At 30.7% G+C, this 72089-nt stretch overlaps 20 non-coding genes across 20 annotated transcripts; 10 read left to right on the forward strand and 10 right to left on the reverse strand.

Annotated features, from left to right (window-relative positions):
* Positions 1 to 873: 873 nt before the first annotated feature.
* Positions 874 to 945, reverse strand: TRNAD-GUC (transfer RNA aspartic acid (anticodon GUC)). The gene has a single exon. It is a non-coding gene; the product is annotated as a tRNA-Asp (tRNA).
* A 1050-nt stretch (positions 946 to 1995) lies between these two features.
* TRNAD-GUC (transfer RNA aspartic acid (anticodon GUC)) lies at positions 1996 to 2067 on the reverse strand. Its single transcript has one exon. It is a non-coding gene; the product is annotated as a tRNA-Asp (tRNA).
* Positions 2068 to 3272: 1205 nt separating this feature from the next.
* Positions 3273 to 3344, reverse strand: TRNAD-GUC (transfer RNA aspartic acid (anticodon GUC)). Its single transcript has one exon. It is a non-coding gene; the product is annotated as a tRNA-Asp (tRNA).
* Positions 3345 to 3559: 215 nt separating this feature from the next.
* TRNAD-GUC (transfer RNA aspartic acid (anticodon GUC)) lies at positions 3560 to 3631 on the reverse strand. The gene has a single exon. It is a non-coding gene; the product is annotated as a tRNA-Asp (tRNA).
* A 1454-nt stretch (positions 3632 to 5085) lies between these two features.
* Positions 5086 to 5157, reverse strand: TRNAD-GUC (transfer RNA aspartic acid (anticodon GUC)). Its single transcript has one exon. It is a non-coding gene; the product is annotated as a tRNA-Asp (tRNA).
* A 2448-nt stretch (positions 5158 to 7605) lies between these two features.
* Positions 7606 to 7677, reverse strand: TRNAD-GUC (transfer RNA aspartic acid (anticodon GUC)). The gene has a single exon. It is a non-coding gene; the product is annotated as a tRNA-Asp (tRNA).
* An 11263-nt stretch (positions 7678 to 18940) lies between these two features.
* Positions 18941 to 19012, forward strand: TRNAD-GUC (transfer RNA aspartic acid (anticodon GUC)). Its single transcript has one exon. It is a non-coding gene; the product is annotated as a tRNA-Asp (tRNA).
* Positions 19013 to 22150: 3138 nt separating this feature from the next.
* TRNAD-GUC (transfer RNA aspartic acid (anticodon GUC)) lies at positions 22151 to 22222 on the reverse strand. Its single transcript has one exon. It is a non-coding gene; the product is annotated as a tRNA-Asp (tRNA).
* Positions 22223 to 22444: 222 nt separating this feature from the next.
* On the reverse strand, positions 22445 to 22516 carry TRNAD-GUC (transfer RNA aspartic acid (anticodon GUC)). Its single transcript has one exon. It is a non-coding gene; the product is annotated as a tRNA-Asp (tRNA).
* A 218-nt stretch (positions 22517 to 22734) lies between these two features.
* TRNAD-GUC (transfer RNA aspartic acid (anticodon GUC)) lies at positions 22735 to 22806 on the reverse strand. The gene has a single exon. It is a non-coding gene; the product is annotated as a tRNA-Asp (tRNA).
* Positions 22807 to 24061: 1255 nt separating this feature from the next.
* On the forward strand, positions 24062 to 24133 carry TRNAD-GUC (transfer RNA aspartic acid (anticodon GUC)). The gene has a single exon. It is a non-coding gene; the product is annotated as a tRNA-Asp (tRNA).
* Positions 24134 to 24261: 128 nt separating this feature from the next.
* TRNAD-GUC (transfer RNA aspartic acid (anticodon GUC)) lies at positions 24262 to 24333 on the forward strand. The gene has a single exon. It is a non-coding gene; the product is annotated as a tRNA-Asp (tRNA).
* Positions 24334 to 24499: 166 nt separating this feature from the next.
* Positions 24500 to 24571, forward strand: TRNAD-GUC (transfer RNA aspartic acid (anticodon GUC)). Its single transcript has one exon. It is a non-coding gene; the product is annotated as a tRNA-Asp (tRNA).
* Positions 24572 to 24772: 201 nt separating this feature from the next.
* TRNAD-GUC (transfer RNA aspartic acid (anticodon GUC)) lies at positions 24773 to 24844 on the forward strand. The gene has a single exon. It is a non-coding gene; the product is annotated as a tRNA-Asp (tRNA).
* Positions 24845 to 25211: 367 nt separating this feature from the next.
* TRNAD-GUC (transfer RNA aspartic acid (anticodon GUC)) lies at positions 25212 to 25283 on the forward strand. The gene has a single exon. It is a non-coding gene; the product is annotated as a tRNA-Asp (tRNA).
* Positions 25284 to 25759: 476 nt separating this feature from the next.
* On the forward strand, positions 25760 to 25831 carry TRNAD-GUC (transfer RNA aspartic acid (anticodon GUC)). The gene has a single exon. It is a non-coding gene; the product is annotated as a tRNA-Asp (tRNA).
* A 900-nt stretch (positions 25832 to 26731) lies between these two features.
* On the forward strand, positions 26732 to 26803 carry TRNAD-GUC (transfer RNA aspartic acid (anticodon GUC)). Its single transcript has one exon. It is a non-coding gene; the product is annotated as a tRNA-Asp (tRNA).
* A 733-nt stretch (positions 26804 to 27536) lies between these two features.
* TRNAD-GUC (transfer RNA aspartic acid (anticodon GUC)) lies at positions 27537 to 27608 on the forward strand. The gene has a single exon. It is a non-coding gene; the product is annotated as a tRNA-Asp (tRNA).
* Positions 27609 to 27960: 352 nt separating this feature from the next.
* On the forward strand, positions 27961 to 28032 carry TRNAD-GUC (transfer RNA aspartic acid (anticodon GUC)). The gene has a single exon. It is a non-coding gene; the product is annotated as a tRNA-Asp (tRNA).
* A 4448-nt stretch (positions 28033 to 32480) lies between these two features.
* Positions 32481 to 32552, reverse strand: TRNAE-UUC (transfer RNA glutamic acid (anticodon UUC)). The gene has a single exon. It is a non-coding gene; the product is annotated as a tRNA-Glu (tRNA).
* Between the last annotated feature and the right edge of the window lie 39537 nt (positions 32553 to 72089).

Consider the following 72089-nt stretch of genomic DNA (forward strand, 5'->3'; position numbering starts at 1 on the left):
ACAATTTTCTATAGAAAAATGTCTTGTTGGGACAGTTTTCTATAGAATAATGTCTTGTTGGGACAGTTTTCTATAGAATAATGTCTTGTTGGGACAGTTTTCTATAGAATAATGTCTTGTTGGGACAGTTTTCTATAGAAAAATGTCTTGTTGGGACAGTTTTCTATAGAAAAATGTCTTGTTGGGATAGCTTTCTATAGAAAAGTGTCTTGTTGGGACAGTTTTCTATAGAAAAGTGTCTTGTTGGGACAGTTTTCTATAGAAAAGTGTCTTGTTGGGACAGTTTTCTATAGAAAAGTGTCTTGTTGGGACAGTTTTCTATAGAAAAGTGTCTTGTTGGGACAGTTTTCTATAGAAAAGTGTCTTGTTGGGACAGTTTTATATAGAAAAGTGACTTGTTGGGACAGTTTTCTATAGAAAAGTGTCTTGTTGGGACAGTTTTCTATAGAAAATTGTCTTGTTGGGACAGTTTTCTATAGAAAAGTGTCTTGTTGGGACAGTTTTCTATAGAAAAGTGTCTTGTTGGGACAGTTTTCTATAGAAAAGTGTCTTGTTGGGACAGTTTTCTATAGAAAAGTGTCTTGTTGGGACAGTTTTCTATAGAAAAGTCTTGTTGAGACAACTTACTATAGGAAATTGTCTTATTGAGACAGTTTTCTATAGGTATGTATCTTTATTATACTATCTAAATAAAACATAGTTAGATCGCCTCAAAATCTTATGCGGCCCAGAATTTATATACTAATGAGGATCTGCGACAAATATTTTGATGTGTTACAAACGGAATGACAATAGTTTTTGATGGTGGGTATAAGAATAATTTTAATTATAGCTTTTTTCAATAAAAAATTAAAAAAAAAAGTTTTTCAACATCTCCCCGACGGGGAATTGAACCCCGGTCTCCCGCGTGACAGGCGGGGATACTCACCACTATACTATCGAGGATGTTGCTAGAATATTGACAATAAGTAATGTTGCCAAATTTCAAATGATCTTAAAAATATGTATATATAAAACACAACTATAAAATGTTGCTTCAACAATTCTATGAGTTCCAAAAAGAATTTTCGTGCCACCATTCCATACTGAAACATATGAAAATCCTTCTAAATTGCAACTAAAATAGGTACTTTCGCTTCAGTATTATTTACATCCTATTTAAATTTGTATTTTTTTCGGTAATGGCACAAAAACCACACTTTCAAAAATATCATATTTAAACAAAATTACAAGAAAAGAACAATGAAAAACCTGGTATATAATACTCATAAAGTACTTGAAAAGCATTTTCATTACGTTAATTACAAAATACAAATATGAGCAATTTTCGACTGTGATTTCATTTAAACACTCAAACACCCAAATGAAATCCTGCTCTGTGTATTATTTTTTTTTCTGTTTGTTGTTTGGTTTTCATAAAAACAAACACAATAACAAATACTCTTCAGTTAACACACAGCCATCCATACTCACGTATTAATGTATTTAAAACAGCAACATCAGGAAGGAGCATAAGGATTTATCTACCAAAAAGGAGTAAATGAAACTAGCCTGTGTCTACTACAGCTATACAAATGGATGACTCTCGGTAAATTGTAAATATTCAACCGACCACTTGACAGAGTATTATGTTGTTTGTACTTTTTTTTTGTCTTTGTTGTTGTATGCACAAATGTTTGTAATATGTTTTTCTTGTTGTTAGGAACAACTACAACAATATTTAAAAAAAAGAAAAAAAAAAAAAGAAGTAAAAAGGATGCGAAAATTCGACAATCATGTATTGATGTTCAAATACAGTATGTTCGAAAAATGTCTGATGTGTCTAGTGAAATTGTGTGAAATAACGAGGTGTAATTGTTAATGAAATCTGTGGAGAACTTCATAAATCTTGGAATAACACTTTAAAATGTTTATATTTTTAATTTACTTTAATTTTATTAAATACATAATTCCAATAAATATATCAATAAAATAAATAAAAAAAAATTTAACATTCTCCCCGACGGGGAATTGAACCCCGGTCTCCCGCGTGACAGGCGGGGATACTCACCACTATACTATCGAGGATGTTGCTAGAACTATGAATATTTCATATCAAAACAAATGCTATAGATTAATAACAATTTTGAATGATCTTTTAAATATTTTTACTGACATTTACATATTTACAGTGAAATCTCCCAATAAGTGCCATTAAAAGATCAACATCGATCTACATTTAGTGAATTGCTATAATCATTGCTATATATATTTTTGATTACACTGAATAAAGACTAGACTATATACTTTAGACTAGACGTCACTTTAAGCTTTAGACTAGATTTTAGATTAAACTGTAGTATATTAGGCTAAGCTTTAAACCAGACTTTAAAGTTAATTTAGGTAAGACTTTAGACTAGATTAAAGACTGGAATTTAGACTAATCTTTAGACAAGATTTTGGACTAAACTCAGATAAGACTTTTGTGTAAACTTTTGAATAGGCTGTAGGCTAAACATTATACTCTACTATAAAATAAACTTTAAATCAGACTTTATACCAAACTGTGTTCAGATTTAAACTAAAATTTAGGCCAAACCTTAGACTAGACCTTATATTAGATTTTGGGCTAAAGATATGCAAGACTTTAGACTAGATTTTTCACTAGACATTACGCTCCTAAAGTTGACTATACTTTAGATTAAACTGTATAATAGACTTTAGACTATGCTTTAGACTTGACTTTAGACTAGATTTTGGACTAAACTCAGACAAAACATTAGACTAAACCTTAGCATATACTACATGCTAAACATCATAATCGATTTTAAACCAGACTTTATACTTAACTGGGGTAAGATTTAAACTAGAATTTAAACTGGAATTTAAACTGGAATTATACTTTATACACTAGACCTTAAATTAGACATTTTTACAAGTGTTTTCTTTTATTTCAATTATTTTTGCAGGATTTTGTCTTTATCTTGTGTTTTAAAATTTATTTTTGTATACCTTTCTTTATTTATTCCTTTACAGCAATCAGCTACAAGTATATTTTATTGCTATTTCAAGTTTTATTAACATTTATTTAATAGTAAAATTATTGATTTATTTTAAGATGCTTTTAATTTAAAATTGTTTCGATTAATTGAAAACTCAACTGCATTCGATTTCAAAATAATCATGGAATCGCTACAAAAAAGAGTAGACATTTTAGTTTAACTCAATTCCAGTTCAATTCCAATTTATATTAATCGATTATTAAGCTAAAATCATTAAAAAAGTAAGTAATCCTCCCCGACGGGGAATTGAACCCCGGTCTCCCGCGTGACAGGCGGGGATACTCACCACTATACTATCGAGGATGTTGCATTAATATTTATTGCAACAAAAAAATGCATTTTTTTTCAGAAAAATATTGCATGTGAAAAAAGCGCAGCAAAATATTATTTAAAAAATATGTAGCTTCAGCTTTATCTAAAGGAATTTGTATATCATGGTGATATTAAACTTGGAAAAGCCTTTCAATAATATTACCAATATGAGCAGCCTCCAAATTAACAAAAAGTCATTATTTGTCCTCCCCGACGGGGAATTGAACCCCGGTCTCCCGCGTGACAGGCGGGGATACTGACCACTATACTATCGAGGATGTTGCAAGATCCTTGATGGTAAACAAACTTGCAATTTATTTGCTTCAAAGTTGCATGTTGCAGCTACATGAAAACCTAAGTGTATGCATTTCATTGTAACGATTTCAAGCTAAACTCAGAGTATAGATCAATGATCCGCACTAAGAGAAAAGTGAAAAAGTGTACTTTTTTCAAAAAATGCAGCATAAATTTGCTGTGTTGAAAACTAGCATACGCGAAAACACGTTCGTTGACAATGTCACCAGAAATACACTAGAACTGTTGTCTCTAACGAATATCTACGGACTCTTAAAGGAAAGTTGTCGATATTTTAACTAGTGCAATTGTCGATAGATAAAGGGTGTTGTTATAGAGACATATGGTTGGACACACTAAATAATTTTTTTTTGAAACGTTAATATTGTCACCTCTGCGTGGTCTGTGATACAACTAAATAAAATATATCAAGTTACTGGGCTCCTAAGGACTAAGGGCGCGGATCATTGATCTAGATTATAAAGGAAATTTTAAATTCGTAGTTCTTTCGAATAATGATTAATGAATAAGTGAATAGAGTTTTATGCTTTAGGAACTTTCAGAAAATAGATATAGATCATGTCGATCATATAATGCAAGATCATCACAACTGAGAATATAATATTTAGAGTTAAATAACGCTCCAATGACGTTTGAAAATTCATTGAAATTATTTAAAAATTTCAGTTTTTCAAAAATTCAAATTTTCATTTGTAACAAAATCTGTTCAGTAGTGAAAAAATCACCTCATTATGAAAATAGTAGGTAACATCGTGAATTTTACATAACTTACCTCATGTTTGTATAAAACTTGTAGCTTTCAATTCATTAACATAAAGAAATAAATTTTTAAAAGAAATATTTAAAAGAATTTTATAATTTCCAAACGAAATTCTTTTAACATTTGAAATTTAGACATAAAAAAACATATGAAAAAACAAGTAAGAAAGTATGGTCGGGCTTTACCCGAGTAAAAGAGCAAAACCATTTCTCTTTTAAAATTTCAATAATTTATATTTTTGAGTGATTTTCGGAAGTGGGCCTTATATGGGAGCTATGAGCAATTATGGACCGATCACCATGAAATTATGTCGTGTGATTTGTGTCTATATGAAAGTTTACTATGTTTTTTGTGAGTATACCAACATTTTTAAGCGATTTATGCACGTTAAAGTGATTTTCGGAAGCGGGTCTGTATGGGAGCTATGACTAATTATGGACCGATCGTAACAAAATTTGGTGACATGAATTTTGTATATATAAACCCCCACTATGGTGGTGTAGGTTATAATTAACAAATGTTGAAGATTTATAAAAACCAAATTTTAACGTATATTTTATAAAAACAGGCTGTTAATTTGGTTCCTTGTAAAATTGTTTTACAACAAATTTAGAAAATATTTAATTATAGGAAAAAATTAAAAAAAATTTTAACATTCTCCCCGACGGGGAATTGAACCCCGGTCTCCCGCGTGACAGGCGGGGATACTCACCACTATACTATCGAGGATGTTGCTGGTCTAATGAATATGTATCACTTGAGTAGTAGATGAATGTAAATGTTGTAGGACATGCATCAAATATGTCAATTCTTAAAGGATCAAAAAGGCGATCATATTCGTCACACTGTTTTTGCTTGTTTTTAAAACAATATTAAAGATCAATATTAAATATATTTTTTTTATGAAAATAAGATTGAGTTAAATAAACTTCGGAGGGTTTAAATTAAATTATGAAACATTCGGTCTGACACAAAGGTTTCATATCTGGAATAGATCGAGTATTGCGTTACATTAATGGTTCGACGATGCCAAATGAAAAGTGTGTAAAAAAAATGTATGCAAATCTTTGGAAATATTTTTAAAACATGTCTTTATAATGTCTTTACAAATGGTTGTTCGAAAAATTGAACAGGCAGTTTTTGTAAAGACTTTCAACATCACTTATAGTGCCTCAACAATTTGCCTACTTTTATATCCTGTTGGTCAAAGTATGGCTCAAATTGCACATACGAGAATATTTGTATAATCGTACTTGTATGTCTCCCTGTGTTCGTATATCCTTATGAGCATAAACATTTAAATGGTTTAAAATACAAAAGTTTTATTTGGACAATAGTAAATTTTCCATAACATCAGCCATTGTACTAAATGCGAATTGTTGTTGCTGCTGCAGTGCTAAGCTTATTTTTTGCTCCTGTTATATTTTTCAGAATACAAAAACGAAAAAAATTATAAAACGAACAAATTTCAAAAACCCCAATAACAACAAACGAATGAATACACTTAAATAAAATTCATACCCAAAAATATATGATGATGATGATGATGGGTTGGAAATAAGTAAGTAAACTGAGTATTTGCCAACATGAAAACATTCACACAACATGGAACATATTCGCACACACCTAGATACATAGCAGAATTATTTACATTAGGGTGGCCTCCAACAAAACCTTAAAAAGGACCTTTATATTCTTTGTTACCGCTCTGTTAATACTGCACAGTGGGACAGAATACAATTTTTTTGGAAATAAATCTGGCATTTGTAAACGGCTGGTTCGATCGGGATAAAATTTAACATGGGCGTAAACAAAGAGTATTTGAGTTTAAGTTATTATGATGGACTCTACACATATGCCGCGAGCGGTGCTATGAGGGCGTCAAAGTAGGGTACCTTCGACATGTAAAATTTTTAAAGACATGCCATTTTTTTGTTTCCCATCTGATTTCATATACTGGCGCCAGGATAAACAATTTCAGATATGTTTTCCACAAACAGGCTAGACTTTCATTTAAGTTGGAAACATCGATATCTTATTTTTCCTCCATATAAACGGGGCTGCCTTAATATACAAAATACATATGTATTTACATATGTATGTGAGCTTAAATGCATGTTGTATACATGTAAAGTATGTGTGTTTAAATGTATGTAAGTATTTGTTAAAAGGAGAGTTAAAATTCCTGGATTTTTGTTGTTAATGATGAAACTGTGCTGCTGATGACGATGATGGTTACAATACAATATCCCTTGGCCGTGACCGTGGCAACCAACAACGTCATCATCATCATCATCCTCACAATGATGCTCATCGTCATCACACATTCATATAGTTACAAAAACGTTGCCAACAGTTTTTGCAATTTGGTTTTTTTTGTTCTTCTTTTTTTTTTTTGGAAAACAAAATTTACATAAAAATCGCATTACACTTAACATCCACTTTGCTTAACGAAGCACACAAAGTTGTTTTCCTATGTTTTTGTTAAATGTGAAAAAGTCTGTATATTTGTCTGATTGTATGTCCTTTCATCAGACTGTAATACACACAGCTACACACACTCTTACTTCTGCAAGCAAGGATATCAAAAAACCAGCATGTGTGAGTAAAATGCATTTATTTTTAAGTGAGTATGTGGGTGGCTGATAAACTATGCAAAATTATGTACAATACCTACCAGCAAACATATTATATAAATTATAGTTTGTTTAAATGCGTATGTATGTTAAAATAGTCCAAAATATGAGCTACAGCCAGTCCTAGGTTTGTAGAACTAGTTAATAGAAGATAGGGCAAAAAAAAGTCCAAAATATGTGATACAGCGCGTCTTAGGCTTGCAGAACTAGTTAGTAAAACCTAATGCTAAAACAAAAACTGAATCAAACATAGGTATTCTTTAAAACAAAATGATCATTTATGTAATCAGTCAAATAGAAAATTGTTGAAAAAAGTTGAGTATACCAAGTTGAGCATACCAAGTGCCCACTGTATTCCGCATTTTTGGCCAACACCATAAACACCAGCTTTAGTACTTGTACTCATTCACTATGTTTTTACTTTGATTATACTTTTGCCATAAAGAGGATTATTTGTGTGTAGTTGTAATTAAAGTTTAACTGTTAATATGAGCACAAATCTTAAAAGAAAATTAAAAAAAACAAAAAAATTGTTAACATTCTCCCCGACGGGGAATTGAACCCCGGTCTCCCGCGTGACAGGCGGGGATACTCACCACTATACTATCGAGGATGTTGCAGCAACATTGTTTTTATAGTGTTTTAAACACTTTTAGAAAACTATTATAGTTTAATGACATTAATTTCTTATTAGAATGTTTGAAAGTTCTAAGTGGTATGATTTATATGTAGTTTTATTTAATGTTGCTTCAACATCCTCGATAGTATAGTGGTGAGTATCCCCGCCTGTCACGCGGGAGACCGGGGTTCAATTCCCCGTCGGGGAGAATGTTAAATTTTTTTTTAATTTTTTTTTGGTTTTTTTTTTTAATTTTTTCAATTAATGACAAAAACCCACTAATTAACCTTGAGCTTTAACAAAAAAATTCATACATACACTCAGCCTCAAAAGTGAGTAAACACCCGCGATTTTTTTGATTTTTTTAAGATCATGAAAATCATTAAAGTCCGACTTAAATCTTTTTTTTCACAACCGAATCTATTATTCAACTCAATCTCCAACAAACCGAAACATTAAAATTTTAATCGATGAATAAATTTTAGAATTTTCATTATCTTAAAAAAATCAAATATTTTTTGGTGTATACTCACTTTTGAGGCTCACTGTATATCTATAGAACTTAATATATTTCTGTTTATTTATTTGTTTTTTTATACCCTACACCACCATAATGTGGACGGTATATTGAGTTAGTACTGATGTTTGTAATGTGAAAAAATATTCTCCCAACACCCACCTTGTAATCAAACTACAGGTCGCAATTTCAAAGATAATTCGACAAAATTTGGTACAAGCTTTAATATTGCTTTACGGACAAAGCCAATCAGTACAGTTACGGACAAAGCCAATCAGTACATTTCCCCTAGCCCACATACGATTGCCATATCTTAGTTATATAGATATCCAAACCAAATTCTGCACAAATAAGCTACCAAATAGACCCCACTTTTAGAAAAATTTTAGCGAGTATAGAATTCTTAAAAATATTGGTATACCTATCCCTCGATTTACACGATACTTTTTTTTACACGATTTCACTTTTACACAATTTTTTTTGGTTTTCGTGTACATACGGGGATGTGGAAATACCTCAATTTACACGATTTCGTTTTAAATATTTTTAGAAAAAATTAATTTTTTACAGTAAATTATCAAAAATATTTATCTACCCAGCAAAAACTTTACTTACCTAGTAAGCCAGCAAGTATAATTGGAGCAAAGCGATAACTACTTATTATTTGACTGAAACACTACTTACCGTTGTTCGAGATTTTTAAAAAATTCAGGGGTCAAGCTTACAAATGTACTTACAATCAGTTAAGAAATAAGTAGTAAATTCACAACAAGAATATGTAGCTAATAAAAAAAAAACACAAAAAATATTGCCTTGTGTGGGAATCGAACAGTCACATTATTTGCTTGTGTTTGATAGTCAAGATATTATAGATATATCTATAATATATTTGTCACAAATGCAAAAAAATTAGAATATTAAATTGTGTAAAGTATGTTGCATTGACTTATAATTCAGGCAATCAACGCTCAAAGGCTGTCGGAAAAATTTGATGGCACATACATTGGGAGGAGAAGGTTTTCATGACTTTTGTCCAGGTGGTATTGAAGAATTGGTAATAAATATTTAGATGTTGAAGATTTAAATAATATGATGACCGAATAAAACGACAACGATTCCGATGAAGGAGTTACGGAATCATTTTTTTAAAAATTATCAAAGTATTGAAAGAGACCTCGCATTCCAGAGATACATTTCACAGGTCTATTTATAGGGACTTTAAGGATATTTATAAGGACTTAAACAATAAATCACCACAAGTTTTAATTACAAATTATATTCTAAATCTCTACGAACTGATGTTATCTCCAATTTAGCAACTATCGAACCATCCAAAAGATACGATCAGTAGTGGAAGACAGTGATAAAAAATTGATTGGAAGTTATGACTGATACATACTATAAATAATATTTATAATTGTTTTTTTAATGAACTGACATGTTTTTATGAGTTCTACTACAGTGTATACTTTACTTTAAAATAAATGAATTTTCTAAACCAAATTTTGAATTTATTCCTATTTGGTCGTTTTTTCGATTTACACGATTTCTCATACAACAATTTTTAATTTCGATTTACACGATTTTTTCAGGAACGCATCTATCGTGTAAATCGAGGGATAGGTGTATTCAAATAAAATGCAACACAAATAAGTTTTATATATACAGAAGACATGCCACATACTTTTATGGGGATTGGTCCATAACATATCACTACTGGGCGTGGCACATCCCATACAAAGTAAATAGTTAATTTCAAATATCTGGAGAACTATAATTGTAAAAGTATTTAAACTCTTTACGAATCAATTTCTTATTATTGTATTGGGATCGAAATAGGTTGAGTAACCCGTCCCATATTTGGTTAATTGTTAATAATGGATATCTGGAGATCTATACTAGTTGTAATTAGTATGACTAAAATGAGGCTGGATCGAAACTTGCCTACACGCAGAGAAAAAATATAGTTGGGCATGGTTACTGTAACCATTTCAATATTGTTACAAGTTTTTTAACTATATTATAGTCACAGTAACCATTTACATGATTGTGGTAACCATAATATGGTTAATTTACGATTTACATGATTGATATTTACGATTTACATGATGATATCAACCATATATATGGTTACAGTAAACAAATATATGTTTGTGACAACCATTCATATGATGAAGGACTTATCATATTATGGTACTCTCGGCTTAAGGCTTATCATAATCTGAGAACAACATATTATGATAAAATTATTCATCATAAATATGGTTGCCACAAACATATATTTGTTTACTGTAACCATATATATGGTTGATACAATCATGTGCATTGTAAATTAACCATATTATGGTTACCACAATCATGTAAATGGTTACTGTGACTATAATATTGTTAAAAATCTTGTAACACTATTTAAATGGTTACAGTAGCCATGCCCAATTATATTTTTTCTCTGCGTGTAGGCAAGTTTCGATCCAGCCTCATTTTAGTCATACTAATTACAACTAGTATAGAATGAGGATCCACGAAGAGTGAATGTATGGTACTTATTCCTTTATTTTCATAGATTTACCATTAAACTAAATGTTTTGTTTAATTATTGCCTTTAACAACTTTTTCCTCATAACATAAATTAACATTATTTGACAAACCTAAGTTACAACTTCAAGTTATTCAAGTTCTCCACTGCCGCCTGTAGTTTCAATTCTATAGTATTTAAATGTTTTGCTCGTTTTTTCAATTATAAATCTTTTCTCCACAAAATTACAAACTTTATGAGCCCCATGTTTATAAAACAATATTCTGTTACTGTTGCTGTTGCTGTTCCTGTACATAGCCTTTAATGGGTCCTATGTTTATGACACCATAACAAGAACCCTTAAAATAACTAAGTAAAATTCGGGTTAAAGAATATTTTTCCCGATTTTGACCCATTATAGGTCCAACTTACTATAGCCTTATCTACATCGTTGCAATGGACTTTGAAATATCAATCATTAGGTATCCATATTGTCTATATGAATGACTTAGTAATCCAGATATAGATCAAAAATAGGTCAAAAATCGAGGTTGTCCCGGTTTTTTGCTCATATCTCCGTTATTTATGGACCGATTTTGCTGATTTTAAATAGGAAACTTCTCGAAGGCATGTCTGACAGAATTATTGAAGATTTGGATCCCGAAGATATCTGGGGTCTTCAGAAAATTGATTTCAACAGACAGACAGACATGGCTTAATCGACTCCGCTATCTATAAGGATCCAGAATATATATACTTTATAGGGTCGGAAATGAAAAATGTAGAAATTACAAACGGAATGACAAACTTATATATACCCTTCTCACGAAGGTGAAGGGTATAAAAAAGAATGATATTACGAGTTGCTGGGCTAAGAAAGTCAAATTGGGTTTGTAAGATTATAAAATATTTCTTATGTTCTAGAGTAGTGAATTGGCTAATTTAAGTGAAATGACTATTTAGTCTAGACAACAGCCAAATGTTATTGATCATTGACATAAGCAGTTTTTCAAAACTTTAAGATAACGGCATATTTTGTATGTTTTAGGCATAGGATCGCCTAGTTTTAGATAAAATATCATCTTTTAATGTAAAAGTCTGAAAATAAAAAAAATTTATTGATTTTTCACCTAAAAATATTTAAGAAATGTGAACGAAAAAGTAGACTTTGTTTGCAGGTATTTCCGGATTTGGCATTATATTTAATAAGTACCATCTATTAAGAAACATCTAACCAAAACACTAAAAAGCTTTTAGCATATTTCCTAGCATAGACCCAAACACATATTTGGGGTGGTAAACCATAAATTACTTTTAAAACACTTGTTAGCATTATGATATTGTACTGAACTGTGAAAACTCGGGGAGAGAAAAAAAAGACAGCAACCAAATCCCTTTAGTGGTATTGTGTTAATTCAATAAAATGCGTATAATCGAATTTTACACTACTGTAAATATATTAAAGTATCTAGTACTTCATGGATGGATGGTACTCTCAAACATACTTAGTCATACTCGCAGACACTTATAGCAAGAAGTCATAAATATTTTATACAATTTATTAAATTATGATCAGTTCTTTTTTCACATTCAGAGAGCAATAAATGCAATATTTCAAGTTTCAAATTTTATATGGTTGTATGTATTTATGTGGTTTATTGGTATCCTTAGCCGTTAGTTATCCTTTTGCCATGAACGAGGGTTGTTGTGTATCTTCAATAATATTTTATACCTATAAAATATTATTAGTTTTTTGCGGTATTGTAATTGTAGTGTATACTGCGTGTATTTTAAAGAAGATTTTGCGTGCGTTTTTGAAAAATTTTTAAGGGTGTTTGGTTTGGTTTTCTACAACCAGTCTAGTCTGCACGTAACAAGTGCATTTTGTATTAACATTTCTTTGTTCCTCTTGATTTGCTTTTTTTTTTGCAATATTGCAAATATTTATTTGATTTTGTTCAGAAAACCATAACAGATGTTATAAATGGCCTTTTAGACATGGGTGCATACATTTTTGTATGTTTTTTTAAAAAAAAAAAAAAACTTTTCACTGTAATTTTCACTAATGTCATAGACATTTATTAAACCAAATATTTTCTACATACTTAGATATGTGGCACATATGTAGACAGACATACGTGGACATATTTAAATGAATATGAAAATACAGTTAAAGGAAACAGACATGATTTAAAATTATGGGACAAGATGTTCCATTTTATTATATTGAAATTTTTATGTTAAAAAAACTCTACATGTTAATAAAACAAGTAAGACTGCTATCGGCTGTGCCGAATCATATATATATCCTTCACCAAATTATAATTTTTTTTTAAGATTTGAAAATAAACTTTGAAAATAACATTTAGAAACATCAAATGTAAAATGTTTTAAAAATTATAAAAAAAGGAAAATGATAGATATGAAGAAGCAAAGGATATAAAGGAGAAAGCTACGGGATGCCAGCAACCCACTTGAAGGTTTAGAAATATTATAGAGTAAATAAACCGGCCTTCAATTATACATACATATGTTGGATGTGTTAACGACCAACATTCAGCCAAAACGAAAGTGGCAGTTTCCCCAATCATTAAATTAAGTGCAGCTCTACGCTTCTTTGCCGAAGGTGTGTATCAAACGGATATAGGGAAGGATTGTGATGTATCTGTGGCCCAGGGAAGTCTTAGCAAAGTTCCGGCAGAAGTTATAAATGTTTTTGAAGAACATGTGTACCCAAGATGGATAACTTTCTACATTTTGTGCTACAACTCCTTTTGAATTTTTTGGCGGAATTTTTCCCAAATTTTGTCATTACATTCTCTCTGTTTTTGACATTTGTAATACCTACATTTTTCACCGGGGAAGAGTTTCCCATTTCGAATAAGAGAAAAGGGAAAAGAGAAAAATTCCCGGGGAGATTTTGTTTAGAATATGGGAATAGGAAAAAAAAGAGAAAAAACTCCCAGGGAATTGTCATTTAGAATTAAGGTGATAATGTTGCTGTATTTGCAACTTAAGTTCTGCGAGTTTTAAGAAAAAGTACAATATTTTTTAACAACTTTTTAAATGCGCCAAGTTTCCAAACTATTACAGAGTTTTAATATAATAAAATATATTAGAATATTATGAGCAAAAGCTTTGAAATATGTATATTTGCTGAATGTTTGAACGAAATCCATCAACTTTTACTCTTGTATAAACGGGGGCAAAGGTCAAGTTTCAAATACATTGATTCTAGCATAGGATTTAAGTTATGACGACGAACGCACTGTGGCTCATATCTCAATTTCATCGGCCAAAAGTCCATCTTTTTGTTAACTCCGATTTCAAAAAACTCCGATCATTACTCGCAAACTGTTATCGATAATTGGATGACTTTTTTTTTGTTATGTTAGTAAGATAATAGTTTTTAACAAATGGCATGACTTGTTACTGTACCGTTTACACCTGCTGTGTTATTAAATTTTTTCACAGGTACTATAATTTAGTCAAATATGAATTTCAGTGGAATAAAAGTGCTTAGGGTCAAAAGCGGTTAAACAAATTTTACTACCAGGAGAAAGGCAAAAGTGTCCTCTTTAAGCCCATATATACTTCTTGACCTGCTTTGATCTGTTTGTTGAACACTTTTTTCATTTGAATGAAATTACTCCCAAATTTTTTTTCTATTTTTATTTTACCTGTTCATATGAATGGCGCAAAGTACAAGTCGCAATTTTGACGATATTCCAATAAAATTTGGTACATAAATTTTTTTTGGTCCGAGGACAAAGCCTATTGAAAGTGACTGAAATCGGTGCATTATTTCACCTAGCACCCATACAAATGTTCTCCCGAAATTATACTTTATCGATCGTAAATATTTAATTTATATAGGTATCTACACAAATTTTGCTCTAAATAAGTTTTATATAAACTGTATTAATGTCACCTAATTTTATGATGATCAGTACATAATTAGTCATAGCTCCCATATAATGTTCGCTTCCAAAAATCACTTTAACGAGCATAAATCTCTTAATAATGATGGTATAAACACAAAATTCAACAAAAAACTTTCATATAGACATAAATCACACGACATAATTTCATGGCGATCGGTCCATAATTAGTCATATCTCCCATATAAAGCCTTCTTCCGAAAATCATTCACGAAAATAAATTATAGTGTAGGGTATAATATGGTCGAGCTTGACCGAACATACTTCCTTACTTGTTTTTATCAGCTTACAACTTTTTTATAAGTAAAGCTGATACAAAAAATAAAAAAATCCGCTTTTTCATACTTAATGCTATAAAAAATTAAAAGTTCAACTTTAACCTTAAATTGCTCAACAACTGCTGAACCGATTTAAATGAAATTAAAACTGGAGAAATATTCAAGAAGTTATCTGTCCATCATTCTAAAATATCTCTATCGGTGCAAAAGTTACAGACTTTTGGCCGATGAAAAACGATAATGAGCCACTGTGCGGCGTTGATAGCACCTCAGATATAAAAAATTGTTAAAAGCTTGCTATTTGTTTGTATAATTTAAAAGGTATTAGTATCAAAATATTGGACCATGATACAATAATTATAGAAGGTAGAATCACTAGGGAGAGTTTTCAATATTTACCCCTATAACATCAAACTTTGATTTTGAAAATTCCGAATTAATAAAAACATATATGACTTAAAAATTCGGAATTTTTTCAAATTTTTATATATAAATTTATTCAAAGTATTGGCCATTGTTAACTATGACCTTTTTCCATCATCATAAAAATGAAATGGTCCATGAATGTAATGCCATCACGTGAGAACGATCGACTTAGAATCACTTTCTGAGTCGATTGAACGATGTCCGTCCGTCCGTCTGGTCGGCTGGCTGGCTGTCCATGTAAACCTTGTGAGCAGAGTACAGGTCGCAATTTTGAAGATATTTCGATCAAATTTGGTGCATATTATTTTTTCGGCCCAAGGACCAAACCTATTGAAACTGGCTGAAATCGGTCCATTATTTCACATAGCCTCCATACAAATGTCCTTCCGAAATTGGACTTTATCGATCATAAATATTTAATTTATAAATGTATCTCCACAAATTGAGCTCCAAATAAGTTTTATATATTCAAAATTCATGTCACCAAATTTTGTTACGATCGGTCCATAATTAGTCATAGCTCCCATATAAGGCCCACTTCCGAAAATCACTCAAAGATATAAATTATTGAAATTTTAAAAGAAAAATATTTTTGCTCTTTTCTTAGTGTAGGGTATTATATGGTCGGGCTTGACCGACCATACTTTCTTACTTGTTTTTTTTAAATTTTGCTATTAAGTAATAACTTTTGCAATTTAATCTAAAAGAATCGAAAAATGTACGTAATTATCGTTCTAGTGAAAATATAAAAGACAAAAATTGGTTAAAAAATGTTAAAGTTATTAAAAAATCGCCAGGCCATTAACGTGTCTCAGGCCAATAGAACAAGAAATGCAGGAATAAAATTAACATATTTTGAAAAATATTAAAATAAAAGTATATTCTTACTTAAAATATATCCATATTTACTTGTATATGAGTTTTTATCTTCATATGATACAGTTAACCTATTCGCAGATACAACCAAATAAATTTCAGAATTTTTTGATCATCACATGGGGATTTATTTACAACATAATAGGGAATAAATATGTCAATACCTCCTATAGTACCTGCGATATAAATTTTGCGATTTTCGAGCAAAACTAATTTTTTGGCCATATTTTGGAGAATGAACCCAATTTTCTTGCTGTTAATTTTAAATAAAATCTGTTCAGAATATTATAGTCCAGGTAATTTTAAATGTAGTTTTCCTAAAATCGGAAAACGTTAACGCTTAAATCGTGAAGGTCTAAAGTCAAATTTTTCAATATTTGGAATTTCTAATGGAAAGATAGCGAAATGTTATATATTTTTTGGCCGAATTTGATGAAACTTAAGAAAAATATAATATGAAGTCTAGTATTTACAATAACTGTACAAAAATGGAAATTAACCCTTAAGAGTACTTGCTTTCAAAATGACTGTGTTTTTCGTGATTTTAAAACTTCAGGGTACATATATATTATATACCCTTTGGGTCTACGGAATATATATTTCCCCCATCCTTTTGATGGTAGGTATAACAATGTGTACAATTTTTAATACGGCTCCAAATTTAAGCCATTTTATGTAGAAATTATGGATTATATTTTAGAAATAAGTCAAAAAATCATACTGTTATAAAACAGCTGTGACATATATTTATTAAAATCAATCAATTACATATTGCTGCTAATAAATAAAAAATTCAAACATACATCAAATACTGGTCATATTTCTACAGTTACAGTCTTTAATAACACAAAAATATTAGCTAATTTATTTACATATATGACACTCATTAATCAATTTAAAAGCAACCAGCATATAGTACTACTAGTACTACTAAATATAATTTGAACGAAACCAAAAAAGAAAAATATTAATTACAAACCCTTAAAAATGCATTAAAAAATATCTACAATCAAGAGATAAACAACAATCAAGCATGTCATTATTTATTACCTCCTGGTGGTAGTTTATTTTTTATTAAATGCAACTTATTAATCATTTTGTTACAAACGAAAAATATAAAAAAAATCCTTAAATACATTAAAAAATTTATTTCAAAAAAGATAACAACAGGCCAGCTCAGCTAGAGTAAAAAACGTTAAGTTGATTATATTTTTTTTATCGTGTTTGGGGACTATTTTGTAAAACACATTAACAGCAACATTATGGAGTTGACTTTAACTTTAGCGCTCGCTTTTATTTTGGGTTGAAGAAGTTGACAGTTAAAGTTAAAAATGTCAACGACAGCCGAGTAAATAACTTTTCACTATTTGTTGACAATGCCATAAATTTGTAAAATGCACAAACAAGAGAGTGAAATGTTACAAGTACTGCCACAAAATTCTTAGGAATAAATAAACGTATGTTGTTATATTTTAAGGATAATAACCTTAAATAAAGTTAATTTGAATGTTTTAATCATTTTTATGATTTTTTCCTTTTTGTTTTGTTTTTTACAAAATAAAGATGTTTTCAACACGCCATCATAGGGGAGAAAGCAGTGAATCATGTTTGAGGAATTTTTTCTGGGGGGTATTAAAGGGAAAGTAATGCAGTTGTTGGAATTTTTAGTTATTGTAGAACACTTTTTCAAAATTTAATAAAAGAGCTCTTCTTTAATCATTTTCAAGGATGGCTACCGATTCAAAATGGTAAAAAGGTAACGATAACGACAATTTGCATCAATTTGGTAACGGAATTTCAGCGGTAACGATAATTACAATTATTTCGAATGATTAATAAAGTTTACACAAATTAAAAATAAGCTGACAATAAATAAACACTATTATTATTCATAATTTAAAATGATTTATAAAATAATAACCCTTATGTGACCTCTAACACTGTATTTTGGATTATGTTGGTAACGGTAGCTTAGCGGTAACGGTAGTTGAGCTGAAAAGAAATTTTAGTGGTAAGTATTAATTTTAGATATTAATTCCAACACAAATTTAAATAATTTAATTGAATTAATTTGTTTTGAATGTTTAAATTTTTTTTTATAATTGGGCTATTCACATGGTCTGCTATTAGTCATATTGTCATAATGTCCTAATATATTATAATGGTTTTTGTTGTGTTTTAAAAAAAAGTATTATTTTATGACAAAACAATTGGTCAATTCACAAGATCTCTTATCAGTCATATTGTCATAATGTCTTAATATATCTCGATTCGGCAGCTTGGCTTAACCGACGCTTGGCTTAACCGACACTTCGCCGAATGGTCTCTACTGGTTGGTTACGATAACAGAGTACTATTATTTAAGGACATTTCTTATTTGAAAAACAATAAAAACCATTGTGAAATATTAGGACATTATGACAATATGACATGATAAGAGACCTTGTGAATTGACCAAATAAACATAGTCCAAATAGTGTTATTAGTTGAGAAATTTTTTATTTGAAACACAGCAAAAATTTGTTTAAACTATAATATATTAGGACATTATGATCAAATAGTAGACCGTGTGAATACCCCAAATATGTATTTGATAATAATATTGAGAATTAGTGGAACATGTTGCTGTTAGAACTGTAAACATTTGTTGCATCAACATTGTTCCATTACAATTTCAAAAAATGTTTCCAAGAATAACGCAACATCCTCGATAGTATAGTGGTGAGTATCCCCGCCTGTCACGCGGGAGACCGGGGTTCAATTCCCCGTCGGGGAGATGTTGAAAAACTTTTTTTTCCATTAGTGTTATATGCACTAATACCCCAGTTTGCGTCACTAATTGGGAGTTTCCATACATTCGTATTGATTTTCATTTAATTGGTTCGGAAGTTTATAATTTTAGTTGAAATAATTATATCAGATAATTAGTGATTAGTTCTTAGATAATCGCAGCTTTTCCGAAATATATTCTCTGCCTTTCATCTGATTTCTGATTTAGGAAAAAATGTTCATCAACAATTTTTCTCTAAAAATTAAATATTTGAAATACAAACCCGAAATTTAACAAAAAAAATATGATAATTCACTCAAAATCTCAACTTTACAGTAAAACATTCAATAAACGATTTTTCACTAAAATAACGATTTTCTTAAATAAATTATATGTGTTTCACTATAAACCGATTACATCTCTAAAAATCCGATTTTTCATTAATAAACTATTTTCCACTATATGAATACACTCAGGTCTCGTTTTATGCGGATTCAAATTTATGCGATTTTTAAATAAAATTTTTTTTTATTGTGCAAGTAAAAAACCAATTGAAGCTCCTAAAAATTCTTTGATTTCGTCCCCTATTCGCTAAATTAATTCTAGTGATGAAAATTATATTTTATCATATGATGACAATATGATTATATCATCTAGTGATGAAAGTGGCGTTGAACCAATTCCAAAACGATGCAGACAATTATTCAGTGATTCAGATTAATCATACATATTTACAGAATTTTCTTAAAAAATGTGATAGCTAGTTTTTTGGATCATTTTCAAGTTTCTCCAACCCACTCACACCAGCCTGTTCTTATTTATTTGCAAATAAAATATCTCAATTTGTACTGCATACTTTAGGGAACATTTTTACAGTTGATTGGACTCACAAAAAAATGAATTTCCGAGTTTTACCCGATCTCCTGAAAATTTCGAATCGAATAAAAAACAAGTAAGAGAGCTATATTCGGCTATGCCGAATCTTATATACCCTTCACCAAATTATCATTAAAATGAATTTCTTTAATATTTTTAGGTAAACTAAATTTAATTTTTTTTTTTATTGTTTTTAAAATTTTATTTTTTTTTAAATTGTTTTTTAATTTTTTTTAAAAAAAGTTTTTTCCAATTTTTTTTAGTTTTTAAATTTTTGGAAATAAAATGTATGACAAAAAAATTTTTTGATGAACAAAAAATTAGGGTTAAAAAATATTTTTCCCGATTTTGACCCAGGTAGGTCCAACTTACTTTGAATACTGAATACTGGACTTTGAAATATCTATCATTAGATATCCATATTGTCTATATTAATGACTTAGTAATCAATATATAGATCAAAAATCGAGGTTGTCCCGGTTTTTTGCTCATATCTCCGTTATTTATGGACCGATTTTGCTGATTTTAAATAGAAAACTTCTCGAAAGAATGTCTGACAGAATTATTGAAGATTTGGAACCCGAAGATATCTGGGGTCTTCAAAAAATTGATTTAAACAGACAGACGGACATGGCTTAATCGACTCCGCTATCTGTAAGGATCCAGAATATATATACTTTATATGGTCGGAAATGAAAAATGTAGAAATTACAAACGGAATGACAAACTTATATATACCCTTCTCACGAAGGTGAAGGGTATAAAAATCGGCCAAATCGCTCCAGCCGTTCTCATGTGATGACATTACATACATGGATCATTGAATTTTTATATACACTCAGGTCTCGTTTTATGCGGATTCAAATTTATGCGGTTTTTAAATTCACCAAATCTTTTTGGAATTTAACAGATTCTAAAATTTTAGATGTTTTTTTTAAATTCTAGTGATGAAAATGATATTTTACAATATGATGATATGCTTATATCATCTAGTGATGAAAATGACGTTGAACCAATTCCTAAACTATGCCAACAATTATTTAGTCATTTAGATTGATCATGCATATTTACAGAATTTCCTTAAAAATTGTTTAGCTTATTATACCCTTCAGCTTCGTGAGAAGGGTATATATAAGTTTGTCATTCCGTTTGTAATTTCTACATTTTTCATTTCCGACCCTATAAAGTATATATATTCTGGATCCTTATAGATAGCGGAGTCGATTAAGCCATGTCCGTCTGTCTGTCTGTCTGTCTGTCCGTCTGTCTGTCTGTCTGTCTGTCTGTTGAAATCAATTTTCTGAAGGCCCCAGATATCTCCGGGATCCAAATCTTCAACAATTCTGTCAGACATACTTTCGAGAATTTTGCTATTTAAAATCAGCAAAATCCGTCCATAAATAACGGAGATATGAGCAAAAATCCGAGACAACCTCTGAAAATTTCATCAAAAAACACAATGTATTGCATGCTTTGACAAAAAACAACAAAACGTATGTTTTTGGATGTGCATGCTTTGCGTATTTTGTTTTTTTTTTGTGTTTTGTTTCTTTTGGCGTTGTTGTTGTTTTTTATACAACTAAACGTTTGTTTGGTTGTGTGTTGGTTTTTTTGACAAAAAATCAACAAATAGTATGTTTGAATGTGCATGCTTTGCGTATTTTGTTTCTTTTGGCGTTGTTGTTGTTTTTTATACAATTAAACGTATGTTTGGATGTGTGTTGGTTTCATTGCCTTGCGTATTTTGTTTTTTCTTTTGGTGTTTTGTTTCGTTTGGCGTTGTTGTTGTTTTTTGTGTTCTTGATAAATTTAGGATGCTGTACGCTGAAAGTATACTATATATATGTATACTATGTATACTAATTATAAAAAATAATAATGCATCCACACCAAAGGTGAAGGGTATATAAGATTCGGCATAGCCGAATATAGCACTCTTACTTGTTTTTTTTTTATCATTTTCTGTTTTCTCTGTTATTAATGAATTAATATTATATTTTTGTTTATTTTTTTTAAAGGCTTTTTGTTTTTACTGTTTAAGTAAATGAAATAAATATATTTTTGTTGATTTTTTTATGCGATTTTGCTCTGGATTTTTAATTAAAATTTGAATTTATGCGGTTTTTCAGAATTTTGGAACTAATCATTAGTTTTTATATGACGCTAGAGTATCGCTTTATGCGAATTCAATTTATGCGATTTTTTTTTTGGAACGCATCTATCGCATAAAACGAGACCTGAGTACAACAAAAAAATATTTTTCAACATCTCCCCGACGGGGAATTGAACCCCGGTCTCCCGCGTGACAGGCGGGGATACTCACCACTATACTATCGAGGATTACATAGAAATTCTGTTTAATTCACAAAACAAATTACATCATCATTTAAAGAAAATAATTTTTAATTAATATTTCCTAAAATTTCGAATAATGCCATGTTGTCGAAATTCATTTCATTTAAGGAAACTTAAAGTAAAAAAATATTAAAAGTCGAGCTTATAAATTGAGTATACAAGTGTGTAAATTTGCATGAAAATTTATTACAAAAAAAATTGTATATTCTCCCCGACGGGGAATTGAACCCCGGTCTCCCGCGTGACAGGCGGGGATACTCACCACTATACTATCGAGGATTACAGAGCTGTGTCAGTTCGAAAATATAGTTCAGTTACTAATGAACGATTTCCACTTAAAATATTTGAGGTGTTGACAAATTTCAAGTCCTTACTATTAATGGCAAAAAGGCAAAGGATTGAAAAAGGCTTAACCTCAAAAAAAAAATTAATTGTGTTAAACTACAAAAATCGGTTGGTACATTTAAACTAAGTTTGAAGCTTAAAAAAATATAATTCTCCCCGACGGGGAATTGAACCCCGGTCTCCCGCGTGACAGGCGGGGATACTCACCACTATACTATCGAGGATGACAGAGCTGGTACGTTTTAAAAACAGGCTTAAAAACTTGGTTACATATAAATTTAAAAAACTGCAATGTTGTCAAATTTCAAGAAGAAAGGATTTAAAAATGATCTGCTATTTAACAATATGCTACCGGATAGTTCCTTACATATAATTATTAAGAAATACCAAAACTCAGTTTTGCCTTATTTAAGTTTTAAAAAGTAGGTGTTTTTTATAAAATCTCTTTTCAGCTAATTAATTCCCTTTATTTCCTCATATTCCTTGCTCTTTTCTTATTATTAAGTGTTGCTATAGTGGTAATTTTTACCACTTTTAATTGTTGTCAGTGCCTATAACTCATTTGCCAGGGTTTGTGGTTTGAAAAAACACATTTTCACTTCATTTGTTTCTTACAACTATAGTTTGAAACTCATATTCACAGTTTTGTTTGCTTTATTTTTTTATTTGTTTTCTTGTTTTTAATATTAAAACACCCAAGGGGTTGGTCGCATGTTCTTGTTAACGATACCAGACACATAAATTTTGCGTAACTCCCTAAACTGCAAAATAAAAAGACATAAATGTTACTAATACCACTCAATTCGTTGTTTGAATAAATTCTCAAACTCAAACTACTTAACAAATAAATAAATACTGCCTTTACCCTCAAAAAAAGGAAAAGAAAAAGAGTTTTGAAATTGGAAAAAAAGTAAACTATAACAAATGAAGGGGAAAAAAACTAGGCATAAATTAGCCAGCAGAACCTGGCATAATTTTTAAATGCACTGTGTTTCATATAAGATAATTTCCACAACCAATTTTTTTTCTTCTACTCTGACAAAAACAAATGTGATGGCCAACCCTTCTGAATGATAAACGGGGTTGGTTCAATAATGTCAAAATATTGTCGTTTATTGTGAAATCAATAAATTCAATTTAAACCTAAAATACTCCATGTAACTTGTTCATTTCTTTTTTGGTTTGTAGCTTGTTTTATAACATGTGCATTTGAATGTTTGTCTTTCAACACTTTTTTTCTTAAATTTACACAGCTGTTGGCATCATTTAAAGATAATTTGTTTGGTGGTTTTGTATAAATGTTTAAACAAATTAGCTGAATTTGAAAGTGCTATAAAAAGAATTGCATTCTCAAAATTCTAACAGATGGATTATATTTTTTAAAATTAATGCATATTTGCTGAAAGTTTAATAACTAATAATTTAGAATGCCAACATGTTGCCAAATTTCACACGAGAAATTTTGGTGGTTTCTCAACATCCTCGATAGTATAGTGGTGAGTATCCCCGCCTGTCACGCGGGAGACCGGGGTTCAATTCCCCGTCGGGGAGACGGATTAACTTTTTATTATAATATGGAGTAGTTTTGGCAGATAGGGTCTTATGACTTGATATGTTTTATGACCTTTTTGTAGCTAAAAATTTCATTTTATGTTTATTGTTATTTGGGGTCATTGTCATCCTCGATAGTATAGTGGTGAGTATCCCCGCCTGTCACGCGGGAGACCGGGGTTCAATTCCCCGTCGGGGAGATTTATATGTTTTTTTTTGGTTTAAAACGTAATTTAAATTTACTAACCGATTTTGTCCTTTGCCTTTTAGTAAGGACATGAAATTTGTCAACTCCGCATAAATTTTAAAAGTTAAAATCATTAATCAATAACTGATATATATTTTAGAACTGACACAGCTCTGTAATCCTCGATAGTATAGTGGTGAGTATCCCCGCCTGTCACGCGGGAGACCGGGGTTCAATTCCCCGTCGGGGAGAATACAATTTTTTTAAATAAATTTTCATTCTAGTTTACATACTTCTATACTCAATTTGTAGGACCGACTTTTAATTTTTTTTTTATTGAAACTTCGGCAACATGGTATTATTCGAAATTTTAGGAAATATATTGCAATTTAAAAATTGTTTTCTATAAATAATGTTATTTGTTTTGTTAATTAAACATAATTTCTATGTAATCCTCGATAGTATAGTGGTGAGTATCCCCGCCTGTCACGCGGGAGACCGGGGTTCAATTCCCCGTCGGGGAGATGTTTCTGAAAACATTTTTTAGCATTAAAGAAAACATAAAAAACTTTTCGAGACGTGCATATATATTAATTAATTTATATTAACAATTGTACAATAATTTAATTAATTTTAAAAAAATGTTGGTCTGTCTTGGTCCAAGTTCATAGCGGGTCAAAGTTCATAATCGAGTTTGAGTTTTAAGGATGTGTTTCCTTGATTTTTATAGATTTTATCAGAAAAGTTTTTATTATTTTATTTATTTTTTAGAAACTTTGTTTTGCCTTAAAGGTCAAAGGTCTTATTTTCAGTAGACAGACGCTGAAATTTGCCAATAATGTAAAACTAGATACAATAATAAATTTTAATTTATATTTGTTTAAATTGTAATCCTCGATAGTATAGTGGTGAGTATCCCCGCCTGTCACGCGGGAGACCGGGGTTCAATTCCCCGTCGGGGAGAATTATAATTTTTTTTGAGCTTAAATCAATTTTTTTTATATGATTTTGAAGATAAAGTTAATTAAATTGGCTTACCATTCCACTTAGTCTAATCCCAGCAGAACAAACAATATAAAATTTACGAAGTTTCCCAAAAGCGATTAATTCTTGAACTTTAAAATTGTCGAGAATTTTTAAAACTATCAATGTTCACAATACCGAATAATTCTCGAATGGTAATTGTGGAGAATTTTTAAGTTGATTTATTTTACTAATGATTCGTTATTGATATCGATCTTGAACCTTCGAGAATGAAGGTTTTTGTAAACTCACAGTGTGAAGTGAATATTTTCGGAATCGTTTGCAATAGTCGTTCTAGAATGTATGTAATTTGTTCGTTTGTGATACAATTTTTTAATGCTCTGTTCTGGTGGAAAAATTTATTGTTTGGCAATGTCATTCCCTTAAAATCTATTAAGTGAAAACATCACGTATAGTCCTCGATAGTATAGTGGTGAGTATCCCCGCCTGTCACGCGGGAGACCGGGGTTCAATTCCCCGTCGGGGAGATTTATACGATTTTTTGGAATATTTCATAAATAGTGCAATCAAAAGTTGATAATTGTTTAAGACTAAAAAAAATTTAAAATTTATTCTATTCTCTAGTAAGGAAGTGATATGTACGCTATTTCTAAAAGAATTTTTGTTCCCATAAAATTTCCTAAAATATCTTTAAATATCCAATTTGTTATTTTCAAATTTATTTCCTGGTTTTCTTGCCTTACAAATTGCTTTATTTGCAGCAAATTTCATTTGTATGAATTTTATTTTATGACTTTTTAAATATTTCATAAGCCGACTTTTTCCTACCATTTTTATTTATTTGTGTATTTTTATGCTGCACTGCGTCATATTTAAATAGTAGATGAGTTTGCAGTCTTAAAACCTTAATAAAAATACGGAAATTGATGCGGTTTTAAATTACCCATAAAGGTATGAGCCTTAAATGTAGTAAAACGAAATAGACAGTAACCATAAAGACTGGTGGAATACATGACAAAAATCAAAAAAAATATTGTATATGTAAAATATGATAGGCCTAGGAATATTTGTGTAACTGGCTCGAGGATTCAGTTACGTTGTTTTTTTGCATTTACTCTAGAGAGTTAATAGTCATGTTACAGTTAATGGCAGTTGCCACAAACGAAATAAATATTAACAATTTTGTTTGTTATATTTCTAGCGTATTGTTTGTTTTATAATCTTTTACAAAATAACGTATGAGAGTTTGTTATGTGTCACATTAAAATAAATTATTTATACATGGTTGTCAAATCAAAAATGAATTATAGTGAATAGCTGGCTGTAAAATTTGTAAACAGTATTACAATTATTTCTAATAAAATTCTTGGTATAGAATTTATATTAGCTAAAACTAAAAAGCAAATTTAGTTTCTAGAATTTTAACATCCTCGATAGTATAGTGGTGAGTATCCCCGCCTGTCACGCGGGAGACCGGGGTTCAATTCCCCGTCGGGGAGATGTTTGAAAAACTTTTTTATTTCTTTACTATTTACATATATTTTAAATAAAACCTCTTCAGAATACTTATTATACATAAGATAATATGAAATTCTTATTTAAATCGCACAACATTAACCCTTAAAACGCGAAGATAAAATTTTGCAATACATATTTCGTATTTTTTTTATGGAAATACTATTAATGTATTCATAAGGTATCCTATCATGTCTTATTGTCATAATGTTCTAATATTTCACGGTACAATTGATAAGCTTATCCTGCTCTTAGGCTTTTGGCGCAGGTTGTTTACGACAGCACAATAAACACATTAGTATTATTTTAGGACATTTTTTGCTTGAAAGGTTATAAGAACATTTTTAAACCATTGGGAAATATTAGAACATTACCACAATATGACCTTGTGAATCAACTATATATTTTTCGTTAGGTTTTTCATGAAATTTGAGGAAATATATATTAAATACGTTTTCAATTTTAGAAAATCATATCAGATAATTGAATTTACTTAATAAATTCAATACTTAAAATAAACATAGATAATTGAAATATGTTTTTTAAAAAAAACATGTTCAAGATTATATATGTAAGTAGAATCTATACTATAGTATCAGATATATAGTACCGTTTGTAGATACAATGACAAGTTCTTTATAAAAATATAGAAATTGACATCAATATCTATTAATATTGTTATTTTTTTATTTGATTAAAATCTCAAAAACTTTGTAATCCTCGATAGTATAGTGGTGAGTATCCCCGCCTGTCACGCGGGAGACCGGGGTTCAATTCCCCGTCGGGGAGATGTTTACTTTACGAAAACATTTTTTACTATGGATAAAATTTTTAAGAAATATGATTTCAAACTCTAAATGCTTATAATTTCACACTAAAGAACCATAAGATAAGCATTATTAGTTTGAGAGGTCAAAGTTCATGTGATTTTTCAGAGCAGTTTTATTAAATAGAATTTGATATTTTTTTAGACATATTTTATGAATTGATTAAATTAAGTGATGTATAATTTTCAGGTCAGAAATTAGGTTTAGGATATATTTTTACAATATTTTATGTATTCAAGATTATTTAACTAAATTATTTTGTTAATTTTATTATCACTAATTTATAAATATAATTTGTTATTAATACTTCGTCATCCTCGATAGTATAGTGGTGAGTATCCCCGCCTGTCACGCGGGAGACCGGGGTTCAATTCCCCGTCGGGGAGATTGTTTGCGAAAACATTTTTTACTTTGAAATAGTTCTAACAAATATCAGAATATTTGATTACGTTATCTAACTCCTATCTATGTATTATAGTAATGCTTATAATTTGCTCGTAATAGAATAAAAATATAAGCATTATTCATAAAAAAAGGGTCAAAGTTCATGTTCATAGTTTATGAGTTAATTAAAATAAGGGATATTGTAACAATGTTCGTGTATAATAAGTACCATAATTCAAGTACTTGAACATTTCGTTGGAATTTGACTTGAATGCAAATGTAATTATGTTTAAAACTTGAAACATATTTGAAAAATTTAATAATTTTCATACAATAAACTTATTGCTTAAATTTATGCTATTGAAATAAAGTGTAATATAACTGTAATTCAATTGCTTGACTATAATTCAAGGCTTGAATTACACTAGCATTCAACTTGAATTCAAGTAAAAATGTTTATTGGATATTTTGTAGTACTCGATAGTATACTGGTCAGTCACGTTAAATTTTTTTGATTAAAGTTTAACAAGAATAAAATTAATGTGGAGATAAATATTATTAATTGAATTATCAAAATTAAAATCGATATATTCTTATTCTAAAGGAATGACAATGACTTTATTATGTAACTTTGAATACAATTTAGGTTTCCAATTTCATTGTAATCCTCGATAGTATAGTGGTGAGTATCCCCGCCTGTCACGCGGGAGACCGGGGTTCAATTCCCCGTCGGGGAGAATTATATAATTTTTTTTTGGAGATTAAATCTCATTTGTTATACAATTTATTTTATGATAAAAAAGTAATACTTACCACTTAGTTTATATAAGTTTTTGTTTGTTGAGTTTTGTATAATTTCCCTCAAAATCTATACAGAGAAAACTCATTTTAAGGGACGAACAAGGTTATCTTCATATTAAATGTATCCAAGGAAAATTGGTCATTCAATAATATATTTATTTGGAATGATAACTTGGTTTCATTTAAGATTTTTGCTGGTGAAAAATTGTTCAGGTATTAAAAGGTCAATTTCATGATATTAAAAGGTTATTGATTACCAAAAGTAAGGATACTTTTTCATTATGATCGATTTTAGTTGTAATCAGAGTACAGTCCTCGATAGTATAGTGGTGAGTATCCCCGCCTGTCACGCGGGAGACCGGGGTTCAATTCCCCGTCGGGGAGAGGTTTGAAAAGACTTGTTTTTACAAACAACATTTTATTATTATTTTTTAATATGCATAAGGAAATATTTGTTTAAGCTTACTTTAGACAATGCGTCTAATAATTGCATGGGTACCTGCCATGATGGTCCAACTTTACGGTGCTCTCAATACTGGATATAATCAATGCGTCCTATCACCGCCATTGTGTGACTTTCAAGAATCACACAATTGTCAACTTCTTGTAGATTTACTGTACAGATCAATGCATATACCCCTTGCTCGAGAGATCGTGGTATATAATCACTGGCAGCTAGCTAGTAAATTAGCAAGCCCAGGACAATTATCGAAGCATTATTGAAAGCTTCTGACACCACACACAATTGACCACGACAATGAACCAAGCCCAACGATCAGTACATAACGAATGCCAAGTTAGATTAGATATTATGGACAAATTACTGTTTAAAAGGGATACTTCTTTTGTAGTCAATGCTGAAATGCTGGGTTGTGTCGAGAACTGCCGTAACGCATTATTTTTATGTAAAATGGTTTCAAAACGAATTATGTTCAGACTATCTCATACGTATTCATTTTCTCAAAGTTTTGACAGATCGTATTATGTAGATTATTGTTAAATATATAAAAAATTAGGGCTTCATTTTATAAAACGAAGCGTTCAGAAACGTAAGCAATTTCTATGAAGAATACTGGGAAAATGGTTTGAAACTTGAATATTTTCCATAAAAAATTTGTTTAACGTTTGTCGCTTCGTTTTATAAAATGAGGGCCTTAATTAGTATTATTTTAGGAGCCAACAAAATTGCACTTTTTATATTAACCCAGAATACTGCAATATTCTCGATAGTATAGTGGTCAGTATAAAGAACACAAATTGGCCTCAAATCAAGCATATTTTTGAAGCCTATTCAAGATTTTTAATTTCGATATGTTGGAATAAATTTAAATTATAAACAAAACATTTCGTTTAAATTAAAAATCATTAATTTGAACCTAAAGAAATTGTATTGCAGTTTGTTAAATGCATTATTTTGCAGGCAATCAAAAATGCATTTTTGTATTGCAATCAATATTCTTGCAACATCCTCGATAGTATAGTGGTCAGTATCCCCGCCTGTCACGCGGGAGACCGGGGTTCAATTCCCCGTCGGGGAGATTTAAATTTTTGTAGTTTTTAATGATAGGAACTGGATTTTTTCATTCTACTATAAATAAAATTATGCTCCTAAAACTAGGCAGGGGATTTGTTAAACAATAGTTACTAAAACGAAATAGATCAATGCATCAAAAAATAAGGAGGTATATTGAGTTTGGCATTCCGTTTGTGACACATAGAAATTTTTGTCGCAGACCCACATTGCTATTTATATTCTGGGTTCTCATATGAATCTAAGACGATAGGACCAAATAAAAGCAGCTAGCTGGCTGAAAATTTCCACAAATCGCTGGCTTAACATGCAAAGGCTCTAAGTGCATATTTTAAAATTTTACAGGAGAGACAAAAAACATTCAAACTTTTTTTGCGTAAATATTTTTAAATTCTGTAAGCTCAATTTTTTTTTGTATTTTTCTTTGTTTTCTATATGCGTAAAAGCAAAATGATAAAATAAGTATTTGCCGAGATAAAAGGTTTTTTGGACTTAGAGCTTTTTCTATTGCTTAATTTGTAGTTTTTTATGGACTTAGGTCTTTTTCTTAGAACTTGTCTTTCATTTCTTATTTACTAGTTTTTATATCTGGATTACTAAGTCATTAATATAGACAATATGAGTATCTAATGATAGAAATATCAAATTCCATTGCAACGATGTAGATAAGGCTATAGTAAGTTGGATCTACAATGGGTCAAAATCAATAAAAATATATTTTAACTCGAATTTTTTTTTCATCAACAATTTTGTTTTGGCATAAATTCTTTTTTTAATTTTTTAAAAAATCCAAAAAATTTAAAAAAAAAATTGGAAAAAACTTTTTTAAAAAAGGTATATAAGATTCGGCACAGCCAAATATAGCTCTCTACTTGTTTTTCATTAATAATTTTAAAAATATTAGCTGAAATCGGTACATTATTTCCCCTAGCTCGCATACAAATGTCCTCCCGAAATACTTTATACTATGAAAATCATGTCACCTAATTCCATGCCGATCGGTCTATAATTAGTCATAGCTCCCATATAGGGCCCGTTTCCAAAAAACACTTTAACGAGCATAAATCTCTTAAAAATGTTGGTATACACATAAAATTCAACGCAAATAACTTTGATGGTGATCGGTCCATAATTAGTCATAGCTACCAAATAAGACCCTCTAACGAAAATAACTTTTTTAAATTTTAAAAGAAAAATAATTTTGCTCACTTACTTAGTGAAGGGTATTAATTAAATGGTTGGACTTGACCAATGACATGTATTAAAACAAGTAAGAAAAAATTACTTGTTTTAATACATGTCATTGAACAATTTGACAGAAATGGTTAAACTGTACTTTTTATAGGGACTTAGAGCTTTTTCTTGTGATAAATTGTGATAAATTAGACTAAGCGCTTTTGCTGATCACTACAAAACAACAACAAAAAGCGAGATAACTCCAATTTTTTTCTTTGTCATCAATGTATTTCTACTTAGTGTACATTACTGCATTAAAATCTCAATTTCTAAAAAAGTGGACTTACAGCCTTTGCATGTTAAGCCAGCGAAATACTCTCTGTTTAAAAGGTTTATTTGGTATTGAAAATGGACACTATATGTCCATGATTTCACGTAGATCTCCAAACAAATGTCCCCCCGGAATACTGTTTGATCAGTCATAAATATTTTAATATTTGCGGTAATCCTGTTAAAATTTTGCACAAATTAGTTCTATGTACTCTGAAATTATATTGTGAAGTATGGCGAAAATCGTGCAACATTTGTCTCTAGTCGCCATACCCCCTTAGAAAATTAACTGAACATTCATACTTGTCTTATAATAATTAATATCGTGATGAAATTTCTATCAACTTTTGTGAGGATAGGTCCATAATTGACCCACCATATAAGCCCTATATTAGAAAAATATTTTATTGTCACATATTGATGGTGGTATATTTTATTTATACATGCATGAAAGTGTGCAATACCGAATTGAATTTTTTTAACTATTATTCGGAATATTCTAAATAATTTTAAACATTTTCTAATATTTTACGAATTCAAGAATTGTTTTTTAGAAACGTCATTTGGATATATTTAAAAATTATATTAATAAAAAATATATATAAAAAAAGTTTCCCATACCGGGAATCGAACCCGGGCCTTCTGGGTGAAAGCCAGATATCCTAGCCACTAGACCATATGGGATATATAATATCAGTGATTATAAGTAATATACAAACACAATTAGGGGAGATTTATAATGTTGAATTTTAACTACATACTTCTTCACAAAGTGGTGAAACCAAACAGCTATATTTGAAGATCATTTATTTACCACATTTTACTAGTGGTGAGTTTATATACATTTTCCCTCAAATGTTGAAAAAGTAAAATTCTACACGATAAGGGGAAATAGAGTTGAATTTGGACAAGTATCCCACCTCTTGTTGAAAAGGTGAAGAAACAAATGAAGATCAGATAAATTCAACATTATAAAGCGAATTGGTGAGTTTAAAAATAAGATCACTATTAAAGGTGAATTAATATTTGTTAATGATCTGATAATGTTAGTACTACTCAACAATAGAGGGAGCTATTTAAATTTATTTTTAACTGATTAAAATAATATAAATTTTATATTTCTTCTTATGTACATACTTTTACCAAATGATTTCATAAATTTTTATTACTTTTTAGCAAATTGTAAATTAGTTTATTGCTTTTTTCTTTTACCTTACAGTGTTTTAAACTTTCAACTCTACTCAAACGTTAACTTTTTATTTATACTTTACAACATTTTATGACACTTTACAGCTTAATATATGAGGGATTTTAAAACATATTTCAAAAGACTTTATTTATATTATATATATTTTTTCACTCATACTTCACAATTTTATGGTTTATAACATTTGACTTTGTTCTGTTCTGTTGTGTTAGTACAATATTTATAAAGATTTTCTTTTTCTGTTTGCTGCGACACCTGGAATAACTGTGTAAAATACCTGTAAATTTGAGAGATCATAAAAAATGAATATCCTGCATTTTCCCCCTTGCTTATAAGGGCTAAACAATTTCGAAATAAAAACAAAAGTCTTTGTGGTTTATGACATTTTCTAAACAGCAGAGTGGTAAGGTGTAAGAGAAAGAAACATAAAGTTGAAACAATTTTTCATTAAACTTTATGATGCAACCATATAACATTTACTTAAATACAAGTACTTGAGACAGAGCGACAAATATTAAAAGGCACAAAGGTAAAAATTTAGTTAATTTTCTATACAAGTCATGTAGGGTTTAAAATTATTTCCATGAAGAATTTTTTAAGAATCTCCTTATGTGGTTTTTGTATTACTTAATATCTCTCACTCTGTGTACCTATCAAATAAAGGGACATAGAATATTGTTTTGGTTCCCCAAAAAAAAATACAATTTCTATTACGGTTTTTATTTTATGATGGCTACAAGTTAAACACTATACCCTACATCTATACATCTACCAGGACATATACCCAGTACCTTTTTACTTCAACACACTGTTGTGTTGCAAGTTTATGTGTTAACATGTAAACAAAATTGAGATATGGCAAAAATATACTCCACACAAATCATGTTAGAGTAATAATATCAGCATAGATACTTTAAAAAAGATACATACTTGACACAAAGTAAATAATTTCTCCATTTCTCCTCCCCTGTTTGCAGCACCAAAAGGTGTAACTCAAATAAATAAATACTGCCATGAATTTTCAGCATTTATACTTCCAGTTACAGCCAACAAGGATATTAGAATATTTTGTTCCAAATTACTCTGGTTAAATTTTTCCAAGAGACAGGAACTCGTAATGATTTGATGTAAGTTTAAAATTTAATACTCCTATACTCGTACTGGTAATAGTATAAATTAAGGAAATTCTTAAATAAAGTTTACAGTTACTAGGAGCATATGGTATCCATATTTCGGCATATGGGACAAATAGGGTTGCAAATATTGTTACAAAGTGTATGAGAGTATGAGTTTAACACAATTTGAAATTTTAAATCATTTTAAGATTTAGCTTCCTTTTTAAAGTTGTTTAAGGAATCAGACTTATACATGAGAAAATGAGTTTCTAAAATTCATTAAATTGTTGGAAGAAAAAGGGGTTCAGATAACCAATGACTAACTAAACGAGTCTATAATTAACCGTTAATCGGTTAACCGATTAATTTTGGTCGGTTAACTGTTCGAATAATTTAAAATTGCCGATTTTCAAATAACAAATAAACCGATTAATTTGTGTCGATTAACCGATTAACTTAATTTTTTTACACCCAATTCAAGGTTATATTTTCAATTTAAAATTAAAATACGAATTATTAGGTTAATCGAATAATTTAGAATTAACCAATTAAATCCAAATTCCGATTAATTATTCGCTCGATTAACCGATTAATCCAGAAACTCGATTTATTGAATATATGAAAAAACGTTAACATTATTGAAAAGTGCAAGGTTTGTGGAGCTTCTGAACAGTAAGTATAAGGTATTTATATAAGTATTTGCTATTGGTGGAAACCTTAAGACTAGAAGATTGATATTTTAGTAAAATTTAATAATTTTATAAATTTTTTGGACGTCATTTACCTTAAATACTAAAAAATTATAATTTGATGATTTTCATGAAATTTGAATTAAAGTAAAATTTAAACGGTTTAAGATATCTTCACCAAATTTGGAACTGATATAGATCCAAATGTTCTTAAAGCAATGGCATTATAATTCTTGACATTCTTTATTTTCAAATACCGAAATTCCTAAAAAGCGGAAAATGTGTTCCAAAAATTGAGTTTTTTTTAAAGTGCCCACTGAGACGTTACTTACCGCGTGATATTAAAACAAATTTGTAACTATTTAAGAAACATATAGGGTTATACAAATATGGAGATTTTTTGTGGATCGGTGTTTTGGAATTTTAGAATTTTTTACTCAAACATATTTTTTAAAAAAAAAATTAACATGTTTGTATAGGCCTGGGGGGTGCTGTATCTGCTGGAGTGAGACAAATTTTACTTTACACTCGTTTGCATAATGTTATATAGTCCCGAAGAAAATTGTTTTCTACAAAAGAAGAAACGTAAAAAATACGGGCCTATTTACATGTTCGAATTTCGGATGCGTGTATCTTTTTATAGGGACAAGCTAATTGTTAGCAAGTTATTCTTATTTTATTTCGAATTTTATCGCCAATACAAATAATACTTTAAAAAATAAAAAAATGTCGACCCTCGGTGGGCCTGTCATATCTAAAAAACCATAAAAATATCGAGCAAATTTAAAAAAAAAATTAATCAATAAACGTAAATATCTCTTCAACTTATAGAGATAATCTACACATGTATACGAATTATTTATAGATCTTCCTAAGGACTATTTATACATATATTAAATTTCAGCTCATTCGGATCATAAACGGATTTTCGGCGATTTTTTTAAAAAATTTAAGACCCGAGATGACCTATATTGAGGGGCCACGCACTTGCCCCTATTAGCTCTAGGAAGCTTAGTAAATGTAAATTATAACGACATGTGGTTTCAACAGGACGGTGGGACTAGCCACGCAGTTCATGTCACATTGGACATTCTGTAAGAGCGATTTGAATGCATGGTCATCTCACGTGGAGGTGATGAAAACTCGCCACCGAGATTATGCGATAAACCACAGCAACCCTCAAAGGCAAATTCAGCTGTTTTTAGTTATGGAAAATTCGACATTTGTAATGCGCGTCAACCAGCAATTTTATATTCCATACATAATGGCATCGATAGGCCTTTGAAAAGAATAACAAATTTCAATGATATCTCCCACGCACTTTGTTTTATTTAAATATATATATAAGATTCGGAATGACAAACTTATATATACTAGGGCGGGTCGATTTTTTTTCAAGAAATATCGTATAGATATATATATATAGATGCGTATACAGGAACGCATTCTACGGAGAATTCTAAGAAATTTTCCCCAAGAAATCAAATCCTATCTTGAGCATTTCGTCTCAATGATATTTCAATACATATTTTTATACCCTTCACCATGAGTGGAAAGGATATATATAAGTTTGTCATTCCGTTTGTAATTTCCACATTTTTTATTTGCGACCCCATAAAGTATATATATTCTGGGTCGTTATAGATAGCGGAATCGATATAGCCATCTCCGTCTGTCCGTCTGTGTGATGAAATCAACTTTCCGAAGCCCCCAAATAACTTACATACACGATTCATACATCAATATCTCCGAAATTCTTCCGGCTCGGTCGAATATTTAAAATCGAGAAAATCGGTCAATATAAACTAGGACAACCTCTATTTTTGACCTACATATATCTGGATTACTAAGTCATTAACATAGACAATATGGATATCTAATGAAAGATATTGCAAAGACCTTTGCAACGACGTATATAAGACCATAGTAAGTTGGACATACAATGGGTCAAAATCGGAAAAAAATATTTTTCAACCCGAATTTTTTTTTCATAAAATTTTTTTTTTTGTCATAAATTGTATTTCCAAAAAAAATAATTAAGGAAATGTAAAAAAAAAATTTTGAAAAAACTTTTTTTAAAAAAAATTAAAAAACTATTTTGAAAAAATTTTAAAACATTAAAAAAAATTTTGATTTTGTTTAAATAAAAATATTTAAAAAAAAATATTTTTAAGTATAATTTGGTGAAGGGTATATAAGATTCGGCACAGCCGAATATAGCTCTCTTACTTGTTTTTAATAGTTTTTTTTATTGGATTAAAGACGAAATGCGCAAGATAGGATTTGATTTTAGACCTATGGTTTCTTGAGGAAACTTTCTTAGAATTTTCCATAGATTGCGTTTCTGCTATACGATTTTTTACTTTTTGATCCTCCATACAAATCGACCCGGCCTAATATATACCCTTCTCACGAGCTGGTGCTCACTAATGAAATGGAACATGAAAAACAAACTGGAGTCAAACATAATGAATATCTGTTAACAAAACTGCTATTTTTTCATAAAAAAATATTTTTATTATAAATTATCATTCATCCACGCAACCCTACAGTACATACATATACTTTGTTAAGGTCTTCATTAAACGATTTTTTTTATTATCAAAACCCTCTAATATAAACACAAATATGTATAAACTTATAAAAAAGCAAAGACCAGGTTGTATTAAGTTTACAACTTATTTGCAATATTATTACCACAAATGACTATTACCGCAATTACCGTGTACATTTACATTTAACTAGCCACTATATACTTTCTAATAATGCTCAGATATACAAAATTAAGGTAGCGCCGCTTGTAAGTAATAAAAAACAATATAGTTGTACATGATCATCACAATTACATGATTTAACAATATTATGGTCACTGTAATTATTTATATGGTTACGATTTATATGATCAAACACATATACGGACATACGATTATAGGAATTATGTACATATATGTTTGTGGCAATCATGTCCACCATGAATTAATACATAATAATATGTTTTCGCTACCATATAGATAATTACACTGGTCATAATATTGTTAACCCTCCGACGGTTGAGTTGTTTTTGCTCTTATACGAAGTACAAGGTCCACAGGAACCTTTAGGGAATTTTATATGAAAACGCATTTTTTAAACATTTTTTTGTTTTGATTTTTTATTATTTACTAATTATACATGTATAATGATTGTTAGAAAAAAAATTTTCTTTTATATATAACATTATTCATTATACCCTACACCACCATAGTGGGGAGGGTATTATGCGTTTGTGCAGATGTTTGTAACGCGATGTCCGTCCGTCCGTCCGTCTGGTCGGCTGGCTGGCTGGCTGTCCATGTAAACCTTGTGCGCAGAGTACAGGTCGCAATTTTGAAGATATTTCGATGAAATTTGATACATATTATTTCTTCGGCTCAAGGACCAAGCCTATTGAAACTGGCTGAAATCGGTTCATTATTTCACCTAGCCCCCATACAAATGTCCTCCCGAAATTGGACTTTATCGGTCATAAATGTTTAATTTATAAATGTATCTCCACAAATTCCGCTCCAAACAAGTTTTATATACACAAAATTCATGTCACCAAATTTTGTTACGATCGGTCCATAATTAGCCATAGCTCCCATATAGACCCGCTTCCGAAAATCACTTTAACGTGCATAAATCGCTTAAAAATGTTGGTAAACACACAAAATTCAACATAGTTAACTTCAATATAGACATAAATTATACGACCTAATTTCATGGTAATCGGTCCATAATTCGTCATAGCCCCCATATAAGGCCCACTTCCAAAAATCACTCAAAAATATAAATTATTGAAATTTAAAAAAAAAAAAAACATTTTTTTTGCTCTTTTACTTAGTGTAGGGTATTATCCATACTTTCTTACTTGTTTTTTATGAGTTTTATAGGAAAAAAGCCTAAAAAACTATTGTTGAAATTTCAGTACAAGGTCCCTTTTCACACGTTCCCGTACTAAACACATTTAAATCTCAATAGAAACTAAACTATTGGATCGCTTCGATTTTTTTTAAAGGATTCTATATAAAATTTCCTTGGAACACATGTGGGGGGCGGGTATACTTCCCATGGACCATCAAGGAGTACTTTCAGTTTGAAAATGAAAAAGGTCACCCGCCGGAGAGTTAAATAAGTAAGAGAGCTATATTCGGATGTACCGAATCTTATATACCCTTCGCCAAATTATACTTCAAAATAAAAATTTTGAAATTTCTAGGAAAAAAAATTTCACAAATTTTGATCTCCAAAAAAATTATAAAATAACACTTTTTTCAAAATTTATTTTTTTGGAAAATTTCTTTTATAATTTTTAAATTTGATGGGAATTTTTTTTCAAAATTTATTTTTTAATTTTTTTGAAAATTTAGTTTTTATTTTTTTTTTAATTTATTAGTGAAAGAAGTTTTATAACTAAAGACATTTTTTTAGTAAAAAAAATTCGGGTTAAAGAATAATAAAAATCCTAAAATTTATTAATCGATTAAAATTTTAATGTTTCGGTTTGTTGGATATTGAGTTGAATAATAGATTCGGTTGTGAAAAAAAAGATTTAAGTCGGACTATAATGATTTTCATGATCCTAAAAAAATTAAAAAATTTGCTGGTGTTTACTCACTTTTGAGGCTGAGTGAATTTGTGGGCCGATTTTCTCGATTTTAAATAGCAACCGAACCGGGTCTATACCGGATATATATGAATTATATATATATGTTATTTGGGAATTACGGAAAGTTGATTTCAACATACAGACTGACATGGCTATATCGACTGCTCTATCTATAACGCTCTAGAATAAATATACTTTGTAGGGTCGCAAATGAAAAATGTAGAAATTACAAACAGAATGACAAACTTTTATATCCCCTTGCCACTAATCGTGAGGGGTGTAATAACTTATAATCATGTTGGAATGATTGCAGTGATCATATACAAATATATTTTTTACTCTGAGCGAAAACATACATGTCGCACTGGTTCCTCGATTCCTTGCAAAAAGTAAAAATTGAAAAATTTTAAGTTGACGCTCTTTAAAGGAACCAGTGCGATATAATATTATAAAAGTTTTGCAAATATAAAGTTTGTTGAGGAGCCGGATTAAGGTAATTTTTCTAAGCTTTACAGAAAGTTGTTTCCAAAGAAACTATATGTAATTTTAGCAACAATTATTTTACTGGATTGAAGCAGATCGATATACAATTTCAGATTAGTTAGGAAGATAGATAAAATTGTTGGGCTTGCCCTATTACGAGTACATTCATATCATTATTATAGCGCATAATGTGTGCTTATGAATGCGTTTTATATATAAATTTTTTCGTTGAATCCTTTTAGTATCCGGTTGTTAGTTTTTGTTCTCTATTCAACCATAAATGCGTGTTTGTGATTTCAGCTATCCTTTCGTACCATTTAGATTTCCCGTACAGTTCAAATTTCATAAGCAAATGTGTTTATGCAAAATACTGCTTCCTACATTGTTGCAACAAGCAGCAAAATAATGGCAAAAAAGAAAAAAAGAAACTTTGAGGAGAGAAAAAAATCATTTTTGGGTAACTAACAAGCAATTTGTGTTTAAAAAGGATTCAGTTGCAGTTTGCATGCTGTGTAAAAGCATAAGTAGCTTTATCAACTTGAAAAAAAGGCAGGCACACACATGATTGCATTTAGTTTCGCTTTTTTTTTTCTGGCAATTTCTATAAACGCAGACGCAAATTTTAAATAGCTTTTAAGATGATTATTTGGTAACGTTTGTAGATAGGGAAAAAATACTGCGTTGAGAGTTTATATTTTGGGATTTCATAGACAATTTTATGGAGTTTAGTTTGTTTTATAGAAACATAATATTATTGAGATTGCTTTTTGTCATATATTAAATCATATATTAGAGGATAAAAATAACCAACTAAATTAAATTTGAAGTTAATATAAGTGTAGCTAAACTTATAAGTTTTTGATTTAAAATTATTGGGAAAATGAAAAAATCTCTTAAATTTTAACTTAAATTTCCAGTTTCAGTATTTTAAAATTAGAAGACCATTAGCCAGTAACATCTCTTTTGTAAAATCATTTAATAGTTCCGCTTTTTGTACTCTCACAACTAAGAGCCCAATAAAAAAAGCAAAAAAGGAAAAACATAAATGAAATAAAAATCACCACAATGACCCTGACGTTTTTTGCTGCTAATACTTCCACTTCTGAGGAAATCCAAACAAATACTTTCACATATTAACTATTGTTGGTGTTTTGCTTTCCTGATCTTAACAAAGACAGCCAGCCAGCCAACATACTTCCATACCCATGCAGTTTTATTTAGTTTTTATTAGAGAAAACTTTACAAACACAGTAAAATATTGTATATGTTTTCCTTTCCTTTCAAACAAACACTCACACACTCCCCTATAAATTTCACCTAAAAGCGGAAATGCTTGGCACAGCTTATTTTATTTTATCATGGTCAGTTTGAAATAACAATTACTTGTAGGATAAAGTACTACTTCTACAACTACATTTATGTACAATAGTTATTGTAGTTGTGTAAAAAAAATACTAATAATAATGTGTATCCTTCTAATGCTGGTTGGAGAGTGTGCCATGTGATGTGTTTGAATTTATTCGAATACACCAGCAAACTCATTTATTATCACAAGTTTTTTATTGCCGTGCAGCAAAAAATAACAACAAGCTACAACAAACTAACTAATATGAACGTACAAACTATATGTTTTGCTTTATTTGTTTAATTGATACCCTACAGTTTATAAATTATTGAAATGGATGGTTTGTAACATTTAAAGCAAAACAAATTAAAGTACTGTAACAGGCTCTTCACCTTAGTATCCACTAAAGGCAAAATTAAAAATCATAATGGTTTAACGCCTCCAATAGATATTTCTGTGTTAAGCTTTTGGTGTCGGTAATAACTTTTCTAGATTTATATCGAGCTTACTTAGAGATCGCACTATACAAGTTGTTATAGATGGGATCTCAATCACTATTCCTCATTTTTCCAACCCTATCTATCCTTTTGCAGATGATAGCAGCATTTGCTGTCAATTATATCATTCAGTTATAGACCAAGTCCTTTAGGATATTGGGGAAATAAGGCAAGACATGAATGATTCCCTTAATCAGGACCTTATGACAATCTGTGAATGGGGTAGTGCGAATAGGGTCGCTTTCAATACTCGCAAGACACAGTGTTGCAACGACAGATTATGACGCTTCAACTGTATTTAAATTTGGTGTAAATATTCTGGAATCAGACGATCTTTATGTTCTGAGCATTAGAATGCAAAGTGATGGCCGCTGGTTAAAAGATATTTTTCAAGAGTCGAAACTAGCATTCAAGTCTATCGTTTTTCTGAAACGGTGTTGGAATTACTTCACTACATCTGATCTCCTCACTAATTACACTAACTATATTCAACCGACAATGAAATACAACTCTCATATTTGGCCCGGTATTAAAAGTATATTTTGGAGCTTCTAGATTGCGTACAGGAGAATGCGAAGGTCAGTAATGATGACAGAAGGGTATCCAATTCTATTGATTCTCTGGAGCATCGTCGCAATGTTGGTGGGTTGCGTTTCACTGTTCTATCGGCACTACAATCGAATGTGTTCTTATAAAATTAGAGAACTTGTTCGTGATACTCGCAGATTTTTACGTAATACACGTTTTTCATCAAGAACTCACCCCTTCATGGTCGATTGGCCAGTGAACCTTACAACAGGGAAAATTCTTTCTTTAGCCCTACTATCCGTATAGGGAACAAACTACAAGCTAAAGACTTTCCTGTCACTTTCAAGGTAGGAAAATTCAAATCGAATCTTTAGAAAGACTACTTCCTCTTTCCTCCCTTACATAACATATTTTCCTACATCCAGCTCAATGTTTTGCATGAGTAGGGATCACCTTCTGAGTGCTGATTCAAGATTTTATAATTTTCAGTATAAATTCGTTTTAACTCTTAATTTTCTTTCATTTTAAAATCCAGTTTTTGATTCTCTCAACTAAGACATCATAAATACCTACGATATTTAGACCACGTTTGTAGCTCAACTAAGAATATATAAAGAACTACGGTTGATGCTCAACTGAGAGTTTATAAATAACTACGATTGAAGCTCAACTAAGACTTTATAAAGACCTTCGATTGATGCTCAATTTAGATTACGATTGAAGCTCTATTAAGACTTTATAAAGACCTACGATTAAAGTTCAACTGAGACTATATAAAGACCTATGATTGAAGCTAAACTAAGACTTTATAAATAACTACGCTTAGTGCTCAACTTAGACCATGATTAAGCACAACTAAGACTTTAGAAATAACTAAGATTGAAGCTCAACTAAGACTTTATAAAGAACTACGATTCATGCTGAATTGAGACTTTATAAAGAACTACTATTGAAGCTCAACTAAGACTTTATAAAGACCTTCGATTGATGCTCAACTGAGTCTTTATAAAGACCTACGATTGATACTCAATAGATTACGATTGAGGCCCTATTAAGACTTTTTGAAGACCTACGATTGAAGTTCAACTAAGACTCTATAAAGACCTACGATTGAAGCTCAACTAAGACTTTATAAATAACTTCGTTTGAAGCTCAACTAAGATAAAGATCTACGATAGAGGCTGAACTAAGACTTTGTAAAGAGCAACGGTTGAAGCTCAATTTAGATCACGATTGAAGACTTTATAAAGACCTTCATTAGAAGCTCAACTAACACTTCACAAAGACCTAATATTAAAGCTCAATGAAGACTTTATAAACACCAATGACTGATCCTCAACTTAGCCAACGATGAAGCTTAACTTAGACATTAAAAAGACCTATGATTGCTGCTCAACTTAGACTTCATGAACACCTTCGATTAATATTCAATTTAGATAACGACTGAAGCTGTCTTTATAATGACATACGATTGATGATAAATTTTTGCTCAACTAATATTTCATAAATACCTACAATTGAAGCTCAACTAAGACCTTATAAAGACCTACGGTTGATGCCCAATTTAGAGCTACGATAGAAGTTGAACTAGCACTTCATAAAGACCTACACATAGAAAACAGATTCGTGATAGCAACCGAATTTGTTGTCAATCGAATGATTCGGTTGCACACATAGAATTTTTCGGTTCTATCAACAGAAAGTCAGTTGATAAAGAAGAATTTCGGTTGAAGCAATTAACCTTTGGTTACCCCTTCCAAAATTTTATAGGCACAACTGTAAAATTCGGTCACTAAGGTAAAATCATTCGATTGGCAACAAATTCGGCTGCTATCGCGAATCTGTTTTCTCTGTGTAATATTAAAGCTCAATTAAGACTTTATAAACACCAACGACTGATCCTCAACTTAGCCAACGACGAAGCTTAACTAAGACGTTAAAAAAACCTACGATTGGTGTTCAACATAGACTTCATAAACACCTTCGATTGATTGTAAATTTAGATCACGAGTGAAGCTCAACTAAGTCTTTATAAAGACCTTCTATTGAAGCTCAACTAAGACTTTATAAAGACCTTCGATTGATGATCAATACATATCTACTATTTGAGCACATCTAAGATTGAAGCTTAACTTATAGATACGATAGAAGCTCAACTAACACTTTATAAAGACAACAACGATTGATGCTCAACTTAGGCCACAATGAGCTTAACTAAGGCATTAAAATGACCTACGATTTGTGCTTAACTTAGACTTCAAAGAGATCTAAGATTGATGCTCAACTTAGACCACAATTGAAGCTTCATAAAGTCATACAATTGAAGATAAACTCAGACTTTATAAAATCTAAGTTCATCTTAGACTTTATAGAGACCAACGATTGATTCGTTTCAACTCTTAATTTTCTTTCATTTTAAAACCCAGTTTTGGATTCTCTCAACTAATACTTCATAAATACCTACGATATTTAGACCACGATTGTGGCTCAACTAAGAATTTATAAAGAACTACGATTGATGCTCAACTGAGACTTTATAAACTAACACTTTATAAAGACAACAACGATTGATGCTCAACTTAGGCCACAATACGCACTGCTAAACGTAAATTTATTTTTTCAATTATCTCTACCAGATACAATAAATATTATAAACCGGAAGTTTAATATGCATATTTGGCTAGTTTTTGCGAGTTTTTATAAAATTTTTTTTACTGGAATTAAAGATTTTTAATACAAAATTGAATGAAATATTGGGAAATGTGGGTTGATTCATATCAAGGTTATTTTCATTTGTTTTTTTTTCCCGCAGATTATGGGTGACTGGTGTCATAATATCATCTTATTTTTATTCAGTATTTGTTGACAATTCATCATGGAAAGACTCACTCCGCAACCAATTATTCAGCGGTATTTCGAAAATCTGCATTCTGTGAGAGATGTTGATGCAACAATTTCACGTTCCTTACATCTCTGGATTTTTGCTTTTGGGTTATGTTAAGTGAGAAGTCTTAATTCGCGAGATTCCGGTAGCAATACTTTAAAGAATGTCGAAAATTGGACCATCCGAATTAAACATCTACAGCTCAATTGCGGCCAACATTTGAATGCAATTATCTTTAAGAAGTAAATGTCAAATATCTCAAATATCAGAAATTCAAATATCTAATTCAAGTTTAAGTTTTATTATACCCTACACCACCATAGTGGAGAGGGTATTATGCGTTTGTGCAGATGTTTGTAACGCCCAAAAATATTAGTATAACACCCACCTTAAAGTATACCGATCGACTTAGAATCACTTTCTGAGTCTGTCCATCTGGTCGGCTGGCTGGCTGTCCATGTATACCTTGTGCGCAGAGTACAGGTTGCAATTTTGCAGATATTTCGATGAAATTTGATACATATTATTTTTTCGGCTCAAGGACAAAGCCTATTGAAACTGGCTGAAATCGGTCCATTATTTCACCTAGCCCCCATACAAATGTCTTCCCGAAATTGGACTTTATCGGTCATAAATGTTTAATTTATATATGTATCTCCACAAATTCCGCTCCAAATAAGTTTTATATAAACAAAATTCATGTTACCATATTTTGTTACGATAGGCTTCCGAAAATCACTTTAACGTGCATAAATCGCTTAAAAATGTTGGTAAACACACAAAATTCAACATAGTAAACTTTCATAGAGACATAAATCACACGACCTAATTTTATGGTGATCGGTCCATAATTGGTCATAGCCCCCATATAAGGCCCACTTCCGAAAATCACTCAAAAATATAAATTATTGAAATTTTAAAAGAAAATTTTTTTAGTGTAGGGTATTATATGTATTTGGCGACTATGTAATATTGGTTGAAGCTGATGTCTGACTTGCTCTTTTTATCACGCGTTATCGTGGTTTCCCGATAAAGCTATCTTCTCGATAATATGATCCTAAAACTATGATCTTTAAACTACTATCGCGCTACTTAAAATATGTCAATATGCTAATTACAATTGACTATAAATCAAAATATTTGTTGAAAAGAAATCTGTCATTTGTAAAGGGCTCAATTGGAATAACATTTTTCAAAGGCGTAGCGATAAAGTATTCGAGTTTAAGTTTTACGATAGACCTCATGGAGGCTCAAAGTAGGGCACCATTCACATGTAAACTTTTTCCTGCCATAGTGAAAGGTATAAAACTAAACTGATCACAAAATTCTCCTTTAACCGATATTGCACACCATCATCAGCATCTCTTAGTAAATTTAAAGCTTATAGGAATGGTATGATATAGAAGAGAATACAAAAATAGTTGGTTGGTTGGTTAGTTAGTTTAGTTGCGGGAATATTTAACTTTCGTTACCATTTGTTTTATGCGAATATTCCGTTACTCTCGCTTGTTACATTTGTAGGCTGCATTTTACCACTTTAACCATTTGAAAAATGAGATTGTAACTTTCCTGCAGTACTGTAAACGGGTTCCGATTTGAGGACTTAATTACAAAAAACGAATATTGATAACCCACCAATTTACTTGTAAGGTTTTAAAGTGGTAAATTTAACATGTACCAGTGAATTGTGATATTTTTGGTACTGTGAAAAAGAGGAAACATTTTTCCCCGGTACTTTTTCATTTGTCTGCTGTGGATTTCTAAGGTCAAATTGTAATGCGGAGTAAACCATTTTACACACTAGACATGTGTAGTACAAAGTAATTAATAACAGCGATCTTAGTAAGTTCTGCATGAAAACCTTTATAATTAACATTAAGACAAGTGAAAAGATATCCATTGCCACCCCTAAAACTGCAGGGTTTTACACATCTACATGCAAACCTATTTTTACTTCTATTTTTTTCTTCTGTATGTGTAAAGTTTTCAGTGCTTTTATTTTTATAGTGCAGTTTTATGCCATTCTATTCATTTCTTTTAACTGGCTGTAAATCAGTATAACAAATTATGAGGGGATTGTTAAAGTTTGTTTTGTTGTTCGTTTTTATGAGCTTATAGCCATATTTATGGGGAAATGTTGTTCGTTTTTTTTTTTGCCACCGTGATGTTTAAGTATAAAGGAGAACTTTGATTTAAAGGAAATTAATTAAAACAAATAATGTAAGTATGCAGATTAAGATGGCACCATTTGTAGGGGTTTAAAAAGGATGCAAATTAAATGAAAATTATATTTATAGTAAAGAAAAAGAATTTCTCAAAATTTAAAATGTTTTTATTTCAGATTTCAATCGTCCAATGTCGTTCTCTAAGAAATATGGACCGTTGATGGCGCCAGCTCAAAATCTACATCAAACAGTGTTTTTCTGGAGGGATTGGACGTAATTTGGATTGGTATCGTCCCAAATTCGACAATTTTGTTTGTTCAGAAATTGGCTTCATCGCGGAGGATGATTTTTTGATGAAAATTGGCGTCAGTTTTCAAATGTTTCATCGTTGTCTATGGTCGTTTACCTTCAGCTCCTGGGTCAGTTGAATCTTCTATGGATGCAGACACAATTCATGACACAAAATTCGTTAAGTTGGGGTCTGCGAAAGCCTGAGTTTTTAAGAACAACGTGAAATCTAGTGCCATAGATTCTCCTGCTCACATCAATGTTTTCGGCAGATCTATCATTTCGTAGTCGTTGGTTAATTGTCTACTCGAAAATGCATCCATCACACTGCAAATAGTCCTCTAGAATACGTTCCCCGAACGGAACACCCTTATTGACAAAATAATTGTATCATTTGCAAGCATTGTTGAATGCAATATCCCTCCATGGTCATTTGGTAAAACCAACTGAATAAAAGACAGATATTTCGGCAGATACAGCTTCAAAAATTTGGCCGCTAACAACTGTCAAAGATTGGGAGTATCTATTGGAATACCTTTTACTTTTACCTTTGTCATTGAAATTGCACGTTATTTCTATGAAATAAAACAAAAGAAAAATCTAAATACTCTGAAATAGGAACTTTTTATCCTTTGGTTGAGAAAATTTGCACAATTTTTTTGGCCCGCCTAATGTAAACATGTAGTTTGTATGTTTGTACTTATGATGAAGTGCAGCTATTAGCTGTTGGTAGTCAGATAAATAACAATTAACACAGGCAGTAGACCGGGGCAAATCAATGATGAATCAGTTTTATGTGATACAGTTGTGTGAAGTTAAAAAGGAAGTTTCATAACTATATTAATTGAACAGAAAATTCATACAAAAAAAAAAAACAGAAAAAGTTAACATAGATCGGAAACTCTTCTGTCAAAGACCTAACTCAGTTGCCAAAAACCTAAGTGGTAAGAATATATTAATAAAAAAAACTATGTTAAAATAAAAACAACACAACATGCGTTGCTTATTTTGAGTCACTTTTTTAGTTTGAGTTTTTTTCTAGTTTCCGCTCTATGTGTATTTCTCTATGATTGCAACATTGTTTATTACTTTACCTTTTTTCATTCGGAATAATTGAATATTGTTCATAGAACTTTTTGCTTTCAGATGTCATATATAAAAATGGATATCAAAAATGTACTAAAAATGAGTTTTAAAAGGAAAAGGAAGGCATTTCATGCTTTTTCAAATAAGGTTTATGAAGATCATTATACTTTAACATTAATTAATCAATACAGGATTAGGTAACTCCAATACATATGTAGATTATTAATAAATTAATTTTTATTAAAGGCATCTATTGAAATTAACAAGTGCCATGTGAATATTTTTAAACGTTTTGAAAATTTTACTCTTAAGGTTGTGCAGAAGTAAAGAGAATGAGAATAAACTTGATGGCTTTTTAATATCAGTCTACAGACAGCCCTGATAATTTTTTGAAAAAAAAGAACGACTTTGATGCACTTAAATTATATTACGAATCATTTAAGGAGATACTTCTATTAGTTCAGGAATGTTTTTGATATTTTTTCGAAAAATAAACGATTTTGAATGAATTTTAGAAAATTCATCATAGAAAAACCATCGATATACGAAACAAAGTTGACATATACTTTATCATCTTTGATATATTTCGCATATACATAGAAAAAATATTGGTTGGAAAACGATTGCGATAATAAAAATATAATAACTAACATTTTATTTCAATTATCAAATATTTCTAATTATAACTGATTATCAACATATATTTAATATAAAATAAGTAAGAAAGTTGGTCGGTCAAGCCCGACCATATAACACCCTACACTAAGTAAAAGAGCATACAAATTTTTCTTTTAAAATTTCAATAATTTATATTTTTGAGTGACTTTCGGAAGTGGGCCTTATATGGGGGCTATGACCAATTATGGACCGATCACCGTGTGATTTATGTATCTATGAAAGTTTACTGTGTTGAATTTTGTGAGTATACCAACATTTTTAAGCGATTTATGCACGTTAAAGTGATTTTCGGAAGCGGGTCTATATGGGAGCTATGACTAATTATGGACCGATCGTAACAAAATTTGGTGATATGAATTTTGTATATATAAAACTTATTTGGAGCGCAATTTGTGGAGATACATTTATAAATTAAACATTTATGACCGATAAAGTCCAATTTCGGAAAGACATTTGTATTGGGGCTAGGTGAAATAATGAACCGATTTCAATAGGCTTCGTCCATGGGCCAAAAACATAATATGTACCAAATTTGATCGAAATATCTTCAAAATTGCGACTGTACTCTGCGCGCAAGGTTTACTTGGACAGCCAGCCAACCAACCAGACGGACGGACATCGTTTAATCGACTCAGAAAGTGATTATAAGTCGATCGGTATACTTTAAGGTGGGTATTAGACTAATATTTTTGGGCGTTACAAACATCTGCACAAACGCATATTACCCTCCCAACTATGGTGGTGTAGGGTATAAAAATAATGGTGATGAAATTATGATTTCTACAATATGTCGTTATGAAATTTATTTGAAACATTTTTACCGAATTTTATTTAGTAAATAAAGTTTCATTACTAAATATTGGTGGTTAAAATCATAAATTAAAATCGTTTATAATAAAACAAAATTCGGAGTTCTCAGATGAAAATTTGGTATTTAAATTTTTGAATATTTTGAGAAATTTATATTGCGGATATACAATAAATGGCGTAATTATTGAACGCGGTTTTTGATTTTAATAACTTTTATGGCATTTTGAATGGTACCTATCTATAATTTCTTCTCATTTAGTTATCGAATATTATAGTGTAAAAACATTGTTTTTTTGCTTCGAAAATTGCGAATTTTGTGGCAACAAAGTTTTTTTTTTCTTCTATTGCTCACCAAAGTTTATGCTGAATGTGTTACATCGGTTTCAATGTGAGACAGTTGGTTTGTGCGGTTCAGAATTAGTTATTTTGACACGGTAGACAAGGGTCTCTCAGGCCAGCCAAAAATATTGAATTTTGGACATAACTTCATGAAGATTGTTGTTTAAAAAGTTTTCTAGCAACAGGATTTATCCAAAAACAGGGCAATGGTACCATATGAATTGAAGGCGAGAGTCCTTGAAAAACTATTTTGCATGTCCGAAATGATGGTTAAACGCTATTAAAGAAAATCATTACTGGCGATGAAAGATGGATCTCTTACGATAATCCGAAGCGTAAAAGATCATACTTGAAGCCTGGCCAACCAGCCGAATCGACACCAAAGCCAAATATCCATGGCACTAAAGTAATGCTCTGTATTTGGAGGGACCAAAAGACTCCTGTCTATTATGAGCTGCTGAAATTTATTTAGGCACAAGAACAAGGAACCTGTACCGAATACAACTGATACGAGCATTGGCCGAAAAATGCCCAGAATATTTGGCCAGTAATGAAACTGTAATATTCCATCATGAAAACACTCGGCCACATGTTGCAATAACTGTTAAAAAGTATTTAGAATGACGTGGTTGGAAAGTTTTTCCTCACCTGTTTTATAGTTCAGACCTTGCTCCGTCCGACTAGTATTTGTTTCGATCGAAGCAGAATGCTCTCTCTAGGATACGTTTGACTTTGGAACAGAGTATCCGAAATTGGCATGATTCGTTCTTGTACTCAATAGATGAACAGTTCTTTTGACGCGGAATCCATATGTTTTGCCAGAAAGATGGGAAAAGGTCATACACACACCCAACAAATCATTGAAAATCTGACTTCAGCTGAAAACGATATGTACATATACTTAAAATTATAAAATGTTGATAATTTTTTTTTTAATTTTATATTAAAATCCCAAAAATACAAATGCAGTTTCTATTCTCTACGTGTGAAATTCATAACAAAGATTTCTACAAAACTCTTATTGTTAAATGTTTGTAGAAGCTTATGACAGTACTACGGTACGTATGATTATTATTTAATTATTTTGAATTGTACATAACGTATAAGTAATATTTATTTCTAACATTAGTTTTAATTAACCCTTTCGCTACATTGTATCCATATGGATACATTTTAGATTTTTGCACATAACTTCGACAATTATGAATATTTTTAAAAAATAGTCTTTGAGTCTATTTTTGGAATATATTTAGAGATGTTAACAATTTATTTTATTGAATTATCGCTATTCGTGTTCGATTGATAGCAATTTGAAAATGTGTGAAAATAGATTTTTGAATCCACCATTTTTTTTTAAAAAAAGTGCCTTCGATTTTTTGCATATAAAATTTGTAAAAACTATAATTTTGTAATAAAAATTATTTAGAATGCTTAGAAACATATTAGGGAAATATAAAAATAAAAAATATTTAAAAAAAAATCATTGGGGGCTTCAGGATAAGCTTCCAGGACTAAAAATTTAATTTGGTATAACGGATAAACCAGGACACGTAGGACCTTAATATTAATATCAGCCAATATTGATATCAATACCAACCATATGATAAACTTAAAACATCTATTAACACCTCCAGTTAAAACTTGTAGCGAAAGGGTTAATTGTCAAATTGTATATATCGCTGGCTTAACATGCAAAGGCTCTAAGTCCATATTTTAAAATTTTACAGGAGAGACAAACAACATTCAAACTTTTTTTGCGTAAACATTTTTTAATTCTGTAAACGTAATTTTTTTGTATTTTTCTTTGTTTACTATGTGCGTAAAAGCAAAATGATAAATGATTTTTCTATTGCTTAGTTTGTATTTTTTGATGGACTTAGGTCGTTTTCTTAGAACTTGTCTTTCATTTCTTATTTACTACAATGAAAGTATTGTGCTTTTTATAACCTTTACCATGAGTGGCAAGGGTATATATAAGTTTGTCATTCCGTTTGTAATTTCTACATTTTTCATTTGCGACCCCACATAGTATATATATTCCGGATCGTTATAGATAGCGAAGTCGATATAGCCATGTCCGTCTGTATGTTGGAATCAACTTTCCGTAGCCCCCAAATAACATACATACATGATTCAAACATCAATATAACGGCTCTTCCGGCTCGGTTGCTATTAAAATCAATAACATTGGCCCACAAATGGCTGAGATATAAGTAAAAAACCGAGACAACCTCGATTTTTGGCCTATTTTTGATCTATATCTGGATTACTAAGTCATTAATATAGACAATATGGATATATAATGATAGATATTTCAATGTCCATTGCAACGATTTTTATAAGGCTATATTAAGTTGGACCTACAATGCGTCAAAATCGGGAAAAATATTTTTTAACCCAAATTTTTTTTTCATTCAAAAAAATTTTTTGACATAAATTCTATTTCCAAAAAAAAAATTTTTAAAAAAAAATTTGGAAAAACTTTTTTAAATAATTAAAAGAACATTTTAGAAAAAAAAGTTGGAAATTTTTTTAATTTTAAAAATCAATTTTGAAAAAAAAAGTTTAATTTTGAATACCTAAAAATATTTAAAATTTGTATTTTAAATTACAATTTGTTGAAGGGTATAAAGATTCGACACAGCCGAATATAGCTATAATGCGTTTGTGTAGATATTTGTAACTTCCAAAAATATTTGTCTAAACCAGAGAGCTGCAGTGAGCTCTCAAATGAGCTCTCTTGTTTTTGTTTTCACATGTACGGAACAGCGTTGCCACTCATAAAATATTTTTCCTACCAAATTTCTAATTAAAAACTACCAAAACCTACCAAATTTATAATATTTGAGAAATGCTATATGGATTCGTTTCAAAATTAATAGTTAACTTAAAATTATATTATTGCTGCTATAAAATTACTCACACAGAGAAACCAAATTCGTGATGGCAACCGAATTTGTTGCCAATCGAATGATTCTACCTTAGTAACCGAATTTTACAGTTGTGGGTAAAAAATTTTAGAAGGAGTAATAAAAATTAGGTTATTTCAACCGAATTTCTTCTTTATTAACTGACTTTCTGTTGAAAGAACCGAAAAATTCTATGTGTGCAACCGAATCATTTGATTGGCAACAAATTCGGTTGCTACTACGAATCTGTTTTCTCTGTGCAGAGGAAGGAAGTTATTTAATAACACTACAATCATAAATATGTTAAAATCGTTCAGTTTTCGAGATGTTATTTTTGAGTCGATTTAACGATGTCCTTCCGTACGTCTGCTGGCTGGTTGTCCATGTATTTCACATAGCCCCCATATAAATGTCCTCCGGAAATAAGACATTATCCGTCATAAATGCTTGATTTATATAGATATTAAATAACATTTTTACAAATAAATTACACCTAAAAATTCAATTCATAATTGACCATAGCTCCCATATAAGGCCCTCTTCCGAAAATTACTTAAACGAGCATAAAACTCCAAAAGTGTTGGTATCCCGGAAAAATTCAACACAAATAAGTTTCATATAGAAATAAATTACGCGTCCTAATTTCCATAATTGGACATTTAAAGTGTCAGATGAAACTGAAATATTGAAGCAGAGTTTAACACATATTATTAGAAAATAAAAGTTTTGAGAGCCCTTAGGCATTTTTTGAACTCAACACTACTAAATAAATACACATTTACATGACTAAACTAAATATTTTAGAAAATGCTATCTTCATATTTTGCAAATATGTAGTTTTATTATTTTGGCTTAACATAAGTAGTTTTTTCGTTATTATTTTAATTATTTTGTTCTTAAAAATACTTATGTATTCAGAAATATCGTAGCCTACCAAAATACGACAAATATCGGAACAAACCAACCAAACTACCAAAAGTCAATTTGTTAACTTGAAACTACCAATTTTGGTCCAATTGGACCAAAGCGGCAACGCTGGTACGGAAGCACACATATTGTATAAAAACAGTCAGTCTCGCATGAGAATTGATAGAAGCAGGTTGTGTTACGATTTTATGCTTATTTATTTCATTATTTCAGCTATTTGTTTTTGTTTTTGCCAGAGAATAATACTCAACTAATACAACTACAATATCAATGGTCTAAACCCATCTTAACTTATACCGATAGACTTTTAGACACTTTATGAGTCGATTAATTTTGAAGATATTTCGATAAAATGTGGTACATACACTTGTTTAGGCTCAAAGAAGAAGCCTATTGAAACTGGCTGAAATCTGTCCATTATTTCCCCTACCTCCCATACAAATGTCCTCCCGAAATACTTTATCCTTCATAAATATTTAATTCATATAGGTACCTACACAAATTTAGCTCTAAATAAGTTTTATATATATGGAAATCATGTCACCAAATTTCATGCCGATCGGTCTATAATTAGTCATAGCTCCCATATAAGGCCCGCTTCCAAAAATCACTTTGACGAGCATAAATCTCTTAAAAATGTTGGTATACACATAAAATTCAACCAAATAACTTTCATGGCGATCCATAATTAGTCATAGCTCCCATATAAGACCCTCTTTCGAAAATAAATTATTGAAATTTTAAAAGAAAAATGATTTTACTCATTTACTTACTTGTTTTAATACATGTTATTGAACAATTTGTTGGTTAAAGGTTAATCTGTACTTTTTATAGAGACTTAGAGCTTTTTCTTGTGATAAACTGTGATAAATTGGACTAAGCGCTTTTGCTCATCACTACAAAACTACAACAAAAATAGAGATAACTGCAATTTTTTTCTTTGTAATCGATGTATTTTTACTTATTGTACATTACTGCATTAAAATCTCAATTTCTAAAGAAAGTGGACTTAGAGTCTTTGCATGTTTAGCCAGCGATATAGAGTGTTAAGATCTTCCACAAAAATGATTCCCATAAAATTCCACAATATAACTCTGACAATAAGAATTCTCTCAGACATTAGCTCTGTTCAATAACTAAAAGTTGTTACTAGTTAGTAACAATTGTTACTGGAAAAGCGTTCATTAACTCAAAAAACTTGCAAGTAGAGAAAAAATCAAGAGCGTATAAATTTTAGAGAGTGTTCTCTCGTTGCAAACTATTACAAGTTCTATTTTCAACTCGTAATAGTTAGCAGCTTATATTTCATATATTTTGTGTTATTGTATATTTATTTACAATTTTATTTTTGTAGTGAAAAAATGTAAAAAAAAGAATTTTCAATAAAATTGAAGAAAATGTGAGTTTACATATACATTTTAAAAGGAATAAAATAAGAAAATGTTTTGTATAAAACAATTGTTACTGGAAAAGCGTTCATTTACTTTTTAATAGCTTTGAGAATTTAAGAGAATAATTTAGTAAATTTTGATTTTATTATCTCGTCATTTGTATAATTTATACTGGGAAAGTAAATGAACAGACCTATTAACTTGCAACACTGTTTTCAGTTAGTATAATGTTCCCTTCGAACAAAAAATTAAAATTTTGACCCACTGTAAAAAAAAACTCAGACCAGCTGCACTTTAAGTTTATTCTACAAAAATTAACTATTCAGAAAGCCCTTTTAGAATTATAGGGTCGCTATTCTGTTTCAATAAAAATGTCTCAATTTGTTCGACAGTGTAATTAGATAATTTTTTTGATCCATCGTTTTTGACCATTTCATAGTCTTATTTATTCTCTATTTTATATATTATATTGGGTATATGACAGAAAAATGCGGGATATACAACAGATTAGTAATAAACTGCCAAGTTTCCAGCCTTAGATGCAGTTCATAAATATTGCTTATTTATTGTTGTAAATATGATGCAATTTATTAAAAAATATTATCTTTTTATACTATTTAATTATTTATACAAATATGTATGCCCTTATTAATGATGCCAAAAACATACATCACCCCCTAGCGTTTGATTAATATTAATTTAAATAAAATTCAAAATTTCATCAAAAATTTCAGCAGTTTTCGTAAATCAACTAAGAAACCCCTATAAAAAAATATAGAAAAATGCTTAAACGAATAGGAAAATTTACATATTATAATGTCAATAAATTTCCATCATTTATCTTATTTGTAGCAAAAGAAATGTATGAAGGGGAAAAAAAAGCTCATTTCTTTAGCTGGCATATCAAATTGTTCAAATGTTCATATGTTTAGCTGTCATTTGGGTTTTGTAACCCTATACGTACTCATATATACAACAATAAAGAGCAGCAAAAACAACTTGACATGACAAGACATTACAAGCAAAGTAATCATTCTAAAAAATTTCAAATGCAAGACCAAACACTCTCTCTCTCTCTGTCTCTTACAATAAAACACTTTTAAAGGAAACGGAAAATGTAAAGAAAAACCATACACAACAAAACAACACTCACATAAATTTACACTTTATTTGTACAAGTACAAATAAAAAACTGCAAAAAAAAATGTTTAAAAAAAGAAAATTATGCAAAAATTGCACTATCATCATTTATCATTGGGAAAACAAATGTTCTGGGTTTTTTTTTGTTCACCATCATCATGTTTATTTTTCTTTCAAAGTTAAATCTAGCTTAGATATTTATAACGTGCTATTTTCATACGATTTTCGTTTGGGTTTTTTCCTTTCTTTTTTACTTTAAATGCGTAATATTTGTTTTAAATTCTGTAAAGGATGTTTGCAAAACAGCTACCATTTTTTTTAGCAGGATCTCTGCTTTTGTTTTCTAACATTTATTCTATTGTTTTTGATTGTCTTGTCTTGTAAATATGAATTTTTTTGTTTAACAGCTATGACTTTGAATAGACAGTTAAATTTCAAAAAATCAACAAGCTTTACTAAAAATAATAAGAATTTTGCTCTAAAATTGATGAACTTATGTCTGTCCATCTAGTTGTCTGTCTGTTTTTTCTTTTTGTTGGTTTGTTTTAGAACAGGAAGTCTACGTTAAAAGAAAACTTTCTGTTAAAAATGAAAAATTGTTGAACATTTAGTGTGTAGATAGATGATGGTCTAGGGTAAAGTTATGAATATTATAAGTAAGTAAATTTTTGGTTGTATTTTTATATATTTTTTAGCTGGCATTTTATTTAACAAAAACAATTTGAACATCATAGTCAGAGAGCCAGACAGTTGGATAAATAGACAAACATGTTAAACGTTTTTTTCAGCATGAGCGCTTTGTTTTTATGCTTAAACAAGTTAGACACGTTGATGTCTGTCTGCTTAATAAATTTTTTAATTTATAAAATAAAATTTTCACCCTGATAAGTATTATAAAATAAATTTAAAGAAAATTTCAGAAATTTATATGGAATTTGTTGAGTTGCCTTTGAGAGCAGGAAAATGATTTTTATGTTTCTTTGAGAACTAAAGGAGTAGAAAATTAAATATAAATGCAAAAGTTTATATTTGAGTGTCCTTATTGCCATGACATTTCTCATAAGAATTAGTTGGCTTTAAAATATTTGGATAAGCGCAAGTCTGTCTTATAGCACATTCAAACTGCACCGAAATTACTTAAGTTGGTCCCGAAATTATAACCGAAGTCTAACTCGTTTATACTGTTGTTTTTAATACTTGAATTTATTTCCCTCACAGCTTATACTCTTTAATTAAACTTCTCAAAAAAAGATGTTATAATTATTAATTTATTCATTTATTGGCACAATAATGAATTAAAAATGCGGAATTTGTTTTAAATTTTCAGTTTTTATTTTGAAACTTTTGTATATTACACATTTATTCAAGGTATTGGTCATTGTTAGGTATGACCTTTTCCCATCTTTCTGGCAACATATGAATTCCGGACTAAAAGAACTTCTCATCTTTTGAGGCCAAGAATGAATCAAACCAATATCGTATACTGTGTTCCAAAGTGAAGCGAATCCCAGACGGAGCACTGTCTGGACTATAAACAGGGCGAGACAAAAATTCCACTTCATTCTAAACATTCTTTTTAACAGGTATTTCAACATGTTGATGGAATATTACGGTTTCATGTCAGGCCGCATATTCTGGGCGGTTTTTGGCCAATGCTCGCTTTAAACTAATAAGTTGCGTTCGGTACAGGTACTTTATCGCCATGGATATTTGATTGTGGTATCGATTCGGCTGGTTGGCCGGGCTACACATGAGATCTCTTATGCTTCGGGTTATCAAAATGTATCCATTTTTCATCGCGAGATATGATTCGATGAGTCATTTGGAATATGTAAAATCGTCTTTCAAAGTCTCTCGGTTTCAATTCTTATGATGCTCAATTTACCCAAGATATTGCAAGCTCTTGTTGAGTTTTAAAACAATCTTCATGGAGTAATGCCTCTAATTGTTGGGTATTATCTGAGCAGATAATTGATTTTGGCGTGGTTTCTCGGTGCTGTATCCGGAAAGAGCAGTGCATCCAGGTTCTTCCTACATACTCGAATCTCATTTTAACAACTTCTGCAGTAATCGTACATATATAAGGAATGATACATTTCAATTTCGTAGGTAATCTCCTAAGATCCCATTTATTTTCGCCGATATCTGGAAGTTATGAACAGTTGAGAAAAGCTTCATGTGGCTACAGTAGTCTGAACAGACATATTGCTTCTCTCTTTAAGAAAATCTCCGACATCTGATTGATGTGTAGAAACACATTTTGAATCACATTTAGGCTGTTGATATCCTCACCATATTGCTGTATATATCTCAGCTACTTTATAGACTGATAGTAGTTTTATTTGGGAAGCAACGAATATAAAAGGTACTTTCTACGACTTCACAGATTTGCTTCTGCCTGTATATACGCTAAACATGTCATTCTGAGAAAATCCATTTCCTGTGTCAGACAACCTCGAAAAAAAAATAAAGTATTTTCGAACTCTATTGATTTCAATAAAACAGAATTGCTATGAGAGGACCCTAGAATATTTTTTCATTGAATTTTGTATGACAGTACATTTGAAAAAGGCCGCTTATCCATGTTTTCAAGGAATTATATTAGTCATTGTAAGAAGAAGGACAGCATATTTCTGCGTGGTAAGGTAAAGACTTTTGTCATTTTGTTAGTATGATGAGGTTATGTTAAAAAGGCAGCAGGAGAGTGACACACATATGGGTCCTACATGGATCTCTTTATAATGCCTGAGTAGAAAGGGTCACGAGAAAATAAATTTCCCATAACTGACCAGCTTGAGCTTCATCACGATAAATTCTTCAGAAGTCATCATATGTAAGATATAATCTCCTAGTATGTATATCGATCAAGCTGTGGCCTGTGATCATAATCACATTCCGTAGTCAACCACGGGGAATGTTCAGAAGACTTGTGGTTTGCTGACAGTAATATCTAGAACATGACAGTTGAAGTCTCAATCTATCATCTGAATTGTTTTAAATTACAGCGTTTAGCCTGGATCCATCGTTTACACGATGATAGCTGTACCAACGATGCATTCAACCTTATGTTGCAAGAGGTACTCTCCACTTTTAGCCTATGAATCTTCAATATACTTCTTAAGGACATTTTGGTCTCCCGGTATCCAGTATAGACCAACTAAAGCATGTCTTTTCATCTCGTTGAGAGATGCCGGAATTTTAGTAGCTGAACACCGTATACTTGGATAGAGAGATCTCAGTGTGAATAATACTACACTGATTTGGTAGTATTACCATACGTCTTTCCGATTTCAAGCCATCAGTGAAGATCTCTATTGACTTTCCATGCGTGATTGTATACCTACAGTCGTAACATCCGTGATCGCTATATTAAAGCTCCTATCGAATAAGGATCTGGAAGAGCAGTAATCTAAGTTTTCTATTCCTACATTTATTAGAGCAACGCTTTTGGCCATAAAGAAGCCAATTAAACAAGACAAGGTTCGGTTAGGTTCTCAGGCAGCTGCATAGTGGAGACAGGAAAGAGAGCAGCTCACTAGAGTCCAGGTAATATGTCCCTTTGTGTTACCTGAAAATAAAGATAGAAAAGAGGGACAGATAGAAATGAAAAGATAGGGGGACAGTCTGATGGAATGACGAAGTAGGAAAAGTGAAGAGAGAGGAGAATATTAATCACCAGTCAATTGACGGATATTAGGTCTCTCCGTGAAAGGCATTGATGCACTCTAACTTCATGTCCGAAAGCTCAGAAATACTATTTAAGGAACGATGTTCCAGAGACCTTGAGCGTAGGTCTCCTAATTCCGGACAATGATAAAGAAGATGAAAAATGGTCTCATCCTAGTCTTCATTTCGACAACTTAGTCGGTACCATATCATTCTGCTTATCGTACAGGTGTGTTCACAACCCCTTCTTGTCTGCACGAGCTCATAGTAAAAGTTACAAATTTGAAGCTTGCAATTTGATAACGGAACCACGCATAGGAAGTCTATGACTCCCTCGATAAAGAGTGCTTTAAATGGTATAACCCAATCTTTATTTGTGTTTATTAATCAAGAATACCGTATGGGCTTAACGACAATGTCAAATAAGCATTCTTCGTTGTGATACACTAGGTTCTTCCAATAGGTTTCTTACATGATTGAAATATGCACTCTTGCCTGAGGATATCCTTGAATCCAAAATAACTAATTAATAATTTTATGTTATCGGATATATCCAGTTCTACATAATTAGGAAGGGGTAGTTGAAATTTCAGGATCTTGTACTTCCTTAAGAGGAGTACAGTACACTGGTGAATATTCCTATAAACACACACTACTTTTTTTAAAAAGATTGTAAAAATTAAACATGAAAATATTTAGGGGGCTATAAATTTGTTTATTAAATTAGTTAAGACTTCACTTAAAATATTATTTACAAAAAAAAATTCATTTGTACTTTATTTCTTTTTACTTAAATTTCGTTATCTGGCATTGATTCCACAAATTTTTTAAGCAGATTGGAATCAATTTCCTACCAGACTTGCTTAATTCTTAGTTTCAGCTCTGTCACAGTCATTATGTTTTCATTCTGGGCATTACTTGCATAAACTTTACGGGTCCTGTATCCCCACAAGTTTTCCATTGGGTTTAAGTCCGGACTACAAGCCGGCCAGTCCAACAGAGGAATGCTTAGAAACATGGATTGCGGCATTATCTTGTTGGAATATGCAATCTTCATCGATTTTTTCATCCATAAATGAGAGAAGAGCATCTTCCAACAGTTCGTTATAAATCGCACTATTCTTTTTTGTCGGAACAAAACATATTTTCGACTTGCCAACTCCAGAAAACGCTGTCCAAACCATAACACTGCCACCACCGAAATTACGTTTTGACATCCCAACAACGTTTGATCTCAAATCGTGCCAATAGCATGAGTATGAGTCAGGACCGTCTGAATTAAATTTTTTTTCGTCAGAGAAAATTACTTTTTTCCACTCATCTGTCGATTTCATATATTTTCTTGCGAGTTTTAGACGATTTTCTTTATGGTGCTTTTTTAGCATTGGTTTACATTTCAGCTTTTTCAATTTATGTTTTCATCGTTTCGTAAAATGTGTACAACGTTTTTGGAAGTCGCTGGAAAATTCAATTCATTCTTTATTTGTGTGGAATTCAATTTGTTGTGGGTTGCTTCTTGTTTTATTAGATTAAGTTATCTTCTTGCTAGTTTTGTATTTCCCTTTACAGGTTTGCGAACACCATAATTTTGACCTTTCTTCAAGAAATTTCGCACCACACTTTCCGAACGATCGATTTTACGTCCAATTTCTCTATTGGAGCATCCTTGGTCGTGAAAAAAATTTAATTTGAATCTTTTCTTGATCGGACAAAAAAACTTCCCTTGGGCATCTTTAAAAGTGAGGAAATTTATTGATTCAAATAGAAAAAGTTGCAGTAAATTAAGATGTTACTATTAGAAACGTACCTTTGGTTGAAAATAAACTAAAATTGATAATATTTTATTTTTGTAACTTTTTTAAAAACAAATTTCACGTCTGCGTTTATACGAATCTTCCACTTACAATAACACCAAGAACATTTGATCGCATAATTAAGGCAAACAACAAGAATAAGAAAAAAAAAACTTGCTTAGTTTCAAAAAGTACCGTTAAGTTGTCTCTCATTAAAAAAGTTAAATTTTGCTTTTGGATGAGAACAACAAAGATATAACAAAACAAGTAAGAAAGTATGGTCGGTCAAGCCCGACCATATAATACCCTACACTAAGTAAAAGAGCAAAAACGCTTTTCTTTTAAAATTTCAATAATTTATATTTTTGAGTGATTTTCGGAAGTGGGCCTTATATGGGGGCTATGACCAATTATGGACCGATCACCATGAAATTAGGTCGTGTGATTTATGTGTATATTGAAGTTAACTATGTTGAATTTTGTGTGTTTACCAACATTTTTAAGCGATTTATGCACGTTAAAGTGATTTTCGGAAGCGGGTCTATATGGGAGCTATGACTAATTATGGACCGATCGCAACAAAATTTGGTGACATGAATTTTGTGTATATAAAACTTATTTGGAGCGGAATTTGTGGAGATACATATATAAATGAAACATTTATGACCGATAAAGTCCAATTTCGGGAGGACATTTGTATGGGGGCTAGGTGAAATAATGGACCGATTTCAGCCAGTTTCAATAGGCTTGGTCCTTGAGCCGAAAAAATAATATGTATCAAATTTCATCGAAATAGCTTCAAAATTGCGACCTGTACTCTGCGCACAAGGTTAACATGGACAGCCAGCCAGCCAGCCAGCCAGCCAACCAGACCGATCGACTCAGAAAGTGATTCTAAGTCGATCGGTATACTTTAAGGTGGGTGTTAGACTAATATTTTTGGGCGTTACAAACATCTGCACAAACGCATAATACCCTCCCCACTATGGTGGTGTAGGGTATAAATACAGAAAAAAAATTAAGTGCGTTTATAGGAATATATACCAGTGTATAATTTTTCACGAATTCACACTCCACACTTGATGCTCCAGCCAGAGAGTATCCGGAGTGCCAGTTACATTCTTTGCCAAGGAGTTATTATCTGCAACATTTGGATAATCCATAGACTGAATGTGCCTCTTCAGAGTTTCCAGAAGGAAGATAGACTAATAGTTTTGCAGAATTTCTTAGTATAGTGATTGTTTATACATTTTAAAAAGGAAGTTCTTAGTAAGCATTTAAATAAACAAATTTTTATTTAATAATTTCCACAAAGTTTTTATATATTCATTATTTACAAGCATATCTATGAGGAATTTTAAAAAATATAATATTTTTTAGATTTTATCTTTGCAAAATTTTACATACAAGTAATTTGTTTATATTTTATTTTTATATAAAAGCGAGTGAATTTATATATTTTTGGATAATTATTTTTTAATTTAATTTCTTTATCTATGAACGTATAAATGTTTGTATGCGAAAAAACAAAAAACTGAGAGTATGAGTGGTAAAATATATAGAAATGTATGGATGTGTGTATAAAAACAACAAGTAAACTTTTTAATTACATTAAAAGCTGACATCACGCACTAAAGGGAATTTTTAATGAAAATAAATTGCAGCAAATGTTTGTATAGAAATGTTTTAAAAGAAAAACAAACCAAACAAACCAAACCAAAACAAACCCGGCATACAACAAGCACAACTTAACTGAAGTTAAAATACCCCTCGTGCAGCAATGACTGTCCTACCCCCCCCCACAAATTGACAGAAACCAAAGCAAGAAAAACTAAATAAAAATAGAGAACAAGCTGGAAAAAAAGACAAGCATACCAACACATTGGACAGAAAATTAAAAAAAAAAAATAAATAAAAAGAAAATATAAACAAACACTTGGAAAAATATCACAAAATGGTTGAAAACACACAAATACAAATTTATAAAGCTTATAAGGACATCATACATATACATTTAAATGTTTAAGGAACTACATTCTTATTTATACATATTTATACACATGAAAAGTTGTAGTAGCAGTAGAAGTAGTAGAGAAGCAGTAGTTGGTTTTCAAATATAAGTAAGTACGTCTAAGTTTGTCTTTATATTTTTTGTACTTTTGCAAAACCTTAAGGGACATAACCAAACATTTTATAACATTTATTTAAAAATATACACTCATACTTAAAAAAAAACATACACAAATTACTAACTTATACATTCTAACACACATTTATTTGATATGTATGTAGCTGAACATGAAGCGGGGGATCTTGCTATAATATGAGTGTAAGGAAAAAGTTTTTCCTACAAAACTACTGTGACTACAGCTACTACACAGTCATTACAATAACAACTGTGCTGTACATACTCTTTGAGTCATCATCATGACCCGCAATATCCGGTTTCTTAAAAGAGATACTTGAATGTATAGACATACAAACTTGTACACTGTGAGAAGAGCCGGAACCAAAAAAAAACTTACAAACATCAACAGTGTAGTAAACAAACGCGCAAATAAACTTTATCGTAAAATATATAAATGTGAACTCCCTAAGTATTAGGATAGCGCCGAAAAGGAGTTACAAACCATTTTTTTTGCTCCCAAAAATGGGATTTTTTAGTTTTTTATCTATATTATCCATACTAGGGGTGTGGAGATCGAAACTCTTTTACAAAATAATTAAGAACATATTGGGTCATCTAAAATGGATTACAATATTTTAATAGCAACTATGCGATTTGAGAATTTTAGTCATAAATTTTAATTTTACATAAAAAATAGGCGTATTTTGGATGAACCTGGTTCCCTCGGTATAGAAAATTTTCAATTTTTTTCATTTAGGATATTTGACGTAAAGTGAGCTTTGCAAAAAGTATAAATGTGTTATACATCTTCTAAGAAATTTTTTAGATAAATTAAAAACATAAAAAGTACTTTTATCCCAAAAAACTAGCGAAAAATTACCTATTTTCTATTTTTATACCCTTCACCTTCGTGAGAATAAGAAATAAGTTTGTCATTCCGTTTGTAATTTCTACATTTTTCATTTCCGACCCTATAAAGTATATATATTCTGGATCCTTATGGATAGCGGAGTCGATTAAGCCATGTCCGTCTGTCTGTTGAAATCAATTTTCTGAAGACCCCAGATATCTTCGGGATCCAAATCTTCAATAATGCTGTCAGACATGCTTTCGAAAAGTTTGGTATTTAAAATCAGCAAAATCGGTCCATAAATAACGGAGATATGAGCAAAAAACCGGGACAACCTCGATTTTTGACCTATTTTGTATCTATATCTGGATTACTAAGTCATTAATACAGACAATATGGATATCTAATGAAAGATATTTCAAAGTCCATTGCAACGATGTGGACAAGGCTATAGTAAGTTGGACCTACAATGGGTCAAAATCGGGAAAAATATAAATTAACCCGAATTTTTTTTTCATCAAAAAATTTTTTTTGTCATACATTTTTTCCAAAAAATTTAAAAACTAAAAATAAAAATTTTGAAAAACAGTTAAAAAAAAATAAATTTTGTTTACCTAAAAATATTTAAAAAAAAATTATTTTAAAGTACAATTTGGTGAAGGGTATATAAGATTCGGCACAGCCGAATATAGCTCTCTTACTTGTTCAAATTGAAATGCATATAACTTTGGACATGATGATTTTTAAACAGTTCTTTTTTTGATTGCCATATACATTTGTTGTTAATCAAATAAAAGAAAAATGGAGAAAATCGAGAAATATTTGGACGCGCTGTTATCAAAAAACTGGAGTAGGGTGGGTAAAAATGTTGAAAATTTTATTTTTAAATGCGAATATCTCCTAAGCTATAAGAGTTAATTGATAGCTCAGACAAGGTTTTTTGTAGTGCTCGATATTGAGATTCTATACATTTATTTTTATTTTAAATCAGAGAGCAAACGAAAAAATAGTATTGTATTAAATATTTAACATACCGAGGTGTCCTACTTTGGGAACCCCTGCCCGTGCCCTTGGTGGGCTCATGAGGTCCTAGTTCAAAACTTTATTTCGACAATACTTCCTCTTTATGCATGTAAAATTTCAGTAAAATCGGACCAACCGTTTAGAAGTTACAGATTAATTTCGCTCTTTATTTTTCGTGTAAAAAAAAATATAGCGCTGAACTAGAAAAAAGCCTTGAGGGTTTTGTTATGGAAAACGTAAGCTTTCATTTGCTTTTGGTTTCATCCCATTCCGATTCGAAAAGTTCGATTTTGTATCACAGTGTATTTAGAGATTGAATCTGGAATGGACTGATTTTTATTGCTCCAGAGCTTTGTGTTTAATACCCTTATAATCCTTCATAGGCATGGTATATTGTTTTGCTTAACGAGATGAATAATGGTTGATTTTCATATTGGGCTTAATATACCGTACTTTGGCTTTTGATATTCAGCATTTCACTGTATTTAGCAAACAAGATATTACATTGTCAAGATGTATATTTGCCCTTGGCGGTGTTTATCTTTAGGACATCCATTGCTGCTTCGAGCTTTAGTGACTTGACTTATCTACATACTCGGAGCATTCAAGGCGTTCATTGAGGACGCATGTTATACCTCTGCTAGCTCGACTTGAATTATATACTTAATTTTAACGCTTTTAAGTATGTGAAAGCTGTTACTTATGTCGTAAATAGGTTCAGCGATATAATATTTGGTTTCACTCCTTTACACGAGACAGACTGCCACTCGGAGAACTGTTCTGAAATCATTCGAAAACTAAGTACAAGACCTCATAGATCATAATTATAACTCTCCAATTTCGACAGAGCAATGTGTCATCTATTTTGGGGACTCGATCAGTGCTAATAAGAATATCAATAACTTGAGGCTGCTTCGAAAATTTCAGAATCACATGTTTTGGAAATAAATCTGGCAATTCAAAACAGCTGGTCCGATCGGCATAAAATTTGACATAAACGTAGCCAAGGATTACTCGAATTAAAGTTATTAAAATAGCCCCTACAAATGATCCAGGGGCTGAAATAAGGTTCCCTTCGACATGTAACACTTTTAAACACGTGCAATTTTCGTGTAATAAAATCTTTATTTATTAACAAAACTCAATGAAATTTGCAATGTTTTTTTTAAATTTATCATTCTAAATAACAAAGTATAAAAGAACTTGTCAAAAGGTCAAAGAGAATCCCGCAGTTCCTAAAAATTGCAGCGAATATCCCAAAAATTTTATTTTTACAATTTTGGTCATACTTTAAGGATAAATAGGGATTACATCAAGGTTTCAAAAGATGCTTTCCGTTTTCTAATCCCAGCTTTGGGATTTTAAAACATGTGGCCCAAAGTTGAAATTTTTGTAAAAAATAGGACACATTTCAAAGGGCGTAGAGCCAAGATATTGGAAAACTATGACATGTTTTTTATACCAAAATGTTCGCCATAAAAATACCTTACGGAAAAATATAAAATTGTTATATGTTCTTAAAGAATTTTTTTTTTTTAATACTTAGGATAATTCTCAGCGAGTTGTTAAGTTTTCCCTATTTAATTTGCCACGTAAAAAACATAAGGTAGACATGTTATACAACAATGAATAGAGGATTTTATCTACTTTCCAATAGTGTATATATCTTTTGATAATTAACTTATTCATGGAATACTTTTTTGAAAAATATGACAAAAAATGCTTTTTAATGAGTTTTTGCATAGATACAAATTATTCAAATTGAAATAAAATCTTTAGTTATGAATAGTTTTTAATGAAATTTCACAGTTATGTAGTTATTTCTATTTAAAATAGAAAACTAAAAACTAATTTTGAAATTTGTTATCAAGTATTCCGCAATTCCCAAAAAAGTCTTGAGAAATCCCAAAAATAGGATTTTTTCGTTTTTTGCCTAGAATATCCATACCAGAGGCGGGGTTATAGGAACCCTTTACCAAATAATTAAGAACATATTGGACTATCTAAAATAGGTTACTATATTTTGATATCAACTATGCGATTTGAGAATTTTTGCCCTAAATTTGAATTTTGCATGAAAACTAGGCGTTTTTTGAATGGACCTGGTCCCTTCGGTATCAAAAATTATATTTTTTTTTTCATTTAAAATATTTTACATTAAGTTATCTTTTCAAAGAATACAAATTCATTATACATCCTCTTAGAATTTTTTTAGATAACTTAAAAAGAATAAAAGTACTTTTTTCGCAAAAAAAATAGCGAAAAATCGCCTTTTTTAAATTTCTTTAAATTCAAATGCATGTAACTTTCGATTCAGTCATGATTTTTAAACAATTCTTTCTTTATTTGATATATACGTCTGTTAGTCCTACAAAAGAAAAATAGGGAAAATCGGTCATCAAAAAAATGTTGAGAATTTAATTTTCAAATGCGAATATCTCCTAAGCTGTAAGAGCTAATTGATAGCTACGAGGTTTTATGTAGTGCTCGGCAAGAAGATTCTATAGGTGTAATTTTTTTGATATCGGAATACAAACGAAGAAATAGGATCATTTTGAAAATTGAACATAGCCGAGGAGTCCTAATTTGGGGACCCCTGGCCCAGCTACTGGTGGGGTCATGAGGTCCTACTAATATAAAAAAAAGTACGAAATAGGGTATGTTTCGAGACAGTGGGGCTGATTACGAACCATTAATCGTTGGTCGATCAATAGCATTTGCAGTTACAATTATGGTTGGCTCCATTGCAAATAGGACCAGCCTAATGAATAAACTTCATATGTTTGTGTTTAAAGCTTTTATGAGAGGGTATGTGCGTTGGTTTACAATAAATATTGTCTGCAACGGATGTTTACATGAGCTGTTTATAAAATGAAAAAAAGAGACTACCAACAAATTTTCAACATACATAGTTTTGTAGGTGTATTATAATATGAGCATGTTATAAGCAAGTCGTGCTTTGTTTTTTTTTTCTTACTAAACTACGAGAGTTGTCGAGGAAGTTGTCGAACTTCTGGTGAGGAAAGTATAACTCAATGATATGACCTCACAATTTAAGATTCATTTCATTTCATTTCATTTATTAAGTCAATGGAAATACAAATTCCTTACAGACTACGATTAAGTATAAAAATAAAATTAACAATTTTTTTGAAAATATTATTTAAACTATTCAATTATTTTACATAACAATTTTTTAAAGAAACATTTTGATGTGCAGAACTCTATTATCTGCGGATTAAAACAATTTCTTTGTTGTTTGGTATTAATAGCATTAAGATGTATAAACGCACGAGTAAGTGTACTGTTAAGACCATAATTGGTATGGTGATAAGGCACATTAAAAATTGTATTATACCTATTATACCTATACCTAATATATATTCTTACATTATACATCATCCATAACTTATAACCTATAAATTTAATACCTTTAGAATGGAATAAATTGTTGAATGATCTAAATTCCAAAGAAAAAAAAAATAAAACTATATGATTCTTGGTGTAGCAATGATGTTATTACATCATTGTTAATGAATTAACCAAATATTTATCACTCGACCCAAAAACTTCACGATACTGTGTAAATAAAATACATCTGTAGATATATATAGTTGTATCCTTAAAATTCTCATGTGAATGAGTATGTCTATATGTGAAATACACACATAATTTTGTGTGTTTTCGAAAAGACAACCACAACGTGCAGCATCTTTCATTTACTGTCAAAACTAATTATCAATTTTCTTAATTAAACCGCAATTACAACCACAACAACTAAAATAATAAAAAAAACAAACACACTACACATACAAAACTTTTCAAAGTTTCATTTATATGTTGCGTTGTTTTCCTCCTTTTGGAGTTTCTATTCTTAGTAAAGGACTAGTGAAAAGGGAATAAATGTTTTATTTTTAAACATACAAAATAAAATTCATTGATTTCTTTATGAAGGCAATGAATAGCAGAGAAACCGTAAATAAAATTCTATGGAAATTAATATTTTTGTTGAAACAGAAGGCAGCTGGGAGACAAAAAGGCAATATAGGAATTGTTGTAGATACTCTCTAAATTCCTTGAATTGTTTATAATAAAAGCTAGCATTGTTCATGGAATCATACCTCTTAATTCGCTATAACAACTGACAACAACCTACCTGTACCACTTACAGGTACTAACTCAATTCGCTAAGAAATAACAGACGATAATTTTAAATATAATAGCCTCACTGCACAGAGAATACAGATTCGTAGTACCAACGGCATTTGTTGCCAGTCGAATGATTCGGTTGCACACATAGAATTTGTCAGTTCTATCAATAGAAAATCAGTTAATGAGGAAGAATTTCGGTTAAAGCAACTAAACTTTTGTAACTCCTTCTAAAATGTTGTAGCCAGAACTGTAAAATTCGGTCACTAAGGCAGAATCATGCGATTGGCTACAAATTCGGTTGCTACTAGGAATCAGTTTTCTCTGTGTGTTTATCCAATGTCGTATGTAGTAGATATATTAGAATTTTATTCTGCTTTCTGCCTATCTGCAGAATAATTTCATTGTTTTTCTAATATTAAACCCACATCATAGTCCTCATCTGAGTTAAACAATTGGGAGCCAAAGTTAGATTATCTTACAACTTTGGTGTCTTTGGTGACCCCTTCTGAAATTTACGAGCAAAAAGTTTCGTAGAATATTTTAATTATTAAATATCCTTTTTGAAAGGACTTTTTTTGGATTTTCTCGAAGAAAGTATACAATTTACCCATAAAGAGATGAGGTAGAAGGTTAAGATCTTCCACAAAAATGATTCTCATAAAATTTCATAAAATAACTCTGACAATAATAATTCTCTCAGACATTAATTTGCTAAATTTTTTTAACTTAGTATAATGCTCGCTGTGCAAAAAGAACTCTCCATCTGGGCTATAAGTTTATTTTACAATAATGATATACTCAATATGCCCTTTCAGAATTATAGCGTCGCTCTTTTGTTCCAATCATAAAATCTTAATTTGTTGGACAGTGTCTTTAATTAAAAATTACTCATACGCTATGTCCCAATAATTAAATAATAATCATACGTACCGTAGTACTGACATAAGCTTCATACAAACATGTTTTAAATATGAATTTGTAGGAATTTTTGTCATAAATTTCGCATGTAGGGAAAAGAAACTGAATTCGTATTATTGGGAGTTTTTAATATATGGAAATTGTTTTTACTTTGTCACTTATTCTCAATTAGTTATTGAATATTATTAGCGTTTTTGTTAGGAAATATCGAATTTTGTGCCAACATATTATGGAAGTTTTGCATTACTTCTTTAATTTGAAAAAAGTGCCACTGAACTGAATGCTCACCAAAACTTATTGTGAATATCTTTCATCGGTTTAGAAGTGGTGGTTTTGATACGGATGACAAAGATCGCCCAGGCCAATCAAAATAGTAAAACTCAACAAGAGCGTGAAAATCATTTGGAGCTACTCACTCAGCAATGTTTGCAAGCTTAAGATTCATTCAAAACCACGGAAATTGGGTACCATACGTAGACCAGCCAACCAGCCGAATCGACACCAAAACCAAATATCCATGGCGCTAAGTTAATTCTCTGTATTTGGTGGGAGCAAAAGGATCATATCTACTATGAGCTGCTGA

Source organism: Calliphora vicina, chromosome 5, assembly GCF_958450345.1.
Source record: "Calliphora vicina chromosome 5, idCalVici1.1, whole genome shotgun sequence".
Classification (NCBI taxonomy): domain Eukaryota; kingdom Metazoa; phylum Arthropoda; class Insecta; order Diptera; family Calliphoridae; genus Calliphora; species Calliphora vicina.